The 72,089-nt window shown below is 36.2% G+C and overlaps 3 protein-coding genes and 1 long non-coding RNA gene across 8 annotated transcripts; 3 read left to right on the top strand and 1 right to left on the bottom strand.

Annotated features, from left to right (window-relative positions):
* Nucleotides 1-31,694: 31,694 nt before the first annotated feature.
* LOC113346326 lies at nucleotides 31,695-33,160 on the bottom strand. The gene is made up of 2 exons (XR_003358484.1): nucleotides 32,946-33,160; nucleotides 31,695-32,695 (listed from the first exon to the last, which is right to left on the bottom strand). It is a non-coding gene; the product is annotated as an uncharacterized LOC113346326 (long non-coding RNA).
* A 1,292-nt stretch (nucleotides 33,161-34,452) lies between these two features.
* LOC113346325 (beta-galactosidase 6-like) lies at nucleotides 34,453-41,815 on the top strand. 2 transcript variants are annotated; one of them, XM_026589867.1, is made up of 19 exons: nucleotides 34,453-34,965; nucleotides 36,715-36,810; nucleotides 36,922-37,034; nucleotides 37,280-37,346; nucleotides 37,577-37,669; nucleotides 38,124-38,267; nucleotides 38,437-38,531; nucleotides 38,622-38,727; nucleotides 38,862-38,946; nucleotides 39,023-39,144; nucleotides 39,264-39,428; nucleotides 39,524-39,705; nucleotides 39,810-39,901; nucleotides 40,133-40,248; nucleotides 40,353-40,460; nucleotides 40,587-40,694; nucleotides 40,799-40,947; nucleotides 41,070-41,415; nucleotides 41,510-41,815. In XM_026589867.1, exons 1-19 carry the CDS (start codon nucleotides 34,810-34,812, stop codon nucleotides 41,618-41,620), a joined length of 2,454 nt encoding a protein of 817 aa, XP_026445652.1. In that variant the 5' UTR covers nucleotides 34,453-34,809; the 3' UTR covers nucleotides 41,621-41,815. The 2 variants fall into 2 exon arrangements, with proteins under 2 accessions (XP_026445652.1, XP_026445653.1); XM_026589868.1 differs by lacking the exons at nucleotides 34,453-34,965; nucleotides 36,715-36,810 and adding an exon at nucleotides 37,924-38,026 and having other exon boundaries at nucleotides 37,021-37,034.
* A 1,403-nt stretch (nucleotides 41,816-43,218) lies between these two features.
* LOC113346324 (beta-galactosidase 10-like) lies at nucleotides 43,219-51,012 on the top strand. The gene is made up of 19 exons (XM_026589866.1): nucleotides 43,219-43,723; nucleotides 43,819-43,914; nucleotides 44,039-44,151; nucleotides 44,247-44,313; nucleotides 44,408-44,500; nucleotides 44,816-44,959; nucleotides 45,084-45,172; nucleotides 45,519-45,624; nucleotides 45,778-45,865; nucleotides 45,989-46,107; nucleotides 46,311-46,475; nucleotides 47,004-47,203; nucleotides 47,816-47,925; nucleotides 48,505-48,614; nucleotides 48,773-48,880; nucleotides 49,205-49,315; nucleotides 49,463-49,674; nucleotides 49,874-50,210; nucleotides 50,576-51,012. The coding sequence occupies exons 1-19, from the start codon at nucleotides 43,553-43,555 to the stop codon at nucleotides 50,693-50,695; spliced, it is 2,559 nt and encodes an 852-aa protein (XP_026445651.1). The 5' UTR covers nucleotides 43,219-43,552; the 3' UTR covers nucleotides 50,696-51,012.
* Nucleotides 51,013-51,130: 118 nt separating this feature from the next.
* LOC113346320 (beta-galactosidase 10-like) lies at nucleotides 51,131-59,687 on the top strand. 4 transcript variants are annotated; one of them, XM_026589865.1, is made up of 20 exons: nucleotides 51,131-51,310; nucleotides 51,766-51,814; nucleotides 51,900-51,995; nucleotides 52,075-52,187; nucleotides 52,279-52,345; nucleotides 52,494-52,586; nucleotides 52,937-53,083; nucleotides 53,443-53,531; nucleotides 53,770-53,875; nucleotides 54,009-54,096; nucleotides 54,247-54,365; nucleotides 54,557-54,721; nucleotides 55,025-55,206; nucleotides 55,821-55,966; nucleotides 56,272-56,381; nucleotides 57,221-57,328; nucleotides 57,700-57,810; nucleotides 57,945-58,156; nucleotides 58,754-59,090; nucleotides 59,271-59,672. In XM_026589865.1, exons 3-20 carry the CDS (start codon nucleotides 51,900-51,902, stop codon nucleotides 59,388-59,390), a joined length of 2,409 nt encoding a protein of 802 aa, XP_026445650.1. In that variant the 5' UTR covers nucleotides 51,131-51,310; nucleotides 51,766-51,814; the 3' UTR covers nucleotides 59,391-59,672. The 4 variants fall into 4 exon arrangements, with proteins under 4 accessions (XP_026445650.1, XP_026445649.1, XP_026445648.1 ...); XM_026589864.1 differs by lacking the exon at nucleotides 51,131-51,310 and having other exon boundaries at nucleotides 51,444-51,814; nucleotides 56,296-56,381; nucleotides 59,271-59,687; XM_026589863.1 differs by lacking the exon at nucleotides 51,131-51,310 and having other exon boundaries at nucleotides 51,444-51,814; nucleotides 56,287-56,381; nucleotides 59,271-59,687.
* The last annotated feature ends 12,402 nt before the right edge of the window (nucleotides 59,688-72,089 follow it).

Genomic DNA, 72,089 nt, shown 5'->3' with positions numbered 1-72,089 from the left:
TGGAATTGAATCATCCTAAACATAGGTCTCTTGTTGAACCTGATGATGGGTTTAGAGCCTCTCAAGTGTCTAATTGTGGAGTAGAACCCAATAACTCGTTTAGGGAAGGTCAGGTTAGTGAAGATCAAGCCCATGCTATCTATAACAATGCTAGGTTTGAGAACCGTCATAAGTTTGACCCATACTCAGAGACTTACAACCCTGGTTGGAGAAACCATCCTAATTTTTCTTGGTCTAAGGGGAAGAATCAAGGACAGTATAGTAATTCTCAGCCTCCCCCATGTTTTGGTTATGCTAAGAACTCTTCAGGTCAACCCCAGTTTCAGAATGAGAAAAAGATCTCCACCTTAGAAGAAACCCTTACTATGTTATCAAAGAACCATGAGTTGTTATCAAAGAACCACTGTGGTTTTCAAGAAGAAACCAGGCATAATTTTAAGAATAATTCCCAGTCTCTTGCTAACTTAGAACTTCAAGTCGGCCAAATAGCTAAGTTTCTTAGTGAAAGAGAAGATGGAAGATTCCCTAGTCAAACTGATCCTAACCCTAAAGGAGAGAAATCATACAATCATGTGAATTCTATAACAATCCTTAGGAATGGAAAGAAAGTTGACAATAAGGTTGCAATGCCTGATAGTGAACATGTTGTAGGTCACCTTTTTGAGCCAGAAAATGAGGAGACTGATAGAGTCTCCAAAGAAACCAATGAGGGTCCTGCTGAGCCGGGCTTTGTTCCCAGAGCCCCGTTCCCCCAGCTGCTAGTTCCAACCAAGAGGGAGTCCAACTTTAATGATACATTGGAGGTTTTTAAGCAGGTTACTATCAACCTCCCATTGTTAGATGCGATTAAGCAGATTCCCGCTTATGCCAAGTTTCTTAAGGATATGTGTACGCGAAAGCGAAAACTTAGTGTCCAGAAGAAAGCCTTCCTAGCTAGTCATGTGAGTTCTATTATTCAGAATACCACTACTCCTAAGTATAAAGACCCAGGGTCCCCTACTATTTCTTGCACAATAGGTAAATACCGTGTCGAGAAATCTTTGCTTGACTTAGGAGCCAGTGTGAACTTACTACCATACTATGTGTACCTTAAGATATGACTTGGTGAGATGAAACCTACCCAGATGACACTTCAGTTAGATGATAGGTCCGTTAAAATTCCTCGTGGTGTGATCGAGGACGTTCTTATTGAGGTCGACAAGTTTATTTATCCAGTGTATTTTGTTATCCTAGATACCCAACCTGTCCCTGACCCAGTGAACCAAATACTAGTGATTTTAGGTCACTCGTTTTTAGCTACATCCAATGCGATCATTAATTGTCGAAATGGTATTATGAATTTGTCTTTTGGTAATATGACTATTGAGCTGAACATTTTTAATATCAGTAAGCTACCCTCTGAACTAGATGACTCGAACATAGAAGAGGTGAACATGATAGGAACATTAGCCGAGGAGTCATTACCAAACACTTTGTTAGAAGATCCATTAGAAAAATGCCTAGCCTACTTTTGGATTGATTTTGATGATGACGATGTGATTAATGAGGTGAATTCTTTGTTAGATTCAACCCCTTTGATAGACACTAGTAATGGCTGGAAACCTAAGTTCGAACCTCTACCCGTTTCTGAGTCTACCCTAGTTCCTTCGTTAGAAAATACTCCTAAGTTGGACCTTAAACCATTACCAGATTCCCTAAAGTATGTGTTTTTAGGCCCATCTGAAACTTTACCTGCGATTATAGCATCCGACTTGGATAGTGATCAGGAAAGTAGGCTAGTGACTGTTCTTCAGAATGACAAGGAAGCTTTAGGGTGGACCATAGCATACATTAAGGGTATAAGTCCTACTGATTGTATGCATCATATCTATTTAGAGAGTGACACCAAACCTTCTCGGGAGATGCAACGTCGACTGAACCTTAATATGAAAGAAGTAGTTCGAACTGAGGTTCTTAAGCTGTTAGATGCAAGCATTATCTACCCCATTTCAGACAGTAAGTGGGTCAGCCCCGTTCAGGTTGTTTCCAAGAAATATGGTATTACTGTAGTCCAGAATGAGAATAATGAGTTAATCCTAACCCTGGTGACCATGGGTTGGCGTGTCTGTATTGACTATAGGTAATTGAACAAGGTCACTATGAAGGACCACTTTCCCCTTCCCTTCATCGACCAAATGCTAAAGAGATTAGCTGGACTTAGCCATTATTGCTTTTTAGATGGATACTGCGTTTAAAATCAGATTGTCATAGCCTCAGAAGACCAAGAGAAAACCACTTTTACCTGTCCCTTTGGTACCTTTGCGTATAGACGCATGCCTTTCAGGCTATGTAATGCCCCTGCGACCTTTCAGCGTTGTATGTTGAGCATATTTTATGACATGGTAGAACGGTTCTTAGAGGTCTTTATGGATGATTTTTCAGTGTTTGGTTCGTCTTTCGATGAGTGCTTGCATCATTTGTCATTAGTTTTGACTAGGTGTAAGTTAAAGAATTTAGTGCTTAATTGGGAGAAATGTCACTTCATGGTTAGTTCAGGAATTTTTCTAGGGCATATCGTATCTTCGAAGGGTATAGAGGTAGATAGAGCCAAAGTTGACCTCATTAAAACTTTACAGGTGCCAAAAACCGTAAGAGATATTAAATCATTCTTAGGGCATGCAGGTTTTTATCGTCGATTCATTAAGAATTTTAGCTTAATTTCTAGACCTCTTTGCAATTTTCTTGCAAAAGACGTTAAGTTTGTCTTTGATGATGCTTGTTTAGAGGATTTTGAGAAGATTAGGAATTTACTCACTACCGCACCCATAGTCCAGGCACCCAACTGGAACCTACCCTTTGAGATCATGTGTGATGCTTCAGATTATGCTATTGGTGTTGTGCTAGGTCAGCGAGAAACTAAGTTACTTCATGTGATTTACTATGCTAGCAAAACTCTGAATGATGCCCAGTTGAACTATACCACTACGGAGAAGGAACTATTAGCTATTGTGTTTGCCTTAGGCAAGTTTAGATCCTACCTCTTAGGTTCTAAGGTCATAATCTTTACTGATCATGCTGCTTTGAAGTATCTTCTTTCCAAGAAAGATACTAAACCTAGATTGATTAGATGGATCCTATTGTTGCAGGAATTTTCCTTAAAAATTAGAGATAAAAAAATGTGCAGAAAATATAGTAGCAGACCACTTGTCTAGGCTTGTTGTGGATACCCTTAATGATTCTCCTCCTGTTAGGGATAGTTTTCCTGATGAACAACTGTTCTTTGTTACCCAATCACCTTGGTATGCGAATATAGTGAATTATCTTGTTACTGGTCGAATGCCCCAACATTGGGGTAAACAAGATCGTTCTAGGTTTTTAGCCGAGGTGAAGCACTTCTTTTGGGATGATCCTTATTTGTTTAAGTATTGTCCAGACCAGATTATTAGGAGATGTATACCTGAGAGTGACCAGTCCAGTATTATTTCCTTTTGTCATGATCATGCTTGTAGGGGTCACTTTAATACTAAGAAGACTGCTGCTAAGATATTGCAGTGTGGATTCTATTGGCCTTCGTTGTTTAAAGACTCCCATAGTCACTGTGTTACTTGTGAGCTTTTCCAGAAATTAGGAAGCATTTCCGATAGGAACATGATGCCCTTGAACCCTATTTTAGTTGTTGAGGTCTTTGATGTGTGGGGTATTGACTTTATGGGTCCGTTTCCTAATTCTTTTGGTAACTTATACATCCTTGTCACTGTAGACTATGTCTCTAAGTGGATTGAGGCGATTGCGTGTAAGACTAATGACCATAGGGTTGTGATTGAGTTCTTGAAAAATAATATACTTACACGTTTTGGTACACCGCGAGCTATAATTAGTGATGGAGGGTCGCACTTTTGTAATGGACCTTTTAGGCTTTTGATGAAGAAATATGGTATTACACATAAGATAGCTACCCCATATCATCCACAGACTAGTGGTCAGGTAGAGGTTTCCAATAGGGAGATAAAGCGTATATTAGAGAAAACAGTTAATCCTAATCGGAAAGACTGGTCGTCTAGGCTTACTGATGCCTTATGGGCTTACCGTACTGCGTTTAAGACCCCCATCGGAATGTCGCCTTATCGGCTTGTGTATCACTACACCAAATTTTGGGATTAGAAACAGAACCAAACCGTTACGAATCGGAGTTGTAACGGCCCTCGCCTGTTTCAAAAGAGCGTATTACAATTTTTTCGCAACGGCAATGGGGTCGTTACGAATTTTGTGTCGCGACGACGTTCGTTACAGATCTGAGCCGTTACGAAATGCCACGTGGTAATATCTGAGAGCAGTTACGACTTTTTTGTAACAACCCAGTCGTAACATGTATGAGCCGTTACTACGTGGCAGTTTAGTAACAGACCAGAACCATTACAACTCAGAAAGTTGAAACAGATTTTAGCCGTTACGAAATTTTTTGTAACATCAAAAAATTACTGCTAGGCAACATTGACCTGGTCAAAACTGGTCAATATTGACCAATTTTGACCTGGTCAAGGCTAACTGGCAGTTCATTTTCCGCCGAAAATAAGCCGGAATTCTAAATGCAATACCCTGCATACACCTTTCAATACATTCATCATCCACACTCAACAATCTATTCATATCACATTCATATAAAAAAATAATTGAAATTTTTGTAAGTACCAAATTTTACTGAAATTTCTCTAAGTACCAATTTTTTTTTTTGTGTTAAGTATCAGATTTCTAAGGGAATACATGGAAGGTTCCAAATTTCTAATGGAAAACAGAAACTTACTAACAGCCTACAAAACTTGAATAACTGCAACTTACAAATCTTGAAGCTGCTTTGTTCTCCACCCTTTCTGATCAAATAGAGCATCATTCCACAACTAAGCTATATATCCTTTGCAGGCTTGGTTTGTTGAAAGCTTGGGCATCAAAAAACTCGATGTAGGCAGTAGGCAATCCTGCATAATACAACAGGTTGCATTATTATGACAAGTAAACTGGAAGAAATAATGTTCAAAATACGCAACAAGTAAATGCAAACAAGCATAGGTGTAACAACAGATAGAAAATTTACTAACCACTGGAAAAGGTTGGAAACAAGATTCTCATTCTAGCCCGTCCACTTTGAGACTAGATACTAGAAGCTTCTCATAAAAATTATCGTCAGCTGAGCCAGGCAACTCGCAAAGTCTGCAATTACAAAGTCAATTACAAATAAAATGCAGACAATGAGTGCTAAAACTACAGGACAATGAGTCAATAACATAAATATAATAAATAATTGCACAGGACAATGAGTTTCCAAATCAGTGATACAAAAGTCAATAGATATAAAACTTAGAGAAATAAGTTATAGTTCAATTTATACTTACTCCATCTGATGCCAACCCAACTGCAGTTCACTTCCTACCAGCGCAATACCTCGCAAGTATAAACTAAGTGTCAAATCCACAAATTTAAACCTAATACTACAAAATTTAACCAAGTGAAGTACTTACCAGGGATTGATATTTCCCCGGATGGCTACTATTGCTTCAACTGACCTTGTGTGAAGTCCCTGTGCATTCACATATAACATAACACAAACCACCTACAAATATATACAAAAAAATGATGAACTGACTGAAAATATCCGTTCATAAGCCGTTTTGTGTTCACATATATAGAAAAAAGTTACATTGGACCAAAAAAAGTTGCTTCAGGTAAAGCTCTTCTTATGCACAGCTGCATAAGAGTATGCGCATCAGTCAGCATACTTACAAAAGTGTGAACTACCAAAAAAATAAAGATCCTTCTTATGCACAGCTGCATAAGAGTATGCGCATCAGTCAGCATACGTACAAAAGTGTGAACTACCAAAAAAATCTAAAAAAGATCATTTATATGCACAACTGCATAAGAGTATGCGTATCAGTCAGCATACGTAAAAAAGTTTGAACTGCACAAGTATAACAAAAATATCCATTTAAGTAGAGGCAGATATTACGCGATGCTCAAAAAGGCTGAGATCTATTAGCTCGGAAAGAAACAGATGGGGTGTCTTTGTTCGAGAGGCACATCTTTGGATGAAGCACATATCCTCCAATTCCAACATCTCTGAAGGTCGCTGCATACTTGTTAGCTCTCACAGTGTTTGCATCTGGCTTAAGAATATCATCGATACATACATTGGCAAGATGTATAGGTATAGGATCTCCATGAAACTGGTTAGATAAAGAACCAGTACATATCTCACCAGTTGCAACTACTTCACCCTCGTAGTCCAGTAACGAACAAAGCGGAAAACCACGTACTCTTGATGAAGCTGGTGATTGAGTATTCCCAACAGGTGAACTTGTCACAGCTGGTGATACAGTATTCCCTGCAGGTGAACTTGTCGCAACATGTGAACCTATTTGAGGTGAAGCAGAAACACCTCATGGAGTATGCGAGGCTACATCTATTGAGGTGTTGGGCACGTTCGAGCCAACTGATACTGAAATTGCAGATTTAATTTCATCCACTACGCGGCACAATTTCACAAAGCCATCAATCAAACACCCACCTTGCCACCTATTTCTTCCACCATCTCACCAAGAAAACCCTCCTTCTTTTCAGTTCATTAACCTTATGACGCGCTGGAGCAGAAAGATTGATTTGCGTACGAGATATAGGACCAACAGCACCAACCCGTCCTCTAGAATCCGCCCCAAAATCCTTGGTCATTGCACAAGGTTGTTCTACTGGAAGACCTGCATCCAATTTTTCTTTGATCTCATCTTGCGCATTTTTGAGCTTCTCCTGTAGTGTTGAGCATAACAACCGATTAAATTTCAATATCTTAATTACCTAGTACATAGTTTTAAAAGAGTTGAAATAGTTGTAAAGTAAACTGACTCACAACGAATGGCACAACGCTAGGTAAAATAGAACCACCTTCTTGTGTATGAGCTTTAATCCACACATCCTCAGGAGTGATCACTGCACCAGGATTTGCGGCCTCCTAAGTTTACAAATACAATGTGAATCATATACTTGTTCATAAGAGGTTGAGGTAAGTTGTCGATATAATCGAGTTTCAGGTAAGTTGTGAATATAACAAAGTTTGAGGTAAGTTGCAAATATACGTACCAGTTCAGCTCTCACCATAGCATGAGTTTTGCGACCAGTACAATGTGTGTAGCCATATTGTTCTCTTTTCCTCTTATGGTCAATTCTACTTTGCGCTGCCTTTTCTTCTCTTTCATTTTCGCAAAATTTTATCCAATCCTCTGATTTGACGCTTGGTGGAACATTTAGAATCCTTTCTTCATGAGTAGGGAGCAAATCGTAGTAGGCAGAGCGCAACTCAGACTTGAATCTCCTCCATGGACCAGCAGCTGTCTTCAAAACATTTTCCTTTGATGTCTCCGGTACACCAAATTCAGCCTGGAAAGACATAACAAATTAATGCCTTACTGATATGCAACAATCATAAAAGAAGCTAAGCATTGTACCTTAAGGGTTTTCCAAATATCCTCCTTATACTTTTGAGGCACAACATTCCAGCTTTTGTATGAAATAGGCACATGTGTACGAGCCAAGGCGCCTTTCCGGTGACCTAATGCTGTTGCGTTCTGGAAACTGGTTGTCCATATTCATTGACCTCTACTTATGCCATACCTTGTGTAATTCAAACATCAAAATAGGGAAGACCAAACAAAGCTAAAAGAGAGCATCCACGTACACCAAAGATAGCTAGATAAAACCTCAAAAATAATTGATCAGACAAATAAAACCAAATAATTCATGAAAAGAGAGCATTCATGGTATATATTATTGGGTAAGGTAAAACACATCGCGACTGTTTCAGTTCAAAATATAGAATCAGTAATGAGCAGCTTTCTCAAATTCTCATTGTCAGTCAGAACTGACTGAAAAGATATAGGAACTTCAAATTTATCTACTGCAGACGTTAATCGCTGTCGTGAGTGCAACACCATGGACCATCCCTCTTCAGTAAGATCCTTCGAGTAGAACCTTGAGTAGCTTCAGATGCAAGGATAAACGGCACATCCACCACTGTATTTATGCTTCTCATTTTCGACAAGTTGACCTTTACAACCTTGGAAACTGCATCAACTTTGCAAGAATTCTTATCTCCAACACTAACCCAATCACAATAAAAAAATAGTTTCTTCAAAGTCAATATAGTTCAAGTTGATGATCTCTTTAATTACGCCATAATAAGTTATTTCTGCTTCTTCGGTCGACTTCGCATGAAGCCTTGTAACAGCTTTCATTGACACACTGCTGTTCTGTGATACATTCTTCACCCCAGAACTTAGTTTGCTAAAAGTAAACCCATTGACTTGGTACTTCTTATATGATTGTGCCTTGAAGAGTGGTCCTTGCAGGAGTCTCCGAAGTGTTGAATCAGTTTCTTTGTCCTTTGACAACTATAATAAAGCATGGCAGGGTCAGTATCATAACCAAAACCATAAAAAGTTGTACTCAAACCACTAGTGAAAACTTTACAGTAACATATTACCTCGTTGCGCAACCATAGATGAAAACTGTTTGAGCTCTGACCATTAGACTTGTCACCGTTAACATAAACATCATACTTCCTACAGCCAAATACCAATTCAAAGACTATCAAAGTTAAGTTTCTCATAACTAATTACAAAGATGACATCATGGCATCACTTCATCGATACGCAATTCAGTTTAACGCCATTAAGTTAAGTTATGGGTATTTTCATTTATGCTAAAATGAACTAAAATGCACTAAGTCAGAACTGTGCTACTAGAATTGAAATGCACTAAGTCATTTATGCTGAGGAGGACTAAAAAAATTCAGAATTGAATGAGGCATAAGTAAAATTTACCTTTTCCAGTCATCTATTCCAACATACTTGGATAGGATCCAGTTACAGCATTGTTCAAATTGTGCTTGAGTTAGAGTAATCGGGGTTGCAGTACTTAGAGGCATCTCATCGGCATCATCACAGTCATCATCCAAAAAAGCCTGTCGAGTATGTTTATGAGTACCATCACCATCATTAGATATGTCCTCCATAAGGTATGAGCTAGCTTCTCGCAACGCATACCCTCATGCAATGCACCCCTCAATGTACCTTTTATTGCGCACCAATCCTTTAAATCCTTTCATTAACCTACACAGAAAAATTAAAAGATCAGAAAAGTTCAAAGATCAGGAAAGTTAAAAGATCATTAACCTACAAAATCTCAAATTAAAAATTAAACAAGAACATTAGGGGCTGTATTTACCTCTCAAAGGGGTACATCCACCTAAATCTTACCGGCCCACAGATTAAAGCTTCATCGTCCAGATGAATCATCAGGTGGATACTTATAACAAAAAAAGATGGTGGAAAATATTTTTCCATAACACACATTGCTTCCACCAGACTAGCTTTTGCTTGTACAAGTTCGTCTCTGTTGATAACCTTTGCGCATAAAATTTTGAAAAATATATTAATACGGAGAAGAGAAACTCGCAGATCTTTAGGAAATGAAGTCGCAGTATGAACTAACAATGGAAAGAGAGATTGCATTATCATATGGTAGTCGTGAGACTTGAAATTCTTCAACTCTGGTGGACTAATGCTCGCACGGTTGCGAAGATTGGAACAGAAGCTAGAAGGAACCCTTATATTCTTCAGCACTATACAAAAAGATACCTTTTCCTCTTTTGTTAAGGCAAAAGATCCATCCTCCATTGTTGTCTTACCAGTTGCACTATCCTCTTTCAACCATAACCGCTTCTTAATACCCATAGCTTCCATATCTTTCCATGCATTTACACTATCTTTTGACTTACTGTTACCCATGAGAGTGTTAATGATATGCTCAGTTATATTCTTCTCTGTATGCATAACATATGTACAATGACGGACTGTGTTTGATCCCCAATTCGGCAAATCATGAAGAATAGACCTTCGAGAAAAGAGTGAGTGGTCAGAAACATCTTCATCGTCTCCCTGTTGCAAACTATCAACTTCTGCGCCTCTTTTACGTTTATTTGCTGGTGGTTTACCCTTACCCTGTTTGCTTCTCATATCCTTCACCATTTCTTGAATTTTCAATCCTGTTAGTGGCCATGGAGCTTTACCATGTTCTACCCCTCCACTGAAGTTTGTCTTGTCATCCCTGTACTTGTGTTTGGATGGCAGCCATCTTCGATGTCCCATATAACATATTTTCTTACTATACGGTAGACACTCAGAAACTGTTTCTTCACCACAGGTAGGACACGCATAATATTCATGAGTCACACATCCGAACAGAGTCCCTAATGCCGGAAAATCATGAATGACCCATAACAACCTTGCCTTCAACAGAAATTCAGACTTTGTGAAGCTGTCGAATGTCATAACACCATCATTACATAACTCTTTCAACTCCTCTATCAATGGTTGTAAGTACACATCAATGTCTTTACCTGGTGCTCTTGGGCCTAATATCAACAAACATAACATGGAGAATTCGCGCTTCATACACATTGAAGGTGGAAGGTTGTACGGACACAGTATCACCGGCCAACAGCTGTAATTGAGACCAAAACATCCATTTTGGTTGAAGCCATCAGTTGCTATCCCAAGAGTAACATTCCATGCTTCCTTAGCAAATTCAGGACAAAAGTTATCCGCACACCTCCAAGCTGTAGAATCAACAGGATGGAGCATTATATTGACATATTTCTGTGCTCTAGAATGCCAAAGCATCGCCTCTGCTATCCATGATATACTGTAAAGTCTTTTCAGCCTTGCAATTATTGAAAAATTCCTTAAAGTCTTCAGCGCAACTTGTGTAAGTTTTCTCTCATCATTAAAAACTCTTACATACCGAGGTTCTTGACATATCGGACATTTCACCAATGAACTATTATCCTTCCAATAAAGTACACAGTCATTTATACAAGCATCATAAGTGACATAGTCCATCCCCGGCTCTTTAATAATCTTCTTGATATCTGGAAACTTGGATGGAAGGGTGTTACCTTCGGGAAGCAACTCTTTCATCAACTCTAACATTGTTGTAACACCGTTGTCTGAAATTCCAAACTGAGTCTTTATGTTGTTCACCATAATCGCAGCGTACATTGTTGACTTTCCTTTAGGACATGAAGGATATAATGGTTCTCTTGCCTGCTCAGCCGCTGACTTCTTTTACTGGTAACACCTGCTGGTTCCAACATTCACATCAACACCTGCATCTGCATTCTCATCAACACTTGCTTCTCCATTCTCATCCATCCCTGCCCTAACATTTTCATCCACATCTGCTGTAATACTCTCATTCAAAACTGCTGTGACATCATTATCGGCTACATATTCAGTTGTAGTGTTACGTGCTGCTTCTAAACTTTCCCCATGAAAGCGCCATGTTGTGTACTGTTGTAGTAATAATTTTAATGCGGTAAATAAGAGTTCGTTGATCGGACTTGTAAAGATTTAAAAATTGAGATATATACAGAATATATGTCACAAGATCAAGAGGAACCAGGACTCAGGATTCCAATGTGTTTCATATTCAAGTGGCTCAGAAAATAATCCTAGGCGATTATAGCTCAAAATAAATCAAGTATTAACTCTATCTTTGCCAAATTAGATTCCATAAAATATTACTTGTATATGATAAGCATGGCACATCAAGAATCCCTAGGACTAAGCATGTTCCATCAAACAAAATCACAAGTAATTAATTGAAATCATAAATCAATTAAAATCGGTGCAAAAAGTGAATTAAGAATTATTTAAATAACCACATGGCTGAAAAACAGCTTCCTCCATCATCCCAGTATTGGGGTTTAGCTACTCATAATAATCATGTTCTCAAAATACATACTTGATGCTCAAAATATGATTAAAAGAGTGAAAAATATAATACAGTGAAACTACGACCCACTTTAAGCGTCCAGAGAAGAACGATAAAATACCACTGCTGTAAATAACGATACCTCACTGCTGCTGTTGACGCTGTTGTTTTAAGACCCTCGGATGCTAGTCGTTGTCACTGTTGATAAACGACTGTTTTTGCAGGTGTGTTCTTCGTGTTCTTCGAGCTTTGTTAATGGCAGCAGCAGCAGCAGGTACAATTCCTGCAACTCCTCCTGCGCCTCTCTGCTGGCCTCCCAATCGACCCCTAACTCTTGATAATCTTCTCTCACCTCTCTCCACCTCTTATATACTTCACAGCTCAAAGAAATCCCGATAGAATCTCTATTTTTTCTTTCTTCCAAAGTCTCGGAAAAATACTGCTCAAAGCTATTCGTACGCGTTTGTTAGCTATAAACTTTCCACCAAACTCTTATCAAGACTTGAACAGGACCTAGTACGTAACTATCCAGCGTAAAACTCTCACAAAATCTTTCATACAAATCCTTGAAACTGGACAGAACAATACGTATCCTGTTTGGACTTTGATCGCTTCTCCCAGCCATTCCAGCCCAAGTTGATCGATAAAATCACTTGCATACGGTCTGTTTAGTCTTAACAGGCCTAGCCCAATTGATTTCAGGGATTTAATCTCCCTCAAAACTGCCCAGAAATCCAACAGCAAGTTATCAGACGTGAACTTCAGCTTTCCCGCCAAATTCCATTATTTGAACTTTGAATGTGGTGTCCCCTTAACCAGACTGGGAGTCCCTTTAGCATGTGCCTTGAAATGGGGTTCCCCTTAGTAATTAGGTTACCCCTTATCCAAAATCAAGGGTCCGTATAGCAAGTGTCCTCTGGGGCATTTTCCGCACTTTTTTCGGGGTTCCTCCGGAGTATTTCTGGGGTACTTCCGGTACACTTCTGGGGCGCTTCCGACACTCTATCAACGGAGGTCCAAACGCCGCATTTTCAACCAATTTCGCCGCAAATCCTTATTCTTCTAAAAACACCTACAAATAAATAAAATAACCAAATAAGTATAGAATCGAGCACTAACACTATATATAATAGAGATATATTAGACACATAAATGCGTCTATCAAATACCCCCAAACTTATTATTTGCTAGTCCTCGAGCAAATCAAAACTACAAAATAAAATCTTAACTCACTGTCGCAGGCATCGTCGATTGCATTTAGCGTATGCAATAAGCCTTTAAACCCCTAGGTGGCCCTAGTGGCCGAGTTATAGTCTCGAGAGGGCTTACTAGAGATATACCCACAAAACTTTTATACTCCAGACCCTAGCTATCTACAACGAATCTTGGAAGGCACTAAAGAATCTCCTTGGTTGGCATACTTATTGACTACAGGAAGAAGTACCCTGATGCGAAATTCCAATTGTTGTACACGAGTTTGCACTCAAGCATACTAAAATTCATATAAAGTGACAGAGCTCTACTCAGATAGTTGCACTATGGACATCATATTCGGAGTCAAACTAATCACATGGAAAGATTAAGAGATGGATATAGAAAAACATAGATGGTTTTGATGTTTACTAAGTGAACGGCGTTTCCCATATCTGTCTGAAGGCCTCCGCCAAAATGAACCTATCATAATGGATTGAGATACTAGTCTGACTAATATCAACACACTGGCATATACAAGGGTACCAGTGGTCGACTTTATTGAATTTATTCCTTTTGGTCAAATGGTCTGGTCTCAATTTCTTTCTTCTTTCATTTATTTTTTTTTATTTTTTTTATTTTTATTTACTTTTTTACTTTTTGGTAACTACCATTTTTTTTATCTCTTTTTTTTCATCTCTTTTTCTTTTTCAACTTTTTTTTTTCATGGTATCTCAATCACTCTAATTCACCCTAGAATTGGTAACAACTTGAATCGTGGGCTCCACCTATCACTTAGAGAACATAGTTTAAAAACAAAATAAAATAAAAATAGAAGTGAAAAGGACTCAACGAGATATGGTGAAACTATCATGTTATTTCTAACACCTGAGCTTTGTGCTTTTATGAATAGACTCTTTAGATGTTTCCATCTAATCAGATTGGTTCCTCAAACTCCTACAATCAAAATGCTTCCATCCACTTAGATTGGTTAGTGCCATCCTAAATAAGCATAAATTTCTAGGCTCTGGAGTTTATTTATTCATACTGCAACTAAAAAGTTTCTCCCATACCCCCAAACTTAAACCTAACATTGTCCTCAATGTTCTAAAGATGAAATTAAAAGCATGAACAAGGAGAAACTGTTACCATTTGAAGTGAAAGAGTTACGGAAGGATATTACCTGGTTGCATGAGATTGGGTTACCTCCCAAGAAGTGCTAAGTTTAAAGTCTTCAGCCAGACTAAGAAAAGGATTAGTCAACTCGAACCGTATAACAATAGCCGGAATAACTGTGGGTCTTTAACACCAAAAAGAGCTGACAAAAGGAAACTGCAGTGAACCAAGAAAATGTACAAGACTAGCATGCCCTTACCTAGTTTCCTGATTAAGATATCTATATCTAATTGTGGTTCAGGTTCAGGTTCTATAAAAGGGTCTAAATATATTTCTTTAGGCTGCAACTCCTCAAAATTGAGATCCGAATTATTAGGTCCTAGAGTCTGTAAATACTTAAATAAGAACTTAGAAGAACAAAATAATAACCTAAATAATTGAGGATCCTCTAAGTCAATCAGGTTTGACTTACATAATTGACCACAGTGAGAGTAGCGGCCATTCTTAAGAAAATGTGTCGATTCTAATATCCTAAAATAATTAGGTTTAGTCTCAGAACTTAATAATTGACACATTTGAAATTTATACGTTCCCACAATTGTTTGAAAAATATTTGGTGGGAAAACAAAGTCGATCTTAGTATCATAGCCTGGTCTAACCTCATCAACCAGAGGATGTATTTCTAACAACTGAACTTCCTTATGGACATCACTAGGTTCAGGAAAACGAGTATGAAAGTAATCTTGTAAAATGGTTGAGTCATTGATGTCAAGTCCTAAGTGTGGGGACTTTCTGAGAGTTAAAGGTAAGGCACTAGGGAAGTGATAATCACCCCCAAACTTAGAGTTTTCAGTTTCTCTAGATAGACCTCTAATTATTTCTTGAATTTCCGTATCTTCAGAGTCCTTAAAATATTCAAGAGATTCTTCTAAGTTATTATCAGGTAGTGCATCTTTACTCATCTCTACGGTTCTATCTTCTTCTTCCAAGACTATTGTTTCTAAGTCGCTAGACTCTAAAACAGTATTTTCGAAATGAACCCGTTCCTCTAAACCACTATCGGCTTCGTAATCAAAAGGAAAAACTACATCGTCTAAAACGGTGGTATCCCTAATCAAATCCTCGTCCTTTTGAATAGGTGAATAATCATAAAAATTATTTGGATTTGAAGTAGATTAAATATAATCACTATAAAGCTCAATTGGATTACTATATTCCTGATTACTATGCCTACATATTTCAGATTCTTCATCACTACTATCCTCATCATCATAATAGTACGAAGATGATTAAACCTTATCTAAATAAGTAGTGTTACCAATTATAACCTCATTATCTTGATTATGTGAAAAAGTATCTTCATTCTCAAGGGTATTATTGGATACACTATATTGGCAATTCAAGTTATTTCGAGCAATACTTTCGTTCGTCTCTAACTCAAGTCTACGTGTCGACTCAGCTATCCTCTTAAGGGTCTCTTCCAAAGAAAGTTCCCTTATTGTAGGATCTAAGTTTTGAGTTAATCTATTGAGGATATCTTCTACAGATTCAGTTGTTGTTGCAGTTCTTTCGTCCATAACTACATTATTCACCTCATCTAATTTATACGTCGATTCAGCTAACTGACGTGATGACTCAGCTAAATTCCTGAGAGTCTCTTCTAGAGAAGGAATAGGAACTGAAGGATCATAATAAGGACTACTTTTCAAAAATTTGATTGTATCCTCTAAAGACGAAGAACTAGTATTATAATCTTCTTGCTCGTATGACTGATGCGCGTGCGGATAGTAATTGGACTCACCATGGTATGAACCATAACCTTGAAAAGGTTGGCGTCCCCAGTCACTATTCTCACTATGGTCACAATACTGATGATGTCCATATTCAAATTCAGGTCGATATTCATTGTATTGGCTTCTATCGTACCAGTTCGACATTCTTAATTGCAGGGGAATTCTACTCAATCACAAACAAGTCCGACTCGACCAAATCAAACCTATAGAATCTAGCAAACAAAAAGCATGATGGCTCCACTTAGATTGTTTTCTAGACCAGCTTCTATTCCTTCGAAAAGGAATTCGTTACAATTTGAGCACACCCCTCTGGAACCAATCCGAGCTAATGTAAGTTGAATCGAGGCGAGTGAAGCTCAGTGGAGCTTTGATACCCAAGGCCTCACCGCTATCACAAGGCGGCGCAGTCACGCATTCAACTCACAGAAACCATTATGAACTTTGAAATGTGCTTAAAGAGCAACCAATATTTTTCGAACGAGTTTCCTATTAAGCTCGTTACCCTATTGGTCTCGTTCTATTCAAAATTTTAGGCTTAGGTTCGCGTTTGGTTTCGTTTTCCTAAGGCGGGCAAGAAGGGAGCGGTGATGAAATCCGAACCCTTATCTTGTTTAAGCCAGGTCTTGCCCTTTACTAGGAAAATAAAGACAGTCCAGTTCGTCCTCAAACAATTAGCACCTTAAGGAGTACAGTAACTCGCTTGCAGGGGATTCACGAGTGTTTCGATTGGACTTACCTCCCGTACCAGACGGGCGAAGAACCGCTGTAGTCGACTCGGGCCACGACTCCTATGCCGTGTGCGAACCCGAGGGGCCGAGACGATATTGTAATCGTCGTCCTTCCCTGCAAACAGTTTATATTTAAGGGTACCCTTCCGTAGGGTTTAAAAATAAAAATGTCCCACAATTAATGTCCAAAGTCCATAAAAAAATACAAAAGAAAAGAAAGTCTAAAAAAAATAAAATTACAAAAATAAAAATGTCTCTTTTTTTTTTCTCTCTTTTACAAAATAAAGAAAATCTTCTTCTTTCGCTCCTTTAGCTTTGCTTTTCGCTCCCAAACTTTAAGTAAATCACCACAAGCTTTGGAAAAATTGTCTTTCGCTCCAATCTTCAAAAATCTGCAAGGAAACAAAAAAAACCCAAAAAACGTAAAGAAGAACAAAAATAATAAAAATAAAAAAAAAAATCTAAAAAAAATGCTAACTAAACACAGGTCCGCGTCGGCGGCGCCAAAAATTGTAGTAATAATTTTAATGCGGTAAATAAGAGTTCGTTGCTCGGACTTGTAAAGATTTAAAAATTAAGATATATACAGAATATATGTCACAAGATCAAGAGGAACCAGGACTCAGGATTCCAATGTGTTTCATATTCAAGTGGCTCAAAAAATAATCCTAGGCGATTATAGCTCAAAATAAAACAAGTATTAACTCTATCTTTGCCAAATTAGATTCCATAAAATATTACTTGTATATGATAAGCATGGCACATCAAGAATCCCTAGGACTAAGCATGTTCCATCAAACAAAATCACAAGTAATTAATTGAAATCATAAATCAATTAAAATCGGTGCAAAAAGTGAATTAAGAATTATTTAAATAACCACATGGCTGAAAAACAGCTTCCTCCATCATCCCAGTATTGGGGTTTAGCTACTCATAATAATCATGTTCTCAAAATACATACTTGATGCTCAAAATATGATTAAAAGAGTGAAAAATATAATACAGTGAAACTACGACCCACATTAAGCGTCCAGAGAAGAACGATAAAATACCACTGCTGTAAATAACGATACCTCACTGCTGCTGTTGACGCTGTTGTTTTAAGACCCTCAGATGCTAGTCGTTGTCACTGTTGATAAACGACTGTTTTTGCAGGTGTGTTCTTCGTGTTCTTTGAGCTTTGTTAATGGCAGCAGCAGCAGCAGCAGGTACAGTTCCTGCAACTCCTCCTGCGCCTCTCTGCTGGCCTCCCAATCGACCCCTAACTCTTGATAATCTTCTCTCACCTCTCTCCACCTCTTATATACTTCACAGCTCAAAGAAATCCCGATAGAATCTCTATTTTTTCTTTCTTCCAAAGTCTCGGAAAAATACTGCTCAAAGCTATTCGTACGCGTCTGTTAGCTATAAACTTTCCACCAAACTCTTATCAAGACTTGAACAGGACCTAGTACGTAACTATCCAGCGTAAAACTCTCACAAAATCTTTCATACAAATCCTTGAAACTGGACAGAACAATACGTATCCTGTTTGGACTTTGATCGCTTCTCCCAGCCATTCCAGCCCAAGTTGATCGATAAAATCACTTGCATACGGTCTGTTTAGTCTTAACAGGCCTATCCCAATTGATTTCAGGGATTTAATCTCCCTCAAAACTGCCCAGAAATCCAACAGCAAGTTATCAGACGTGAACTTCAGCTTTCCCGCCAAATTCCATTATTTGAACTTTGAATGTGGTGTCCCCTTAACCAGACTGGGAGTCCCTTTAGCATGTGCCTTGAAATGGGGTGCCCCTTAGTAATTAGGTTACCCCTTATCCAAAATCAAGGGTCCGTATAGCAAGTGTCCTCTGGGGCATTTTCCGCACTTTTTTCGGGGTTCCTCCGGAGTATTTCTGGGGTACTTCCGGTACACTTCTGGGGCGCTTCCGGCACTCTATCAACGGAGGTCCAAACGCCGCATTTTCAGCCAATTTCGCCGCAAATCCTTATTCTTCTAATAACACCTACAAATAAATAAAATAACCAAATAAGTATAGAATCGAGCACTAACACTATATACAATAGAGATATATTAGACACATAAATGCGTCTATCATGTACATCTCTTGCATACCATATTTCAGCAAATGAAATGATATCTCACTCAGGGTAACTAAACCTTTAACATTCATACAACGACGACAAGGGCATGAAAACAAAATACACCCACCACCATTAATCCTGGCAAACTCTATGAATGACTTCACACCTTGTCTGTAATTTATCGACTTACGGGGACACTTCATCCATTTCTTATCCACATCATTTGACATATTACCCTTCAAACATCAAACAAAATCACTTAGTCCTAGTGGTACAGGGTTGCCGAAGCTCTGCAAGTTAGCGACAAAAACATCCCCTCAAAGAAGTGAGAATGAGCTACAAGTAGCTTTTGCGAATATCCACTAGGACTGTTATCATATTGCACACTGAGAATCACTCAATATCAAAACAAAACTTCCTAACTATAGTTCATTTAAACTTAAAAAACTACGTTAACATGAAACTAAAGTTCAAATCATGGTGCACATATTTATGGAACAACTAGCTGGCTATGTTCTCAGTTCAAAACTTCCTAACTTTAGTTCATTTAAGCTTAAAAACTACCTTAACATAAAAACTAAAGTTCAAATCATGATGAGCATATTTATGGAACAACTAAACATGGTAGTTCATAAAAACACATACCCCAGCTATGTTCTCAGTTTCAACTTGGACAAAAGTTCTTCAAAGTTCAATAGTTGATGAGCAGCAACAAACCCTAAAGTCATAAAAGAAACACCCATGTTAGAAAAATAAACCTAAAATCAGTTCATACTTTCATTTGACTTCCATTTACTAAAAGCCATCAATGGACACATTAAATCAAAATCACCACCTCTACATTGTACAACTATTTAACTTGAATTGACTGTTGTTATCAATAGCATAAAAGAATCACAAATTATCCTAATTCACAAGCCATATTACCTACCAGAAACTAGCCGTTCATTTAATGAGTTTATACTTTAACTTTGTCAAATCAATAAGTTATTGCAGTTTATAAAAGATTTAGTACAGCCAAATAGAAAGGAATTAAGTAACCAGTAACCAAAATCACAAATCACTGCAACAATATTAACTATTAAGTGTATAATCATTGATCAAAAACTGTCAGTGACATATAGTATGTAACTAATTTCAAGTGAACCTAATGATGCCAATCAGCACCCATAGCTTATAAACTAGAAATAGAAATTTTCGAAACTAACATAAAACCCCAAAATCAGTTCAATTTTTCGAATCTTATACCTTCTAAATCTTCAAAATTCTTCAATCTTCAAGTTTTCAAACCCTAACAGGAAATTAGAAAAAAAAATCGAATTAGATTTATATGAAGAAGATTAACAAAACATAACTCATATGAAACAAATCTTTTTAGATTCACGGATTAAAAAATGGAAAAAATAAAAATAAAAATGAAATAAAGCCCTAAATAATAGATCAATTAAAAAAAAAGATGAAACCCTAAAAATTGAAAAACTTATAACGATTAACACTTACACAGATCGATGATTGAAAGGTATTGAAAAGATTAAAGAGATTTCTGTGATGTTTCTCGGCTAATACGATCTCTGTGATGAAACTAGGGTTTCATCGCCTGAGAGGAGAGAAAAAGCAGAAGCAGAAGCAGAAGAGAGGAGAGAAAAAAGAATAAGGATAATAAATCTCGATCTGTTATACTACTGCTATCATGTGAATGGCACACTCGTGGGAGGAAATATCTTCTCGTATAACTAATCGTGGGTGGAAATATATTGCTAGGCGTGTGAGTCGCAGGCGCACATACTCAAGGTGTGACGACCCAAGTGTGATCAAGCGTGTGAGTGGCACGCCTACAAAAAATTTCGTAACGGCTTAGACCTGTTACTAATTTTTTAAAATTTAGTAACGGCTGCAGCCTGTTACGAAATTTTTGTAACGACCATTCGTAACAAGAAATTTGTAACGGCCCATAAGCCGTTACGAATTCCTGTTACTATTCCAGGAATTTGGTGTAGTGTATGGCAAGGCAAGGCATGTCATTTACCTGTTGAGTTAGAACATAGATCTTATTGGGCTGTTAAGCAGCTAAATTTTTCACTTGACAAGGCAGGAGCCCATAGGAAACTCCATCTCAATGAGTTGGAAGAGATTCGTATAGATGCTTACGATAATGCGAGGGAGTATAAGAACAAAATGAAACTTGTGCATGATAAGAATATTTTAAGAAAGTCATTTTCTCCAGGTCAAAAATTTCTTCTGTATGATACCCGCTTGCATATTATCCCTGGGAAGTTACGTTCTCGGTGGACGGGTCCTTTTATTGTTCGCACTAGTCTTTCCTCATGGAGCTGTTGAGATCGAGACACCAGATGGTAGTAGTTCTTCGAAGGTTAACGGTCAGAGATTGAAATCCTTTTTAGAGCCCTTTCCTACAGGTGATGTTGAGGAGGTCCCTCTGGAGGACCCTGTTTACCCTTGATTGACCATCGAGGCGATTGTATGTTGTATATTAGTTTTTGATTTCTCTCTTCACCCATGTACTATCTTTCCGACTTCTCTCTTTACTGATTCCTCATGTTACTTTGCTTTTTGGTATTGCTCTTTCATTAGAAACATTGAGGACAATGTTAGATTTAAGTTTGGGGGTGGGGAAGAAACTTTTTGTTAGCTTTTAGTTGCAATAAATAAACTCCAGAGCCTAGAAATTTATGCTTATTAAGGTTGGCACTAACCAATCTAAGTGGATGGGAACATCTTGGTCGTAGGAGTTGAGGAACCAATCTGATTAGATGGAAACATTTAAAGAGTCTATTCATAAAAGCACAGAGCTCAGATGTTAGAATTAAAAAAAAAAAATGGTAGTTTCGCCATAACTCGTTGAATCCTAATCTCTTCTGTTTTTATTTCTTAAGTGATTTGGTGGGGCACACGACTCAAGTTTTTACCATTGCTAGGTGAAATAGGGTGATTAAGATACCAAAAAAAAAAAGTTTGAGACTAGACCATCAGACCAACCGGAATAAATTCAATAAAGTAGACCACTGGTGCCCTTGTATATGCCAGTTGTGTTGACCTAGAGTTAGGTTTATCGACCACTGGTCCCCTTGTATATGCCAGTTGTGTTGATATTAGTCATACCGGTATCTCAGTCCATTAGGATAGGTTCATCTTGGCAGAGGCCTTCAGACAGATATCGGAAACACCGTTCACTTTTACCATCTATTTTCTCTTTATCCATCTTCTTAATCTTTCCATGTGATTGGTTGACTCCGGTTATGATGTATAGAAACTATTTGAGTAGAACTCTGTCACTTATATGAGAATTTTAGTATGTTGAGTGCAAACTCGTGTACAACAATTGGAATTTCGCATCAGGGTACTTCCTCCTATAGTCAATGATTGTATGCCAACCAAGGAGATTCTTTAGTGCCTTCCAAGGTTAAGCGTAGATAGCTAGGGTCTGGAGTAAAGGTTTTGTGGGTACACCTCTGGTAAACCCTTCGGAGACAACACTCCGCCGCTAGGGCCACCTAGAGGTTTAACGGCTTGCTGCACGTGCTAAGTGTAGACATTTTATATTAGATTTGCTCGAGGACTAGCAAATAATAAGTTTGGGGGTATTTGATAGACACATTTTTGTGTCTGAATTGTCCTCAGTGTCTCTATTGCTAGTGCTTGATTTTGTACTTGTTATGGTGTTTTTATGTTTGTGTAGGTGATTTTGGAGAAATACACTTGTGTGGAAAAAGTTGCTCAAAAAGTGCTATTTGGACCCCCGGAGGACACATGTTATTCGGACTCTCAGTTTTGGACAAGGGACACCCCAAGGAACCAACTGCTAATCGCATCCCATTACTGGTTAAGGGGCTCCATCTTCTTCCTTGATTTGAAAACAAAAAATTGGCGGGAAAGTTGGTTTCAACGGTAAAGGATTTATTATCTTTAAGATAAGAATATCTTCTTGCCTTACAAACATGAAGTTTTGAAGAAAAAGGAAATTATCTTGTATTAAACAAGAAAGATATCCTTAGAAGATTTTATCTTGGATTTTATTCTGCGAATTAAAGAAGATATGGGTTTAGTAAAGAAATTTATAGAATAAAGAGAAGGAAAAATTCTGAAGATATTTTTAATTAAAAAGAAGAAGATTTTGGAGTTATGAAAGAATATATTTGAGTGATGTGTATTTGTGTATATAAATAGAGAGCTAGAGAGCACATTTGGGGAGAGTTTTTGGGAGAGAAAAGAAAATCACTATTTTATCATTGTTTCTCCCATTTCATCTTTGTAAACACCCTTTGAGCAATAAAAATGAATTTTGAGCGTGTTTCCATGATGATGAGCTAATTCTCGCGTAACCAAGTTAATGGATGAAGCTATCTATGCATGAATGATTGGTAACAATTTTATTTTCTCTAATTTAAAATTTATAATTTATAATTCATTCAATCACCGCTTTTGCGAAGTTCTAAATGTTCACATAATTTTTTTAATTACTTGTGATTCAATTTGATAGATTATACTTTGATTAATTGATTGATAGTCTATTCTTAGGGAATACAATTAATATTTGGGAATATGTTTGATTATGTGTGAATTAAGAAATAAAGGACTTAAAGGATAGTTAGAGTTTTGAAACATATTTGGTATCGTTCATTCATGTGTAATAGTGGAATCTAGTGTCTTGGTTACTTTTAATATCTTGAAATCAATTTTGCAATAATTTTTCTATTTTTAAGTTTTACAAGTCTAAAATCTTTTGCTTTCACAAGTCTCAACGAACTTATTACTACAACTCAATTTGAAATCACATCACCTATACCTCTTGTGTGATACTAGTTGTATAATCTAGAGTTGATTCTCCTTTAACCTTAGGTTTTTCACGGAACCATGTAGGTTAACGACTTGAAGACTTCATTGGAATTGTGAAGCCAGACCCAACTATTTTATTTGTAGTTGCGTGATCTAATCTTGCTGTTTATAATCGTGATTGAGTGCAATCGTAAGATTGGCTTCAGATTAATTTCTCTGATAGGCAAGATATAAAAGTAGTCACAAACACCTTCGTCTCATCGTTTGTGATTCCACAATATCTTGTTTTGTTAATCGATTAAGATTATTGTTGGGTGATTGATAATACTAGGTTGTTCTTCGGGAATATAAGTCCGCGTTATCAATTGGTTCCCGTTCACCTTGATTTATCAAAAGACGGAACAAAAACTTGTAGATATTTCTGTTGGAAACATATTTATCTATTCAATAGACTTTTCTGTGTGAGACTGATTTGTTCATCAAGTCTTCGACTTTGGGTCGTAGAAACTCTTAGTTGTGGGTGAGATCAGTTAAGGGAATCAAGTGCGTAGTATCCTGCTGAGATCAGAGACGTAAGGAACGCGACTGTACCTTGAATCAATGTGATATTGATTAGGGTGCAACTACATTCCAGATCGAAGTTAGCTTTGTAGTAGGCCAGTGTCTGTAGCGGCTTAATACAGTGTGGTGTTCAAATATGGACTGGGTCCCGGGGTTTTTCTGCATTTGGGGTTTTCTCGTTAACAAAACTTCCACTACAAGAAACTTAATATATTGCAGCACCATATGGTTATGGAATAAACCCATATTAGTGTCGCGATAACTTATGTAGCAAGAAGTCTATTACTGCACCCAATCTTTATTGCTGCGGCAAGAGATTATACTTATTTGCCACACTTTTTTCATATTATTGCTACAGTTGTGTGGCAAAAGTTTCATTTTGCAGTAGTAAATTATATCTTTTAGCTACAACTGAAAAGTATTGTGACTAGAAATTTGCTTTTGCAACACCTATATTGAAGGTGTGGCAATATATGGTGTAGCTAGCTAGATTTTCTTGTAGTGTTCTGGTGTCTGTGTTATTTATTTTTCGCATTATATTTTGTTATATAATTGAAATATCACAGGTTGTGTGTTGAATCGATCAATTGGTAAATCCAACCTTTAGTTGTTTATTGCAATTGATTAATCCTTGAACATTGGTCTTTGGTACCGTTCATTCTCTTATATTCAATCAGGCTCGCAAATTGTATTTGTTTGATTTCGGATTGAATTAAGAGATTGACATATAACTCTTTGATATACTTTTTATTAAGATTGAGTCTGACTGTTTAGTTGATTCTCTTGAAAGTGTATTGGAGTTAGTCCATACAGATTTCTAAGAGAAATATTGGGTGAGGTTGTTAGACCTCCGCTTTTTCAAACATGACACCTGAGCTATCCTTAAGTTAATCATAATACATTAAGTTAACTCTAATATGTTCTTAATCTGGAATATAATTAATCCATCTTAGATTAGAATTAAACTCAGATTAACTTACATTAAGCCTGATTTGTCGCTAAACCAACATAAAGTACAACATCTCCCACTTTGGTTACCAACAAATCTATTACCGAAAAATGCAAACCCAAGATAATAGTACGTTGTAGTTCGACTATAAATACCTATACACCATTTAAAAGATGCATATTTTAATATCTATAACTAGAAAAGTAGACATACAACAATCTTAAATTTAACTTTATGTATTCGCCTGATCTTTACAACAAAGATCTTAACACCTCAAAACTGAGATTCTGAATGATCTCCGAAGAGATTGTTTATCTCTGTTCAGGGACTTCTTACATTTCTTATTTTAGAAATCCCCATGTCTTATTCAATAGACTTCTTTATAATCTCAACTGAGATTGTATTTCACTCTAGAGACATTGTTATGTCTCCTTTAAAAAAATTTCATTAGTCTCACTTTATATCTCTATCAAGAGATTTCTATATGATCTCAAAAGGATCTAATAACGTCTCAATTAAGAGACTTATGTAAATAGAAATTCTTTATAACTTCGAAAGAGATTGGTTTTGATACGACATATCTCTTTTTGATCTCAAAAGAGATTTACTTATGTCTCAATTAAGAAACTACAATGAACTCTTTGTAATTTCACTTTAGATGTGTTAATTTCTAACTTAAGAGACTATAATGAAATTCTTTATGTTCTCAAGTGAGATATGCTAATGTATCTTTCAAGAGACCAGAATAATATCAAATTCCTTATGAGATATATGTCTCTGAAGAGACTTTCTTTACTCTATATGAGCTGTCTCCGCAAAGATTTTCTATGCTCAGTATGAGCTACGTCGACTTCTTGTACTCAATATCAATTATGTCGACTTTTTGTACTCTATACGAGATTTCTTTCTACCCTCCAAAGAGATTTTATTTGCTCAACATGAGCTATCTATTTATTATGTTGTCATTATGACATACATCTCAGAAAAGACTTTTCTGCATTCATTTAATGGCTATCTTCAGAGAGATTTATGATGTGCTCGTTATGAGTTATTCTTCGTGTCTCCGAAGAGACCTTTTGTGGAAAAAATATAAACATCAAGAACAAGTGTAAATTATAAGAAAAAAAAGTTATCATACTCCCATAGTTCTTTAGAATTATGTCACTGTTTATACTTCATCATTTTATTTTATGTTCAAATAGTATGAATTGCTTACAAAAACATCAACTATCTCTATTCAGATGGCATGAAATACGTTGTTAAAGTAGCAATCATCTCTTCTGAAGATAACATAACCCACATTCAGAATATAAAATCTACAAATTCAATTCCATCACAAGTTCACCTTTGGGTAAACCCATGATACAAGAATCTTAAAATGCCAAATAAAATTTATAACAAATAAGAATGTACGAATCACCATCTAACCATAATATACAAGCTTATTATCACTTAAACAACTATACATACAAATTATAGATAACATGTTCATAAAAAATATAAACATCTTAAACTCAACATACGACTCCATATCATCGCAAATTTATCTTTGGGAAGAACTCTGGCATACATGAATCATAACAAGTTCAAGATTAACATCTTATACCAAGTAAATAATAACACTATTAAACCTTTGGGTCTAATAGAAAAATTATTCACCATATGAGATGATTCACATCAGATTTTATAAGTACGTATCACCTTTCGGTTAATACATACTCAAAAACTCCAAATGAATCACAAAGCAAACCACAACAATTATAGGCTTATTCTCATTTAAATTCTTTCATCACTCTCAAAGCATCACTTTGGCAACGCTTAGTCGAGTAATGAAAAGGTACAAATTATCTACAGTTATAATTTTCAAAAACTGAAAATTAAACGACATGGCAGTATACTATGAAGTTTAAATCTGCACCGCAAAAGGAAAACATATCTTGAACGGGACTGAAGTTGAAATACCTAACATCAAAGTAGAGGAATTCGCATGGATAAAAAAACCTTCAATAACCAGACACAGATGCCACACAACAACAAGCCACGATTGAGCGATTTCCATTGTACGTAGTACAACTCAAGGAGTTAACTAGTATTGTCTCTGACATCTCAGTGACTTTCCTTGCCTGATTGGGAAGTACTATATATTTGTATTCAATAGATGGTAATGTCCAAGCATGTCTAGAACAACTCTAAATGTCTAACTTGATTGAACTTGGGAACTAACCATCCATCAAATCCATTACTCGCAAAACTGATCACAACACTTTTGCACAATAGTGTCTGCATCCACAGCAAAAGGTAATACTATAAATGTTAGTTCACATGCAGTTTGAACATAGTGCATCACAACCACCGATGCACTTAGGGCCCCTTTCTCTTAAGAATAACACAAAATAGTCCCCAAAAGTTTGGACTAACCACAAGCTCCAAAATCTACTGTTAGATCTACCCTGAAACTAGTATACCCATAAGACAAGGCCAATATTCAAGAACAACATTGCAATCTTTGACCCTTTTAGAGGTTATATATTGTGCCTCCTCATTACAAATCTGCGAGCTGCTCCAATCAACAAAAATAATCCAACCACATCTATTTGTATTCCACAAACCAGAGTGACAGTTTCACCAATATCAGCACGAAGAGAATGATATTCCAGCGAGATGAAGAGCCACAATTGGATCTGAGACTCATGTGATCCCAATCTGCTAAGTTCTATAATCCAAACAGCTCCAAACCTTTTGATTCAATAAATATTATTCTTGGCAAAATACAACCTGACATTTTCGTCGACTTTATGGAGAAAATTATGACATAAAAAATATCCATGAAAAATAGGCAATGCTACAACATCAGAAAGTTATGTCCGTTGCAGAATCCGTGAAATCATTTGAAGTAAGTGATGCTCTTGCATTTCACTATATCTGTAAATGTAATTGTAAGTTCAGCACTAGTAACAACCATTTTGACGGATATCCCCTGCTCAAAAATAGCCACCTAGTTGTACAGATCAAACATGCCACTAGCTTTTGAATAACCATAATACAGCCTCTCAACTTTTGGTTGTATATTCACTCCGGCCGACTGAGAGACTGAGAGATCCATTCTTTAACAACCCCATGAGATTCAGGAAGTTTAAAACTCTACGAGGGAAATAAGAAAATGGGGCATTAGGTCTGGACCTGACTTGCTAAACCTTCATGTGCCAATAGGCTTTCAAACTAAACTAGTAGCGCCATTGGATGAAGAATGTTTGCCATCATCACCTATTGCATCTCAATCAAAAAATACAGTAAATAGGTTTGAACTCAAGTTGTACAGTGATTCTCTTTAACTGCTCTTGTGTCCATGAATATAGATTTGTCGAGCCAGCAAAACTTAAACTTTAACATATACCCTAGTTGAAGAACATGAAATACTAGCGGAAATAAAAGGAGAATGTTGGAATTTCATCTTCATGATATTCATCATCATTTAGTTAGCTTAAATACGATTATATAATTGCGTACCCATATGCTGAAATTAAATAAACCCCAGTATTACCAATTTGATTTGGGTATAAGAACATCATGTAACAGCTGCATAATACAATTGATTCTCTCAGTATTAGCTAAATAGAATCACTGAAAACAATTGAAAAGAATGATAACTGAATGATAGCATGATGCAAAACATTAATACACAAGTTTACGAGAAAAACACAGAAATGTCATGAATAATCAGATTGGTTTCATGACTTAGCTTCCACTTTTATTTTCTCTTGCTTGATTACTAGCATAATACAAATTCTGGAATATATAATCAAGAGGCTAGAAGAGGGCTCAATCATCACTTAATAGCCATGTGTCGCACAACTTGTCCATCATTAGTTGGATGACACTTCACTAGGTGAGTCATGCTTAGTCAACATGACACCAGAGCTATTCTTAAGTTAATATTAATACCTTGATTTAACTCGAATATGTTATTAATATGGCACATAATTAATCCATGTTAGATTAGAATTAAATTGATATTACCTTAAACTAAGACTGATTTGTTGCTAAACCAACATAATGTCTAGCAGAATTCACATGAATCTTTCTCAAAATATCTAATCCTTATCTTGTTCCACTTTTTTAGAGTTAGTGATTATGCAAGGAAAAGGCAAAGGAGGAAAATAAGTAGAAACATGAGGCGTGGAGTTTTCCTTAGGTACATACCTGATAAGTTTGGGAAGAATCAATAATTTCTTTCTCCAAAACCGTCCCCTTAGGGTCTTCATTCTTCTCATCATCTCCTGGTTGCAAGATTGGTGTATTACTTCTCAATGTCACAATGTTGACATTATCTCTTTGATTAGGAGGTTGAAAAGGGACTTTCCTATTATTCTATGTCTCTAGATGATCCAGTCTATCTGTCGTTGTGCTCATTTGTATCTGCAACTCTTTAACTGCACTATCAGTTGGTAAATGATTTTTCTGCATCAGTGATGTCATATTATTCATCATGGAAAGCATCTCTGATAATTTTAATTTTTGAGATGGTTGTGGTTGTTGTCTTTGTTGTTGGAAACCACTAGTACGATTAAAACCGACCCTGGAAATACAACCTGCTTATTTGCATAACTAAAGTTGGGGTGATCTCTCCATCCTGGATTCTAAGTGTTCGATTAAGGATCATACCATTGTCTGTGCTAATTTGAAAAATAGCATTGGACTGAACATTGCATTCTCCATATCCTTGGGAAGATGATAGCACCACCACGGCTACAATTTGCTGCATCATAGATGGCCTATCATGTTACCTATTTGCTGACGAACTTCATAAACTTTGCTTACTTTATTAACTTTCTGGATTTGTGGTTTTGACACACGACTTAAGAATTATTGAGAATGGGCTGCCATGTTCTCAAAAAACTGTCTAGACTGTCTTGTTCACTAATGCACCACCATATGCAGCGTCGAGAAGATTCTCGTAATGGAATTATCAATAAATTACTGAATTGATGATGTGGGAAGCTAGCCACCAATCTCTTGTAACTTTCCCACCACTGATACGAAGATTCCCCTTCCATCTGCTTAGTTCCACAAATCTCCTTCCACATTTGAGTTTCCTACGATGCAGTAAAATATGTCTCTAAGAAGAGTTTGTTAAAACCGTTCCAGGTTGTGACACTGCCAGAAGGGAGATAGTATAACCATTCCTTAGAAGTATATACCTAGGAGAATGGAAAATCCCTTAGCACGGCTCCATATACATTATTTTCCGCCGATAGCATGAGCGTGGCTATTCTAAAAATCAATTAGTTGTTTATTTGGATCCTCATTATGCATTTCAGGAAACTTTTGTAGCTCTTGGATCAACCGTGGCTTGATCTCGAACGTAGATGGCGTTTGGATACATCATTGTTGCATAAGCTAGCTTGTGAGAAGCTAAGTCCTTGAATGTAAGATTTTCATCACCCATTACTTCCTCTTATCTTGGAGTTTCTTCTTAAACTTAAGGATTTTGTTTTTCTTCTAGTATATCTTGTAGCACTATAAGTAGTATTCTCACACTGTTGATAACCAACAAGTTTTGCTTTACGCGCCATGAGATAAGTACCTGAAACAAGATTCTCTAAACTAAATTAAAAACTAAAAATCAAAAATCAAAAACAAAACAAATAATAATCCGCTATGCCACTCCGGCAACGATGCAAAAATTTGGTCGGTTGTTAGCCGCGCAAGATTGTTTTAAGTTCTTTGACTTCACAATTATAAGTAAGAGTATATTAATAACAACATATTCGATCATATGGAGATATGGGTTGTTATTCTTATTTGAAAATTTACAACCACTTTTAACTGATAACTCGAGCTGTCACTTGATCAGTAGCGACACCAGTTGGAATTTTTCTTTCTAAGACTATTAAAAGAAAAAGAAATTGAAAACGTGGTTGTTGGACTTAATTCTAGTTATCAATTATGACATAGGTTGTCATCAAAGAGAGTGGCAAGTTCGAAGTAAAGGTTTTTCAGTTCTAGATTGTTACAAGTTTAGCTTTTGGTGTTTCCGCATCATCGTGTATGGAATCAAAAAATCCCTCGAAAGGTTATCTACCTTGTTTGGTCTATTTGCTACAATGCGATTCCTACTATGGACTCTTACAGAAATATTGTTACGGTGAGTGGATGCTTACACTGCAAGAAAGTTACATAAACAAATCAACATAACCTTTTACATTGTGAAACACCAGGTCAATATGGCATTCGGTTCTGACTTCATATAATTTGCAATGGGTATTTCATGAGTGTGTATGAAGTAATATATGGTGATGGAGAAAGAAAAGTGTCTCTAGTAGGAAAAGAATTTAACATATCATTCCATTTGTTATTTGGTGGCCCGTTTGGATTAAGAGAAATGCAAGGTTGTTTGACATATTATTCCATTTAGGGCTTTTTAAAAATTTAGGCCTGTTTTTTTTATGGTTTACAAAACTAAGCCTCTTTTTTTATTTCTTACAAAACTAGGCCTTATTTGACGAAAATCGATGGATGGAAAGTTAGCACCGTTAAGTGGAAGTAAAAAGACTACTTAGTCTTTTGAATCGGCACATGTGGACTCAGATATGCCCTGTGAACTGCTTAAGCGGGAATCAAATGGGAATCATGCCATGGGAAAATTTTGTGCATGTCACCATTCACAGTTTTATAACCATAGCAGCTAATCTTATTATTCCACCATTAAATCACAGTTTCTTACAATCCCATTTCATCACCAAATGATGAAGAAAATGCAGTATGATGATGCAATTATGGTGGTGGCATATAGACAACATTAGTACAGTGATCAAAAGTACCGGAGGCTATATATGCAGGCCACAAAACAGGGACGTTTTATTATTGTGCATCTCCTCCGAGAGCTTCAAAAGCATTTTCACCTGGAAACTGACCATTTCCTTTAGCAGCAACCAAATCCATCTCCTGAACTTTCACCATCTCAGCTCAATTACTGTCTGCAATCAAAACAAATCCACGGTCATACTGACCCATCCTATTATCCTACTTCCCTGAATTCATCTAACATTCATCTATTTCCGCATCCAAATCAGTTCATGTACCACCATTGAAGCACCATTACATTCCTTCTCTGTATTGCTTCATTGTCTCAAGTCAACATCATCACCAGCCTCAATCCAACACCAGATTTCTCTATAATTAACAACAATTACTCAACTTTCTTCTCTACATTCTCAGCAGTGCACCCGCATCCTCACCAGAACCAGTTACACAACTACAATCTTAACCATAAATTGGTAGCATAATCTAAGACCCACTTGCATATCAACTCATTTAATCTTCTCTATTGTTCCTAATCACTACCAATGACAACAAAACACAATGGCATCCATCTGGAAAAGTACTATCTCCAAATCAATCTCCATCTCGTCACCAATGACAACAAGACACCAGTTAAACCATTACCAAGTTTGACGAACACTTCAGATCCGTTAAACCAGTCAGCGCAGCAGTCCATCTTGTGATTGTATATGGATCCATTAAACACCTTCAGATCCGTTAATCAATCTGTCAAAAATTGATCCCTCGGGCATTTCCACAAACACCTTCTGTACGTCATGCTGTTGATACAGACTCGAGCTTCCCATTGTTTCCTAAGCCGCATTTCCACAAACACTTTATGTACGTCCTGCTGCTGATTTCTGGCAGCAAACACAATTTTAAAACTTGCTTTATTTCCCTGATTTCTCATCTTGGAACTCCATCAATTCAAAACACATCTATCATAGACTCAATCTCCCTCATTCATTTCCATAAAACCAACAGCAACAAACAATGTCCCTCACCGTTTTCTCGGCATTAACACTATCCGAAAACTACAGCACCTATAATCTATAATAAGCAAAGAGAATCACACAAACGATGAAAAACATAAGTGGGTTTGTCACTAACCTTGATTTTCTTTTTCGTTTTGATTTCGCCATCCTTACTACAATAAAATCTCAATCAAACAACTTAATTTTGTGCTAAAAAATTAATCCAAAATACGATTATCCTTGATTTCAGATGAACCCCAAAGTTTTCTATCAATTTTGAAGAAGAAGAATAGTTTGATTGGAAAACCGGGAGAAAAAAAGAAGAAAGGAAATAAGATGATTGTTAATGAGGGGAATTCAGATTATCATGGTTATTGATGATAATCTTAACCATCGAATCTTATAGAGATATCCAAATATTATATTAGATAATTGATGCATAAAGAGACACGTGTCGATGTTGATTATTTTAACCGCCGCTTCTGTAGACCGTTGATTTTTTTTCTGGCTATGTAAATAATTAGATCAGTTATAATTCACCTTAAACTTGTCATTATCTCCACACACGTACAGAAGGGCATTTTAGTAATCTTTGCACATTCATGAGATTTTGGCGATATATTGACCAATCAACATGAGATATTGACTGACATAACGGATTTGGATGGAATCCTTTCAACTGACCTGGCTTTGTAAGAAATTAAAAAAGAGGCTTAGCTTTGAAGACACCTACCAAAACAGACCTATTTCTATATATTCCTTCCATTTATAAGTGGTGTGTTGGAATTAATATCTTTTATGGTTTTCATTTAAATACAATTCTTGATAACTAGGATGATATCATAAGATAGTTTGAGATTTTCATTAATATCTTTTATCTTTTTCTTTAAAGCCTTTTTTTTTCCTTTATGAGATTTTCTCCTCACTTTGCTCAACTCTACTTGGGGGAGTTATTTTTACAAATGAATTCGCCTTTTTTGAGTAATTCTTTTTTTTTTTAACTTTCCTAAACTTGAATAGCATATACATTTTGTTAAGAAATCCAATATTTGACGCACAGAGTATTAAACATGGCGCGATGTTTTAAACAAAATTATTTTGATTTACAAAAGATTAATTTTTTTTTTGCTTCTAAAAGCCGTTTTAAAATTCTATATCCAAACTGATTTCTTACTTTTTGACGTCTAATAGAAGTAACTTCTGTGTGTGCATCGAAACACATATCCTTGGCAAAGTTTAAAACACCTCCTATCTGGCTATCTCTCTGGGTATGTGTGTTCACGTCCATATCCTTATGAATCGGGATATAATATGCTTTCCCCTTTTATGTTCAGGATTCTTGACTTTGTGTGTTGAGTTTATTACTTCAATTGAATAGTGTGGACGTGTCTTTAATTCTGTTTACAAGTGATATCATCCCATTACCCATACTTACAAGTCACTTTTGTGTAAATTGTACGTAGTAGCAGTGGCTTAGAATGGAGGATTTGAACAAAGATTTCCATTACCAAACAAAACACACGCAACTAGCAAGATAGTCAAAAAGGTATATGTAATACATATCCCTCTTCGCCAAAATAACAACATTCTGTTTGTAAGTTTGTTCTAGAGTTTTTCTCTATTTAATCGATTTGTTTCCACAGACAAAAGTTGACTTTTGCATCTCTAGTAATGAGCACCACAGTTGCCTTATACAGATCAAGGAAAGTTTTTTCGGAAACTAATACCCGTCTTTGTTAAATTTCCATTTATAAAAAAATATGCATGTAAGCCAGTAATTACTATTGATTACTTAGGAAACAGAAAAGGAATTTAAAGGTTTGATTTTACAGTTGAACTATTTTCGCTAAGTTTGCATAAGAAGTACAGTACATAGTGATTCACATTTTAGAGGTGATTTAAGATCATGTGTATATATAAGTTATATGCGTAAAGGTTGGTCATGCACTGTGGTTGTTGAGAGAGAGGTAGTTGAATTTGAAAACTAGCTAGAGAAGAACATGTTGTGGTTTTGGTGTTGTTGTTTGGTGGTGATTTCAGGGTTCATAGGAGGGTATAGTAGTGATGTTACGTACGATGGAAGATCACTGATTATCGATGGACAACCGAAGATCCTCTTCTCCGGTTCCATTCATTATCCACGAAGTACTCCTCAGGTACTGCACCACTCTCACTCTCTCTCTCCCTGAAAGTATATATTTAGCTTTGTGATGAAAAAATATGTATCCATTAAACGACATATTTCATTATATTCCCCACGACCACAACACGGGTTGCATAGTAACAGTTGTTCATCAAACAACACAATTACTTGAAAGACCAGCTTATACTCTGATGGTGAGTCTGATCATTGTATGCGTTAATGTTCGATAGATGATGAAAGAGTTGAAATTTATAGGTAATTCTCTAAACTTGTTGCAGTTGGTTTCGCATCTTCTCCATGCTTTTGCAAGAAAAAGTTATACATATGATTCAATATCTGTAAGAAAATTTTGTTGTGTAATTTACGCCAATTTTTTTTTTCCCTGAGGTGAATAATCAAATTAAAGACAGAAAAGAAAGTATAATTCATCAAAATCTCAAACTTCAACAAATGTAAAAAAAAAAGAAAAAAAATAGTCTGTCGATTTCGGCATGACCTTCTAGGTGATCAAGAAATCTTAGACTAGTTCAGTTTTTGATGAAAATGCATCATATGCAATGGTTAATCAATTATTTAGCAGAAAGATTTCACGGAAGAAATTTGGTTGGACATCTTTTCTCCAAATACTAACATTAGCTGTCCCCTAAATATATGCCTAGAATATTGGTGAGGGGAAAGAAATTTCGTGACCATAATGAGAAACTCTATTTAATTACATGCTTAAATACTGCATGAAACTTGTTTTCTCTTATGGAAAGTACAGCATGCGTGATGCATGGGACGATGTGCTCGTGAATGTTACTAGCAGAGGGGAACTTACATAAGAAGTAGAAACAGTAATATTATTTACCACCATTTACTTTGGTTCGTATAGCCATCATGGTAGGATTTCTTGATCGGCAAATCAATGAGATCATTGTTTCTCTAAAAAAGTTACTTACAAGAAAGTAAACAACAACTGATGGCTCATAACAAACTAAATCCAATTTCAATGGGCATAGTTTCCTTTGGCGCAATAAATGCACACTGTTTTGGCAATCCATGCATATCAACAAACTTGTACAAAAGTTCCAAAAAAAAAACAATAAAAGATAAGAACCCTCCTTCACCATTTATCATTAGATGGCAACTTTAAAATTAAAGCCCATCCTATATTTAAAATTAGGCTACTTTAAATATACTAGACTAAAGCCCATCATATCAACAACTTTAAAATTAGGCTACTTTAAAATTAAAGCCCATCCTATATATGTTAGTTTATACTTTTGTGCTTATTTAGTTGTAAACGCATGCACATGGCTTGTGTGTTCTTCAATATTTTTTTTTTTTTTTTTACGGAGGAAGAAAAAAGAGAGATACTAGACTAATAGCGCGTAGTATAACTAATAACAGAAAATCTTCACGAACCACGCTAAAAATAACAAAAGAAAAAAAAAAGCCGTAAAGACACAATACATGTGCCCCTGATAAGCTTTCGAGGGACGGACCTATAAACACAGATGTGGCCGTAAGGAGCGGTTTTTTGGGCAGTTCGTCTAGAATCACCGAACTAATAAAATCAAAACTAATGCCAGTGTCAACGAAATGAACCAGCCTACCAAACTAAAAATAATAATATAGACCATCTCTTACTTTTGCGCGCATATTCGAGATAAATTTTGTTTATGGAGTCTGGTGGCATTAAGTCATTAACTCATAATAATCTATCTCAATTAAGAAAACAGTGCTAGATAATTAACAACATTTAGCAATATAAACACAGATGTGGCCGTCTTTGATATCTAAAGCTAAAGAAGGTGGACTTGATGTGATACAAACATATGTTTTCTGGAATCTACATGAGCCCCAACCTGGGAAGGTTTGTACATCCGTCTCTTGGGCATTTTTTATACATAAAATTCTTCTTTTAATTCTGTTTCGGTAGAAATTAATATATGGTGTACCTCTTTCACGTGTGTTACATGTTCAGTATGATTTCCAAGGAAGGAATGATTTGGTGAGATTTATTAAAGAAATTCAAGCACAAGGCTTATATGTATGCCTTAGGATTGGACCCTTCATTGAAGCCGAATGGACATACGGGTACGTCTGGGAGTATTTATTTATTTAATTTTATATGAAAGTGAGAATTTAATTAATAAATAAAACTGTTTGCAGTAACATCCAAAACAGAAAAATTACAAGCAAAATATCACTTTGAATTGAAAGTATAAGGTACCCAAGAGAAAGCCCAAAAGAATGTAAAATAAATGGGAGATGAAAATTGTTATGGCCCTACATATTTTTGTTGGTTAACAAATCCTAACTAGGCCCTGCTTTGGATGCAGGGGACTTCCTTTTTGGTTGCATGATGTCCCAGGCATTGTTTATCGATCTGATAATGAACCTTTTAAGGTATGATCTCAAATCCATATTTTCGACCTTGTTTTCTTAGATACCTGTAAATGCTGATTACACTGCTAGTTTTCACAGATTTTTTTTTTTTTTTTTTTTTTTTTTTTTTTTGTTCCTAGTCCGTCAGGCATTCTTATTAATTTGTTGCACATTTTAGCTTCCGCATTTCATCTCCCTAACATTTATACTGGTTTCTTCACATGTATGCAACTTGGATATGAATAATCAAGAATTATATGCAAAATTTTACAACGAAGATAGTAAATTTGATGAAAGCAGAAGGATTGTATGCTTCACAAGGAGGGCCTATCATTTTGTCACAGGTAGTTACTTACATTTATCAATATTAAAACAATCAGTAACTCCGTACATACATAAACATATCACATTTGTGGAAGATATTAGCCATGCCATCGAATGGACTCATGATCATATCAGTGGTCTGGGGCACATTTATTGAGCTCCGCCTTCAATGCATTCGTGAGCTCAGTTTGCATCCGGAGTTATATGGTTTTAAATTTACTCGCTGCAAGCTATTGTCTATGTTGTGTTGGTCCTGAGAATTGAATCAATGCAGATTGAGAATGAGTACAAAAATGTGGAACCAGCATTTCATGAGAAAGGACCACCTTATCAGTGGTCTGGGGGCACATTTATTGAGCTCCGCCTTCAATGCATTCGTGAGCTCAGTTTGCATCCGGAGTTATATGGTTTTAAATTTACTCGCTGCAAGCTATTGTCTATGTTGTGTTGGTCCTGAGAATTGAATCAATGCAGATTGAGAATGAGTACAAAAATGTGGAACCAGCATTTCATGAGAAAGGACCACCTTATGTTATTTGGGCTGCAAAAATGGCTGTGGATCTTCAAACTGGTTCTCCATGGGTCATGTGCAAGCAAGATGATGCTCCTGACCCCGTGGTATGTGCATGTATTTTAGCTTATATTTTCGCTTACAGTGATCTCTAGTACTAGAAATTGCAAATATGCAATTCCGCCAAGTAGCTATTCGATGAAATGCACACACCAAATTCTATCAATAGACTTCATAATATACATATTTTTGTTTGAATTGTCTATATATGTGCAGATTAATGCATGCAACGGAAGGAATTGTGGGGAAACATTTGCTGGACCAAACTCACCTAATAAGCCGGGAATATGGACAGAGAATTGGACTTCCTTGTGAGTTAATCAGTTAACTTCATCTTCTTATGTTTAGCATATTCGTCAAATAATAGATATATGCGTTGACCTTGCTCTTTGTTCCTGTAGTTTTCAAGTATTTGGGGGAAAAGCAAACATAAGATCTGCCCAAGATATCGCCTTTGCAGTCGCCCTTTTTCTTGCAAAAAGTGGGAGTTACATAAACTATTACATGGTATATATACACAGCACTCATCTTGGTTTTACACACTAGACTAGTAAGTCGGCGTGCACTGAAGAGTATGGTTTCTCTAACAAATCAGTTAATGTACACATATATCCGTTTCTCATTTTTGTATTTCAATATAGTATCATGGGGGAACAAATTTTGGAAGGACAGGTGCGGCGTACGTGACTACAAGTTACTATGATCAAGCTCCTCTTGATGAATATGGTGAGTTGTGTTTCACAATGTAGAGTTTTTAATATTTAGCTCGGTATGATATTCAGTAATTGATGTAACTACGCAGGTCTTATAAGGCAACCTAAATGGGGGCATTTGAAGGAGCTCCATTCTGTAATAAAGCAAATATCTGAAACACTACTCTCAGGAACCAGGACTAATTTCTCATTAGGCAGCGATTTACAAGATGTAGGATTCTGAGCCTAGTTTTTCTCGATTGTCAATATCACGGAGCACGCAGGTTTCTTTAGTGTTTTCTGGTTTTACGACTATGACATCATCTCAAACGCCCATTTTTCATTTCTTAGGCATATGTTTTCAAAAAGAATTCGGGAGAATGTGTTGCATTTCTATCAAACCGTGACCCGAAAAATCATGTCAAAGTTCAGTATCAAGATTCTTTATATGACTTGCCTCCAAGAACAATTGTTATATTACAAGATTGCAGAAATGTAATCTTCAACACTTCCAAGGTATGTTATGTTTTATGATTAAAAAGTTTTCACTTGCGGAGGTGCAAGTCAAGTAAGTATAATATGGATCCTTACCATAGTCCTGTATCTTATAGGTTAGCGCTCAAGGCCTTGTGAGGTCGATAGGATCAAGCCAAAAGTTTAATTCAGCAGAGAGATGGCAGCAATACCAAGATGTAGTACCTAACTATGAAGATACGTCAATCAGAGCAAATATGTTGTTAGAACACATGAATGCAACTAAAGATGTATCTGATTATCTTTGGTATACTTTCAGGTAACATTCCTTATGAACTAAACTTTTCCTATATATATATTATTAAGTAAGGGCCATTTTCCTTATAAATGTCTGAAGTTAAAAATTCGTATGTGGAACTGCAGTTTTGAAAATAAAAAAAGTGGTGGCGAACCTGTTCTTCATGTTTACTCACTTGGGCATGTAGTCCATGCTTTTGTCAACAACAAATATATTGGTATGTTATTACCCAACATAGTGCATACATTCATCAGTACTTAAGGAAATCATCTCTTAAGCATTCAAGGCTCACAAAAGTATGTGAAAGACAAACGCAATATTTGCATTTCTAAATGGCCGCAATTTGCAAACATTCTTCATTGTATTAGAGACAGACTTGCATAGACTTCTGCAAAACTATTAACAAAGTGCATATGACAATTTTTCTTGGAACATCTTGTTTGATTAGGAGTTGTACATGGGAGTCATGACAATCGGCAAGGTTGTGCTCTTGAGTACCCTATCCCACTAAATGATGGGCAGATGAACAACGTCTCAATACTGAGTGCTATGGTTGGACTACCGGTACTGGCTATTCATTATATCTTCATCTTTTTCTTAATTTCTATCACCTTTTCAGTTGTGTAGATTAGCAAACAAATATTCTTAACTGGACAATAAAAATGTAGGATTCTGGGGCATATCTTGAGAAACGGGTTGCTGGTTTACGTGATGTGTATATTCAATACAACGACAAAACTCTTACAAGATTCAAAAGACATGCTTGGGGTTATCAGGTGAATTACTTATTCCTCCAGATTGCTGAATATGGTTATCAAGTTCTATTCTCAGTTGTTATATTGTATCATTGACACATATTATTCAGGGAATTTGATTCAAAATATATGTATGTACTGCTGTAGGTTGGCTTACTTGGGGAGAAATCACTGATATACAAAGATGATGGATCTGGTAAAGTCCAATGGAGCAGTTTTACAAGTTCTACTAATCAACCTCTCACATGGTATAAGGTAAAATTGTCTGACTATTCTGTGTAATATGCTTACTTTTTGTCATTGCTGCTATACTTTCTCATTAAATGGTATCTGAAACCTCTAAGAATGTTTCACCACAGACAACATTTGACGCGCCCACTCAAGATGATGACCCGGTTGTATTAAACCTTCATTCGATGGGAAAAGGAGAAGCATGGATAAATGGCGAATGCATTGGTCGTTATTGGGTGTCATTTAATAACTCTGATGGAGTTCCGTCCCAAATTCTGTATGTGACTGTTCTAAGTTCACTTATAACATCCTTCGATTCTACTTTCATCAATATTGTTACCCTATGGTGCCGTTCTAACACGTTTATTCTTCCAACAAAAATATTGGTTTCAACAACAGGTATCACATCCCTAGATCATTCCTCAAACCTTCAGGAAATCAGCTGGTTCTATTGGAAGAAATGCATGGGGACCCTCTACAAATTTCTCTGGATACAATCACATTATCTCAGCCAAAATGTAGGGTATGCGGGAAGGTCTCGCACCTCCATAGTTCCCCGATAAATTTATCTGGACAAACTTCCAGGATGCTCTTTGGTAGGAGGCCTAAGGTTCAAATTAAATGCCCTTCAAGAAAAACAATCTCAAAGATTGTATTTGCGAGTTTCGGGACACCTACGGGTCACTGCAAGAAATATGCGGTCGGAAGGTGTCACTCATCCAACTCGAAAACAGTTGTCGAGAAGGTAAGTTCAATCTCTCCCACTTCCCTCATATTTTTTGCTTCACCTTTTATTTCCATTTTCTTACTAGAGAATAATAGTTTGTTTGTTCTGATAGGCTTGTCTAGGGAAGAGCCGCTGCACCATCACGGAATGGACCAATTATTTTGGCAAAGATCCATGTCCAGGAATTTTCAAAAGACTACGGGTTGTAGCAGAATGCCGATGAAAGGCTCTCCATTGAGCAGTTCATTCTACATTTCCCACCATCCTTGATAGCAAAAAAAGAAGAAAAGAATCAATATTGTTATAAGGCTACCAAATAAAAGTAGTTGAAGCTTTGTATATACAAAATCATACAGAGTGATATGTTGTTATACACATGTTGATAAAGAAAACAAAGCAAAGGTATGTGCAAGTGAAACTGGCTCCCAATTCATTATTTACGGTGACTTTTCTGCCGAAAAATGGGTAAATCAAATGGTATGGGTAGTTATTTTTTTCTATGGAGAAGCAAACAAACAAATGTTGTAGTTAGGATGATGTCGGAAAACTTAGACTTAACCTAAAATGCACCCACCATAAGTCATGGGAGGTATCATGTGACTAGCAGAAGATCCATGAGTATTTAGAAAATTAACCAGTGACAAAGGCACATGCAGATATTATTAGAACAGGAAGTATGGCCCCGGCCCCCTATCCTATTAATTGCTAATGCGCCCTTGACATATGAAGCCACATGCCTAATCAGGTACCCCGTTGGTGAGATGTCCCTTGTACAGAACATTTTGTACCACAAATGTTAATTTTTTTTCACGTTTAGCTGCCGGAATTTTCACTCCCTCAGTTCAAAACTGCAATACGTATCAATGAACCTGAGTTTCCATGTCAATGAAATCATAAATATCCTACAGCACCAAGCGATTATCATGATTTATAAGGGAATATCAGTTCTACTAAATGCTGATACCGTTTCATATAGTACAAAAAAATATCACTGATTTTAACCGTTGGATCGATGAAATGGTATCAACACTTAGTAGAACTGATATCCCACTATAAACAGTGGATTTCAGCCCATCATCTTAAAGTAATTTCAATAAAGGGCAGGACAGGTCCCAAACACACAAAAAGTAGAAAAGGAAAAAGAAATCGGTGCTCAAAAAGGCATAGGGGTAGATCTTCTTAAAGCAAGTGAGGGTGGGCTCCTCTTGTCATATCTGATCAATCAATTTTAAATTATTTCTGATAACAAATCGTGTGGTTTTGGTTAATCAACTTCGGTTAATCAATCCTCACCGTACAAGAAACCCTTTATAAAAAATTTATGCAGAAAATCACCTTTACTTACACGACTTTCGACTTTGTTTTTCCTTTTAGTGACACGTCCATTTGCTTTTCCATTTCTACCCCTAATAAATCGGAAATGCTAGTTAGCTCCCTATTTTCCACCACCTTAATCACCTCCCTACAATTTAAGCCCACATCTATATTGCATTCAGGTTCAGATTAAGGTGGGGTTCATCATTTCTTTAACGTGGGATTTAGATTGTAGGAAGGAGAATAGTTCCCTTAACGTGGGGTTTAGATTGTAGGAAGGAGAATAATTCTTTTAACATGAGGTTTAGATTGTAGGAAGGAGAATAGAAACGTGGAGATTAGGGAGCAAAATAGCATTGCCGCCCGTAAAGACAAAGAAAAATAAACTAAAGAATCGTAGTCGTAGAAAAAGTAATGGTCCAATCAATCCTGGATACTAGATATATCAAAATTATGTCATCTCTTTCTCTCTCTCACTCTTACCATCACGAGAATTTGGGTAGTCATCATCAATCTGTTAGTCCATTCTGCAAAACCCCTTAAAATCTGCAGGTTATCAATGTGTATCAACGCAGTTGTATTGGATTGGATATAACTCACTATCTTCTCCTGTCCTAAAATTTAACTGTCCAATGTCTTCTTCAAAACTCACATTAACGCGTCTATACTTACTTTCCACTTTATAACCAGCTAACCACATTATTACTACTACAGTCCTACTTCTCTTCTTCAGTCTCATTTAATGCAAATCTCCATATCCATTTTTTCTCTACTTCAATTTTGGTGCTATATAAATTAGAACCTGAAGAAAGCTTGAACTTGTTATACTGAGTGATCCAATATGTCTAAAACTAGTAATTCTTCTCTGTTATTATGCTTCATTTTCTTCTTCGCGTTTTCTTCGTTTTCGTTAGCGTCTAATGTTACTTATGATAGTCGCTCTTTGATTATTGATGGACAAAGAAAACTCTTCCTCTCTGCATCTATACATTATCCTCGTAGTGTACCTGGTGTAAGTATTGTATTTCCTCTCTTTGTTTTTTTCATAAATTCCTTCATTTTGGTGCTTCTTTTTCTTAAGTTTATCAGTGATGATTTTTTGTGTAGATGTGGCCAGGACTGGTTAAGACAGCCAAACAAGGTGGGATTAATGTCATTGAAACTTATGTCTTTTGGAATGGACATGAACTTTCTCCTGGGAAGGTGAGTGTTTTCTCAAAATAAAGTTCAATATTTTTTTCCTTATGAAGTATTTTTGTTTCGTAATTTGATAGATTTTGAGGAGGGGTGAGTTTGGATTTTGATTATGTTGATTTTAAATTTTTAGTATTATTTCGATAAACGATGGGATTTGGTCAAGTTCGCGAAAATTGTTCAACAAGAAGGGATGTATTTGATTCTAAGGATTGGTCCATTTGTTGCTGCTGAATGGAATTTTGGGTAATCTCTTGTTAGGAATTTTTGAGTTTTTCATACTTCAATTTTTGATTTCTTGTTTGAGTTAGAAATCATATTGTGTATACTTTTGATGACAGTGGGATACCTGTTTGGCTGCATTATGTGCCAGGAACCGTCTTTAGAACTGATAACGAGCACTTTAAGGTAATGCAATATAATTTGATAATTTCATTTGGTTATTTTGTGAATTTAAGTTTCCTAATTGTTGGGTTTTTCATCTTCTCTTTTGCGGTTCCAGTTTTATATGCAAAATTTTACGACATATATAGTGAACCTGATGAAGAAAGAGAAGCTTTTTGCATCACAGGGAGGCCCTATCATCTTGTCCCAGGTAAACTTTTTCAAATTGCTAAATGGAGTAAAAAAGGATCATCTATTATTCTCCACCGGATTCTGGATTTTTGCCTAACATGTGTACAATGTATGGGAATTGTGCCATAGATTTCAAATTCAAATTGTTAGTGTCTTGGCACATACCTGCATTTTTCCAATTCGAGTCAATAGGCATTGGTAGAACATTGTGTTTGGTACTTCATTATTTTAGATCTTGGCTTACTTCTCTTTTCACATTTTTTTCAGTTTTTCCTGCCTTATTTTTAACAAATCCAAAGTTTTTGAGGTTTCAGTATGATATTTTATATTGCAGATAGAGAATGAGTATGGAGATATTGAAAGAGTGTATGGAGAAGGGGGCAAGCCATATGCAATGTGGGCTGCAAAGATGGCTGTTGCTCAAAATATAGGTGTACCTTGGATAATGTGTCAGCAGTATGATGCACCAGATCCTGTGGTAAGCATAATGTCGGTTTAACAGAACAATTCTTTGATGGAAACCATTGACTAATCTTAATGTTGGACATATCGCATGTCTTATTATAACTTAAGGCATGATTTTTACCTTAATATGCATGCAGATCAATACCTGCAATTCTTTTTACTGTGATCAATTCAAGCCCAACTCCGATAACAAGCCAAAAATTTGGACTGAGAACTGGCCTGGATGGTAATGTTTCACATTTGTGCTTCCAGTTTTAGCTGAAATGTTCTGTCGTCTTTCCTATTCAGAATTAGCTTCCTGTTCTCTTGAAGGATCACTTCAGTATAAAATGTAACTTCCTTTGGTTGTTAGTTCTGATTCAAGAGATGGCATGGTACCATATTTCATGCACTTAAGCTACCTTGAGTCTTACATCACATAATACAGATGTGTAGGCAACTTTCCAATATTCTCTGGTGGTTAAAAAGTATGATCTCCTTAGTGAAACATGTTATTTTGACACTATAGTGATTTTATTCCACACAAACAGTTCTTATTTTCTGCTTATTTCTTTATTCTGTACTTCCTTCAGGTTCAAGACATTTGGGTCCAGGGATCCTCATAGGCCAGTTGAAGATGTTGCTTTTGCCGTTGCTCGGTTTTTTCAGAAAGGCGGTAGTGTACATAACTACTACATGGTAATCTGACTACAAAGGAAGATACTTAACTTCTTTCTTCTTTTGTCTTGGTATAATATGCTCCACTTCCTAACTACTTGTAGCATCTAACTTCATAATGACATTACTGTTTGAAATCGGAATTCCACACTTCATTTATTTTTTTCTTTTCAGTATCATGGTGGGACAAATTTTGGTCGCACTTCAGGAGGGCCGTTCATTACTACAAGCTACGACTATGATGCACCAATTGATGAATATGGTTAGCTTTTTTTTTTGATACTAATATGGTTAGCTATTCCTGATTCCTGACATTCTAAAAGCTTTCTCAGTAGAGTACTAGCGCATATGAATTCAATAAAAACAATATCCTAATGGGTTACAGGAATTGCTCGGCTTCCAAAATGGGGACACCTCAAGCAACTTCATGAAGCTATAATGTTATGTGAGCATGCACTGCTACATGGTGTACAAACTCTGGTGTCTCTTGGTCCTTCTCAAGAGGTGACTTTCTTTCTTTTGGACTACTGAGTATCTACTTTGATGGAAATAGGGACCTATCAAGGAACTTTCTACACTATCATGTGAAGCTTAGGGCTATCAATAATTTTTAATGATAGCTTTTCAAAAGAGAATGTGCGTAGCCTGCAACCATCTCAACCAATATAGTTCCTGCAAATATTCATGAACTTTTCATCTCTATGTAGGCTGATGTTTACTCTGAAGCTTCGGGAGGCTGTGCTGCTTTCCTTTCTAACGCCGATGAAGAAAATGATAAGACAGTCACCTTTAAGAATGTAACATATCATCTTCCAGCCTGGTCAGTCAGTATCTTACCAGACTGCAAGAAGGTGGCGTTTAACACGGCAAAGGTCAGACACCTGTCATACGACAATTTTTCAAATTCTTATAGGAGTATTAAATTTGTTAATGCTCAATAGTTAAAGAGACATTATAAATGTAAACTTGCATACAGAAATTAGATTTCTCTCTAGATGAGGCAAAATGTAAGCCTACTGCGCGCTGCATACTAGAGAGGCATTGTCATTATTCATACATTTAGTTATGAGGTTTCACCTTGTCAATATTCAATATTCATTAACCTTGTCTATCTATAGTGCATCCAATTCTTTACTGAGCTGGTGTACGAAGCTATTTTACCGCGTGAGTAAATGTCATCACTTACTGTAACTTTTCTGCTTTCGAACCAAATACTTCAGGACATAAAATAGAATATAAACTGCATTATCAACAATGCAAGTTACATGCTATCTCCCCTATCAATACCTGCTTGGTATCATAATCCTGATAATTATAGACTACGTAGTTGGGATTCCTCTGATCTTGTAATTCCAGGATGATTAGTACTTTTAACCATACCTCACAATAACTTTCAACAGGTGGGATTTCAAAGCTCCATACTGGAAATGGCACCAGAAAATCTTCAGGTGTCTTCAGATAAAAAATCCGGCAGTCTGCAGTGGGATATATTTACAGAAAAGGCAGGGGTCTGGGGAGCAGCTGATTTTACTAAAAATGGTTTGGTAGATCACATAAATACAACAAAAGATACTACTGACTACCTTTGGTACACAACAAGGTAGGATTTGTTCTCTCGTATAAAATTTTATGGCATTGGTTTTACAACCTGGTTCAAAGTAGACTCTCAGAGGGTAATTATGTTAAGCAGTACTGATCATAGTAAACCGAGCAGTATGTAGAACTGAAGACCATGCTATTATTACCTTCACAGATTCTGTTGATAGAAACTGCACTAGTGTTGTCTATGTTCACAACTAGAATGTGTTCAAGTACAACAACGTAAATCTTAAAAACCCATTTTTGATGAGAAGCAGTTTATTAACCAACCAATAGTTCTCTTTCAGACACCATTCTAAAACAGAGACTTTCGTTCAGCTCCCTGCAATAACCTGATATTGCAATCTATGAAGAAAGATAAAGCATTATTGTTAGCAAACTAGGTGTTGGTGAGATACATAAAAGTTACCTTTTCGCTATACACATGCCTCTTTATCGAACATTAGACAAATTACAGGTCTACTAGATATGTGTACAGTTAATGGCTGCCTCTTTTTCAAGCATCTCGTAGTTTTTGCATCGCTTTATCTATTTAGCCCAATGGCACTAAAGTGCAAGCGTTCAGTAAATTGCATTCTGTGATGCTAATGTTCAAATGACCTTGGACTGGCAGTGTGTATGTTAATGAAAATGAGAGCTTTTTGAGTAACGGAAGCCGTCCAAAGCTTGTCATCTCATCGAATGGTCATGCTCTGCTTGCTTTTATCAATCAGAAGCTTGAAGGTAATTCTTTCTTTATCCTGCAAAAATTTCTACCTGAACAATCACTTTCTTGACCTGTCTTTTCTTCCATTTTCTTCATCTGGTTGTGGAATTTATATAACATATTGCTCAATTACTCATTCAAAGCCACACCTTCAAGTCTGCTGTTAACCATGTCACATGACATAGTCATGGGACTCATAAATTAAAAACCATGCTTCAGTCTTTTTACCAGGGATCGTGTTCCCCTGCTCCACTTCACCTCAAGTGCCTCCAGAATCAATTTCACTCCTACCTTTCATTTAGTACCAATTTGACGGGCTAGACCATGCAATTCACAAATATCATGGATTTAACAAAACTAGGAATCGAAGGAAACGTACACTCTAGTTATGGATTTAAAAAAACACATAAACCCACATTGTAACTGGAGGATTCAAATTATCAATCTGTCCGTACTAGAATTAATATGGTATCTCACATGCAAAAGCAGTAAAACACATACACCAATTTCCTTATTATCATGATCTCGGTTAGATACATATCAGTGAGTTCCATGACTTATATCTTACAGCTACATTCATCTCTGTACATCTATAGCTAGCGCAGCTGGAAACGGTGGTGGCTCGGCTTTCAAATTTGACAGTCCCATTAATTTGAAGGCTGGGAAGAATGACATTGATCTTCTTGGCATGACAGTGGGTTTATCAGTGAGTACTTGATTCTCTTTAATAATTAGTTTTTTTCCAGCGGAGTAACACCAAACTATTGTAATAATTCCCACAATTACATCATTATAAAAGTACGTTCCAACTTCCTTTCGAGCTCATAACATAATGATCACCAACTTCTGTTTTGTTCATTTCAGAATGCAGGACCATTTTATGATTTTGTACCAGCAGGGATAACCAGTGTGAAGTTAGAGGGGTTTAATAATGGAACCATTGACTTGTCATCAAATACCTGGATCTATAAGGTGATCCCAGTATTCACATCCTTTATTTTGAGTATCGTTTCTGACTCGATATTCTTGAAGTATTTTCTTCTGTAGCAGTTACAATATCCTTTTCATGTATCACTTTCTGTGCTAGTGTATTGTGCAACTAGGGATATAGAGATATTACTGAGCCAACCATCTGATCCAAATGAGTAGCAGTGGACGTTACTACTAACTATTTAATAACGCAAGTAATAAATGTTGCACAACAGCAACATGCTTAAGCTGTTGAGCGACAATGGTTCACTTTCTACATAGCTTTTCGCAAGTGTCCTCGTTTTTACGTATTTTTCTCTGCTCCAGATTGGGCTAGAAGGTGAACACCTTAAGATATACCAGCCAAGTGGTACAAACAGTGTGAAGTGGCAGTCAACTTCAGAGCCACCAAAAAATCAACCTCTCACATGGTACAAGGTAAGTGCCCCCAGTTCGATTGATAAGGTTAATCTTTCAAGATGTTTACAAATGTGATATTCCAGAGGGATAGTAACTGGAGAAATATCACTTGGTTATGTGCCAACTCCTATGGCTGTTTCTTACAGCAGGCTCTACATTTTGCAGGCTGTAGTGGATGCTCCAAATGGAGATGAACCAATTGGTTTAGATATGGTAGACATGGGCAAAGGCCTTGCTTGGCTGAATGGAGAAGAAATTGGAAGATACTGGCCAAGGCCAAGCTCTATATATGAGACCTGTACTGCTGATTGCAATTACAGAGGCAAATTCAACCCAAACAAATGCAGCACTGGTTGTGGTGAACCAACTCAAAGATGGTAAGGCCAGGTTTTTTTAATCATAATAAAGAGTATTACACAACTATCTAAATCATAACAAAGACTGATAAAATCAATTCTAAAACTTGTGTCCGTACCACTGTAAATTCTGAAGTCAAACTTGTGGCATTTGTCTGGGCACACACTCTGAAGTTGTTTTATAATTATTGAACGACAAACTAATACATCTTTGAATCAGGTACCATGTTCCAAGGTCTTGGTTCAAGCCATCTGGAAATATTCTTGTGATTTTTGAAGAGAAAGGGGGAGATCCAGGTAGAATTAAATTCTCAAGACGAAAAGTTACAGGTGTATGTGCTCTTATTTCAGAGGATTATCCCTCTCTAGAGTATGAATCTTGGAATGAGGACATGACAGTGAAAAAAGAGATCAGACCAACTCTCCATCTGAATTGCCCCAAAGGCACACTGATATCTGCAATAAAATTTGCAAGCTTTGGAACCCCAACTGGAAAATGCGGTTCTTACAGCAAGGGTGACTGTCACGATCCTACTTCTCTTTCGAAAGTTGAAAAGGTAAATGTCGTTTTGTTCTGTCATATTCATTTCGCTAGCAATATACTGACATGGCCAATGTTACACGGCAATACCTGATTTGATTTGTGCATTTAAAATGACGAAACAGTTCTACTTTGGGAACTCTCCCCAACCTTCATAAACAAGTGATAGCGCTTTAGTTTACCCCATAAAAATCATGGCTGTCTTGTCTCAATGAACTATGTTTACTATGTCGAATGGCATTTTTGCCAGTTGAGCAGTGATGTTGAACCTGCCTGCCTTGAGTATACGCTGTACACTAAGTTTACTTGAATTGAGACTTCAACATTGTTTGCTATGTTTTAATTTGCTTGTTAAATGACTGTGTCCAATTGCATTCACAGGTCTGCTTGAACAAGCAAGAGTGTGCTTTATCACTGTCAAAGAGGAACTTCAATATGACCTTATGCCATAGCTCAACGAAGAAGCTAGCTGTTGAAGCTGAATGCAGCTTATATATTTGAGTTACAATAGCAGCAGCAACCAAGTCAGCTTACATCTACACGTACAGCCCTGATGCTCCATTTTTGTCAGTCATACGGGTTCCAGCCAGATTCTTAGCCTATAGAAGCAATATATAAACGATAGAAGTCGAATGTTTTCCCTCAAGAGTGAAATAAAGAGTTTCCTTTTTCTTTTCATTACTTTTTTGCTTGGGCTATCGAGTGTTGCTGCAATTTGGCTAAAATTGGTGTTACTTGACTATCAAAGACCACCATTGACCAAACATTCTTATGATTTCCTGTAACAATTTATTTATGTATTTATTTATTTAGTTTCATTTCTGCTGCCATCAAACCCTAGACCCAAACTCTTGATAAATGGCATTACCAAGAGCTAATCCTTTTCTGGAATGTAATTCAGTTCATCAATTCCTTCAAAGAGTGCTGAAATTTCATTTACTTCCTGAACTAGAAGTTGCAGAAAAGGAAATTGGATGGAGAACCCTAGTAATTATGATTTGGTGGTTTTTGGCCAACAAAGTCAAGAGAATTTGGCAGAGCGGTTTGCACAACAATTAATGCATTTTCCTATCTAACAATCGTGACAAACTGAAATGGCAAAAGTTGTTGAATCAGGTACTCTCAAATTAAACTTTGATTTCATCAGATTTGGACAATTTTTGTGTGTGTATTTGTCTTTTCCGAAAGAATCATAAATGAACCTCAATGAATCATGTATATAAAATTCCCCAACACAGATATTGGGTGTCACTATCGTCTTAAACGCAACTATCTTAAAGTTGATATTGACGTCCACTTACATTATATGCTAGCCACATTATTACTGCTTCTCTTCTACCTCATTTGATGCGCATCTTGTACTAGTACTTTCATTTTGCTATTATAAATAAGCTTCTGGTTTTTACAATTGAACCCGGAGAAACATTGAACTTGTTATTGTTGTACTCCATTATGTCTAGTGCTAGTGAGATTAGGCTGTTATGTTTGGTTTTCTTCTTAGTATTTTCATCATTTTCGTTAGCTTCTAATGTTACTTATGATCATCGCTCTTTGATTATCGATGGACAAAGAAAATTGTTCCTCTCTGCATCTATACATTACCCTCGCAGTGTACCAGCTGTAAGTATTCTACTTTCTTGATGAAGTTACTCATTTTCTGTTATCATTTTGGTGGTTTGTTTCTGAGTTCTTGTTTGTTATGCAGATGTGGCCAGGACTAATTAAGACGGCCAAAGAAGGAGGGATTAATGTGATCGACACGTATGTGTTTTGGAATGGGCATGAACTTTCTCCTGGAAATGTGAGTGTTTCTTCAGTTGTTAATTGATTTTGAAGAGGATTGAGTTTGGAAATTGAGTATGTTAAATTTGAATTTGTAGTATTATTTCGATAAGCGATATGATCTGGTGAAGTTTGCAAAGATTGTGCAACAAGAAGGAATGTATTTGATTCTGAGGATTGGTCCATTTGTTGCTGCTGAATGGAATTTTGGGTAATGTTTGTTTAGGAACTTTTTTGTCTATTTCATTTCAATTTAATACTTCTTGTTGAGTGAAAATTCCTAACTGTAAATTCGGTAACAGGGGTATACCTGTTTGGCTCCATTATGTGCCTGGAACTGTCTTTAGAACTGATAACGAACCCTTTAAGGTAATGCAGTCTAATTGATCATAATTTTTGGTAGACTGGTTGTCCTTGAAGAATAACATTTTCGTTATAATGATGAGCTTGTTCCTTTTTGAATTTCGAATACTCCTCTAACTATCATTTTTTTTTTCCTTCTTTGTTGCACTTCAAGTATTATATGCAAAACTTTACTACATATATAGTGAACATGATGAAGAAAGAGAAACTTTTTGCATCACAGGGAGGCCCTATCATCTTGGCCCAGGTAACATTTTCAAACTGGTATGTGAAAAAGGAAAATTTACTGTAATTTGATCATTGGGACTAGAATGTCGGCTTAACATTTATCGATATGTATGGAAATTGTGATGTAGCTTTTCATTTTAGAAGGTTAATTTTTTGGTGCATAGCTGCATTTTTTTAATACAGATTAATAGGAATATATAGAAACTCTATAATCCGTTGTTGTACAGTTGTCTTTTGTACCACATTCTTTAGATTTGGCTGGTTAGAGTTTCTTTTTGCATCTTTTCAGTTAATCTTGCTGTTTAGATATCCTGTTTTATTCACATACAAATGTTTTTAGTTTTCAGTCTGATATGTTATTTCCCGCAGGTGGAAAATGAATATGGAGGAGATCTTGAGAGAGTCTATGGAATCGGTGGCAAGTCATATGTAATGTGGGCAGCAGAAATGGCTGTTTCTCAAAATATAGGTGTGCCTTGGATAATGTGCTGGCAGTATGATGCACCTGATCCAGTGGTAAGCATGTGATCGATGTATCGTGTTCTTAAGTTGTAATAAGGGATCTAACCACTTTTAAACCATACACCAGAGTCTAATCATTATGCTTCGTAGTAAGTAGGTACCCTTCTCCGGGAAGAGTAAGTAGATATACATTATAATGGTTGGCATTCCACCAACAAGGTTTTAGTAGTCGATCATGACACTTATGAATGTATCTGGTTGAGCCTATAAGCAGTCGAATCAACAATAGTAATATTTGCTTCTTGCAAGTAAAGTGTAGTAATATTTTTGAATTGTGTTTGATGCTCTCTGTTTAGGTCTTAAAAATGCATAATAATTTGGTTAAAATATTCTGCATTTGCCTGCATGTGCAGATCGATACCTGCAATTCATTTTACTGTGATCAATTCAAGCCCAATTCTGACAGCAAGCCAAAAATTTGGACTGAGAACTGGCCTGGATGGTAATGCTCTCCCTTGGTGCTTTCAATCTTAGTTAAAATGGTCTGTCACGAATACCTGCAGTTTTGATGGATCACTTTGGTGAGAACATGTAGTTTTCTCTGGTTTTTAGTATCTCAGATAATTTGTGCGGAATCATACGCTACCATTAAAGAAGGTAACAGAGGAGGACCCCTTAGTTAAATGTCCCTCTAAGTCATTATCTGATTTCATTTTTTCCTCTCTTCTTAAATCACCCAGGTTTAAGAAATTTGGGGAAAGGGATCCTCACAGGCCAGTTGAAGATGTTGCTTTTTCCGTTGCCCGTTTTTTTCAAAAAGGTGGTAGTGTACATAATTACTACATGGTAATCTGACTATAAACAGAAAGATACTGCGTCTATCTTCTTCGTATTCATACTCAGTTCACCTTATTACCTACATGTTGCATAGAACTTCATTATGAATTATTGACTTAAACCTTTGACTTTGTGGATTCAGTATCATGGTGGAACAAATTTTGGTCGGACTTCAGGAGGACCTTTTGTTACTACTAGCTATGATTATGATGCACCAATTGATGAATATGGTTAGCCATCCGCTGACCTTTAAAATATGATTCTCTATCACATTTCTAAAAAGAATAGCTAGTTTCAAATGTTCTGTACTGTGGAGGACTAGAAAAACACATGTTTTGATTATTTTGAAAACAGTATCCTTATGGCCTAATTGATTACAGGAATTGTGAGGCTTCCAAAATGGGGACACCTTAAGCAACTCCATGAAGCTATAATGTCATGTGAGCATGCACTGCTTCATGGTGAACAAACCCTTTTGTCGCTTGGTCCTTCTCAAGAGGTGACGGTTCCTTTTAAATTCCAATATCTAGTTAGATGGAAATGCAAACTCCTATTCAGTGAATTTTGAGTTCTTACACTGACAATCATGTGGAAATTATGGTTGTCAAGGATACTGCAATAGCTTCTCCAGTTAATCGATAACCAGGATGGTTCATGCAAATATTCATCGAATCTTTTATCTTTATGCAGGCTGATGTATTTTCTGAAGCTTCAGGAGCATGTGCTGCCTTCCTATCTAACACCGACGACAAAAATGATAAAACAGTGACCTTTCAGAATGTATCATATCACCTTCCAGCTTGGTCAGTCAGCATCTTACCCGACTGCAAGAATGTCGCATTTAACACGGCAAAGGTCTCTTCTAAATATACCTCTCATGGGACTGTGTGCTTAATGCTATTAGTTCTCAGTTAGTTAATTGCATTATAAATGTTCTGAAACTTCCATAGCAAAATTGAAGCCTTCTGCACATGTCGCTCACAAAGCTATTTTACTTAATGCCTTACTTCATTACTAAATTTCATTAACCATCAGATACAATTAATTTTCTTCGCTGGAATTGAGACTTAAGGATGTAATACACTGCTTGCTATCATATTTCTGAATGTGACTTGCCATTTCTTAATTTTATCTCACTATATAGAACATGTTCAACAGGTTGGATCCCAAAGCTCCTCAATGGAAATGGTACCAGAAAATTTGCAGGCCTCACCAATGCAGTGGAATATATTTATGGAAAAAGCGGGGGTCTGGGGAGAAGCTGATTTTAGTAAACATAGTTTGGTAGATCACATAAATACCACTAAAGATACTACCGACTATCTTTGGTATACAACAAGGTAGATATTTTATTTTCTCATACAAAAGCCACAGGAACAAGTTATCTTTTGAAAACCTAGTTCAAAGAAAACTCTCGGGGGATATCGCAAAAAATTTGTTAATCCGTACTGATCGTAGTGTTCCATACCGTGTTATGTTTTTGATGTGGGTAGTAGGAAAAATAGAAAACCTTAGATCTGGAAAACCGTGTTATGTACAAATTTTGTTAATCCGTTATTGTGTTTGTTCACCACTGGGGTGTGGAAGCCAACAAACTTAGATCTGGAAAACCTTTATTTTTTATGAGAAGCAGTTTATTAAACCTCTGTATACTGTTTGAATAAAATGCTCAAGGAAAACCAAGAGGTGACAGGAAACCAGATCTTGGTGAGGTACATAACAGTTACCTTTAAGCTTTTCCTTCAACCTCTTATAAGAATACATGCCTCTTTTTCAAATAGAAAGCGAATTAGAGGTCTAGTGGAAGTGTGTATCTGATTCTTTATAGAAAATCTCTCATTCTCTATATCGCTATGTTTCATCCATGTCTCTCAAAGACTACGCCTTGTTGCTTGTGTGAAATACCTGGCATTTTAGGACGCTAATTTGTTTCCGAATGATGTTGTACTGGCAGTGTGTACGTTTATGAAAATGAGAGCTTCTTGAGTAATGGAACCCGTCCGAAGCTTGTAATTTCATCGAACGGTCATGCTCTATATGCTTTTATCAATCAGAAGCTGGAAGGAGATTCTTTATTTAGTGAAGTTTCCAATATGAGAAGTAAGTTTCATGTGCATGTTTTATCTTCAAATTTTTCTTCTGGATGTAGACTGGATTGCTTCTAAGTGACTCCCATCCTTTATGTGGTCCCAACATACGTGCTAAACCATGCAACTGATTATCAGTGTCATGATCTAAAAATACTAGATAAGGAAGGGAATGATGATTTAAATGCAAAACCAGTTGAGCACCATCATGACAATTGCCCAAACCAATATATACATCACTCTCCTTGATATCAGCATGTTTTATTAATTGGCTCCACGACTAATCTTACTAGTACACTTATCTGTATATGTTTATAGCTAGCGCTTCTGAAGATAGTGCAGGTTTAGATTCTAAATTTGAAAGTCTCGTTAATTTAAAGGCTGGGAAGAATGACATTGCGATTCTTGGCATGACAGTGGGATTACAAGTAAGTAATTTATTTTCTTCAGTAATCTAGGTTTCCCGTGCTTCTTTAGGGCCCTTGTTCCACTTAAGTTTCTTGAAATTGGAAACTTACAACTCGAAACCTAATAATGCCAGAAAATTACACGATCATTTAATAGAGTTTGTATTCTCCAATGTATCTCCTTTTGGCTTCACTAAAGTATCATGAACACATCATCGAGCTAGAACTGCTCCAATCTGACCAAATAATCAAAGTCTGGCCTATAAGCATTTGATGCCGTGTGGATATTAAAAAAGCATCACATTCATCGAGTGTATATCTAGTTCTCCTATCATCGTTTGAAATTGAGCACAAAGTAGGTACACTGTCTTTCAATAGTAATAGGGTTAGAGTACACCGTACTTGAGTTCTAGGGAACCATAAAGCATCGCACCCATAACCATTTTAGTCCTACTATGAATAGGGGGAAAAACTTAACAGACCATGCAGAACACATATCCTGACCAGGCCCAAAATATGACAAACAGAGACGCGAGGAATGAGATAGGGAGACCCGCCAGAGTATAATAGTTGTATAAACATACATTATTTCTGTAGATATCCTACAGGTAATAATTTCACCCACTTCCCTTTATATGTTTTCCAATGTGGTGGTCCTGTTAAATATGTTCTAACATCTGCTCAAAACATGTGTATTTGTGTATGTCAATCCTTTCAAAAGTTTAAATTTTGGATTTTGGACTGTCCTGACCCCTTTCCATCCTTAATATACTCTACAGTGTTATCCATCAAAGAAACAACAACTGTTATTCGTGCTTATAATTTAATGATCAACAGATTCTATTTTATTTTTATATCAGCATGCAGGGCCATTTTATGATTCAATACCGGCAGGGCTAACAAGTGTCAAGTTGGAGGGGTTCAATAATGGAACCATTGACTTGTCATCAAATGCTTGGATCTATAAGGTGATTCCTTGATTAGCATTCTTTGCTTCTATAGCTTCTAGTAGCATTTCTTACTTAATAAATGTGAAGGCTTTCTCCCGTAGGAGTTGCAATTTTTTTTCATGAATCACTGTGTACATGTGTATGTGTACAACAAACTATTCAATCTTAGTTGTAATCGAAGTTAGTACTTGTTGCTTTAAGCAGTCAATGTTAAGAGTTACATATTTGGATGATAAAAAATGAAAAAGCCATCAATATATACTTGATCATAAATTTCCATACAGCTTCACATATTAATCTTTTGCAAGTACAAATTACACATTTATGGGGTTTTGTAACTTTCCTCTATTTTACTTGTTTCTTTCCTCTCTATTTTCTATTCTTTCCAGATTGGTTTAGAAGGAGAGCACTTAAAGATATACCTTCCGAGTGGTTTGAACAGTGTGAAGTGGCAGCCAACCTCAGAGCCACCAAAAAATCAGCCTCTCACGTGGTACATGGTAAGTTCCCCCAGTTTGGTTGATTAGGTTATAGATCTTTGAAGAGCTGATGTTCATTATAGTTTTAGAATTTCACTTGTCATCTGCCGACTTTTATTGGTACTATAAATTGAATCATGCTCCACACTTTGCAGACCGTAGTGGATCCTCCACTTGGAGATGACCCGGTTGGTCTGGACATGATAGATATGGGGAAAGGCCTTGCTTGGCTGAATGGAGAAGAAATTGGAAGATACTGGTCAAGGCGATCCTCTATATATGATAATTGCACCACCAGCTGCGATTACAGAGGCATATACAATCAGGACAAATGTCGCACTGGTTGTGGTGAACCAACTCAAAGATGGTATGGCCAAAAACACAAGACCATTTTTTGTCTTACACGGAAATTTTATAAAGACATTTCTCGAGCAACTAACCTACATATGATATAGTACAACCGTCTAAAAAATAACAAAATCAGACTAGGTGTATAAGATCAGCACAGATGAAAATCCAGCCTAGCATTCTGAGCCTCTAACCTGGAGTCTCACCCTTTTGAGCGTGATTAGCTAATACATTTCTTTAGTAGCTTGGAGTTAGTCCTGGAATGAGCTAGGCTCTTGATAGATCAAGTTAGAGGGAAGTCCAACTATTCTCATCTAAGCTTGGAGTTTGATATCTAAGAAATTTAGTTCCACTGGTTGAAATTCTGTATGACTCAAAATTAGGCAAAAGTTGGAAAAGAAAACTGACATCATCAGTTCTCAAACTGGTGACCCGACTAATGTGATTCCTGAAGTCAAGCTTCTGGTGTTTATCTGGGTGGACTTATATAATTTTTCATTGACATGTCAATACATCATTCTATTGAAAGTAAATAATTAAGCCGGCATGTGTTTATTTGCACAGCTAGACATGGAGGCATTGCATCCCTTTAACGTGCTCAACATCTTTGAAACAGGTACCATGTTCCAAGGTCTTGGTTTAAGCCATCTGGAAATATTCTTGTGATTTTTGAAGAGAAAGGGGGAGATCCAAGTAAAATTAAATTCTCAAGACGAAAAGTAACTGGTGTATGTGCTCTAATATCGGAGGATTATCCCTCTTTAGAATACGAATCATGGAATGAGGACATGACAGTGAAAAATGAAAGCAACCCAACTGTCCATCTGAGTTGTCCCAAGGGCACAATAATATCTGCAATAAAATTTGCAAGCTTTGGGACCCCTACTGGAGAATGCGGATCTTACAGCGTGGGAGACTGTCATGATTCTACTTCACTTTTAAAGGTTGAAAAGGTAAATATCTTTTTGTTGATGCAGTTTTTCCGTTTGATTCTTGTGAACAGTGACATGACAAAAATGTTACACGACAGTTCCTGATTTGATTTGTACACCAATTTTACTTGGTTTTCGGACTACAACATTTGTTTGCTATGTTCTAATATTGTTAAGTGCTTGTGTTCAATTCATTTGCAGGTCTGCTTAAACAAGCAAGAGTGTGCTTTAGCGTTGTCAAACAGGAACTTCAATATGACTTTATGCCATGGCTCGACAAAGAAGCTTGCCGTTGAAGCTGAATGTAGTGGCAGCAGCTGATATTTAAGCTATACCAGTGAGCACAAAATTTGGTGGTTTACACTCCATAGACCACCTCAATAAGAAAATTGTTAGGGGGATGAATGACCCACTACTACTAGAGCGAAACCCGACTTTACTCTTATCTTTTTGCTCAGTCCTAACTTGAAAAAAATGTAATTCGTTGTATGTTATTTTGAAAGCAGTTTCTGTTAAACTATCAACTGAAATTGAATGTCTTAACATCGCTAAAGATGTTTCTCAGGTATAGATACTTGCAATGTGTCAGGTTGTGTTTCTTCATTCCTTGAGTTGGAACTTTTTGTCCATAACGTTGTTCTTCCTTCTTTTTCAGTTTATACGATTGATTTGGGTTTTCAGTCTAAGCTTGTGGGTGGAGTTATACTTAATGTGACAAATAAACAGTACTCGGTTTCTGGAAAATAGATAATATCACTATTTTAGAAACAGAGGTAATAGTGCAATAAGTTCAATTAAAACACCTTCCGTCTAGAACAAGGGCTATGGGTAGTATGATTCTACTTCAAAATGTAGTGTATAAGAAAAACCAATATTGTTCCTCCGAAATAGTGTCTGAATATAATCTTCACTGAAACAAGTCTTTTACAAAAAATATCCTCCCTCCTTACTACTAAAGGTGCTTTTCATTTTAAAATTTTGTCCTTTTTTGTCCTTTGAAAGTTTATCCTTATTATTAAACTAGTCCGTATCTTCTATCTTACGAAAACAAATGGTTTTTCAACCATCTGACGGTTATAAATGTACATTTTTGAGCCATCAACAGCTCCTAATCTGCTCAGAATGGAAAAGATAAATCGCGGGTAAGAATGAAGCCGCCTTTTAAGCCCTAATCCGACCGTTGAGATCACTTCTTTCACTTATTCCACTCTTCGGTTACCAAATCTACTTAACGTCAATCTCATTAAAATTCGATTAATCCCTAAATCAGAGATTTTCTTCCACCAATTCTCTCCCATTGTTCGCCGGTTACACAAGCCATTATCAAAACCATTAATTCAATCCCTTCAATTCATACTAATCAATTTCTTCCGTTACAGGAACCTTTGAAATGCTCGACTACATAAATCTTCCCATGTTTTTCCGTTTCTTTCTAACTATCATCTTAGTCTGGATTCTTGCATTCGAACTTCCAAAAATCAATGTCAGATGTTCCAAATAATTTTGGCAGACACCTTGATTTATATATTTTGTTTGAGCCTCTTTTTATATTGGTTGGGTTCGAATGTTACAGTCCCAGATAAAAGCCATGTCTGGTCCTATTCCAGCTCATGTAGGGAAGCTTCATAAGCTCCAAATATTGGATCTCCCTCGAACAACAAGTTCAGCGGTGGAAGTACCAAGTTCGGCGGGAGGCCTTAAGAACCAGAATAAGGGAAAATTAGGCTAAGGCCCAACCCATGGATAACCCATAGTATGAGGCCCCTAGTTAAAAGAAGTTTAAATCTAGGCCCGAGTTATTAAAAGACATCCATACCCTTTTTTATATTTCCAAACCCCAAATTAAATAAAATTTAAATTTAAGCTCAAAATATTAAAATATACTAAACATGATGTCACAACCATCTTTAACGACCGCCACCACCACCAACCACCACCTCCGACGACCGCCGCCACCAACCACCACCTCCGACGACCGCCACCACCAACCACCACCACCAACAACCACCTCCGCCGGCGACCACCAGCGCCTCCGACCACCACCACCGAAACCACCACCAACCACCACCTCCGTCGTCGGCGGCCACCACCGCTGACCACTCCCACCAATAACATATGGATGTGTAATCTGAAGTTACACATGCAACGAGCATGTGTATCCAGAAGTTACACATGGGTATGGCATGAAAGGGTTACACATGTGTACGACATGTGTAAGCAGAAGTTACACATGCATATAACATGTGTATCCAACGGTTACACATCCATATGGCATGTGTAATGAGAAGTTACACATAAAAAAATAGACATAAAAAAGTAAACACAAAAAAAATACATGTATTACACTTTAAGATTTATTTACAATAATTTCTTAGCATTAGTTACACACGTATCTGTCTAGTGTAATTGGGAGTTACCTATGCATCTATCTAGTGTAATTGAAATTTACACAACACTATGCACACTTTCAACAACATTTATCCTACAGCTACCACCATGACTCATTTCATCATTCTTTACCAGCATCAATTCCTGACAAATCCACTGCAATAGCAACATACATTGGAAACTCTGCACCTGTTTATCCTAACATGCATCTAGCATGCAATATTGAGTTCTCAGACTCAGGCCATAACTTACCACATATCAATTCCATCGGAACCCATGTCCTGCAACTGCAACCAACACCAACTGAGTACAAATCTCAGCACCAGCCAGCTTCATTTCCTCTATTCCATACCACTGTCTTAACTGTAGTTGCACCAGTACATGTAATGTTAACTCCTAACATAAATCTACCTGAGCATCATTAACTCAAACCATTCTGATTCTTCAACCAGTGCATACCTGAGCTATATGATAGCAATAACAGTACTCGTTCATTACAAACCAATGCCAAATCTGCATCTGTACAACTTGCACACTCCTACAACTCTCTATGAACTTTCATACTCTGAAATCAACACATCCATAACCTGTTCAGTACCATTTCATTACAAAAGATCAGCATACCTTCCACTACAAATTTCATCAAATCATAGCATATGTATAATCAGCTAACTAAACACTCATAAACAAGCATGTATAATCATCTAGTACACATAAAATGCATGTGTACTTTGGAGTTACACATGCATATAAAATGTGTAATTTGGAGTTACACATGCATATGAAATGTGTAATCAACAGTTACACATGTCATATAAGGTGTGGTGGCTCTGGTAGTCACTCCAGCAGCTGCAACCATTCTTCAGTATAGCACCAGCCATCACTCTGTAAGCACCATCACCTGCACTTCCTACCACAACCACCACACTTGTATATTTGACAACTGAATATAGCAAAATCATGAGCATCTTCCTAGATGCTCATATACAAATCACCTCCAATACATGAATACTAGATACTTCAGTTGTAGAAGGCCAAGGAAGTACCTATTCAAATATAAACGAAGACTCACAAACATCAAATAAAACATACAACTACAGGCCAGGAGCAAACATCTAAAAAAGGATTGGTTTCACATGAACATCATTCTTGGTTCAGTTTAAATATGTCAATATATGTGATGATATCAAGTGCCAAATCTAGTCTATCAGTCAAGTCCAGTGAATTACTTGTAAAAGTTTCAGACAAATAACAAAAGGTATTGGCATTTAAAAATCGAAACACAAACCTTCATCCTTGCACTTCTGATACAATTAAGCAAGCCCTATGTAGTTTAACGTAGTCAATCCACTACAAAAGAAAAATTCAGGAACAAATAAAATAATCAAAATTATTGCCAGCACCATTCAATATTTTCTAAGAACTGTATATGCATATCTCATCAAATTAGCATGTGTAACTTATAGTTACACATCTAATTAACATGTGTAACTAGTAGATACACATCCATTTAGCTTGTGTACCTATAAGTTACACATTTAATTAGCATGTGTAACTACTAGTTACACATCCATAGTCTACCAATGCTAGTTAAACACGCAGACTGTCACGTAGAGTACACATAGCTGCAAACTGATAAACAAGGATATGGTTATAGAAATCACATGATATCCTTCTCAGAGTCGATAAAAGATGAGATTATAGATGGCTAACATATTTAAAACATGATGTGCATACAAATATATTTCATACCAAAACACCACCACTAAGACAAACAGAATGTAAAGTAGATCCAACTTACAGTGTCTAACACAGCTCCAACATCCATACCAAACCTCTAAGCTTCATACCAAAACACCACCACTAACTCCAAATACAAATTATCCATACTAAACCTCTTAGCTTCATACCAAAACACCACTACTAACTAGCAATTACACGAAGATAAGACCTTGGGTGTTTTGGAAGTAATGTCTCAACAATGGGGGGAGGAAAGTGCCTGCAATTGCTTTTGTCTCAACAATTGGGTGCTTTTGTTTGCTTAGCATGTGTAATTAGGAGTTATACATGCACCTGACTAGTGTAACTGAGAATTACACATCCATATATGACATGTGTATCCAGCAGTTCAATGAAAACACATATGTAACTACTACACATTCAATTAGCATGTGTAACTCCTAATTACACATGTGTATACGCAAATTATACATGTGTATACGCAAGTTACACATGAAATTTGGATGTGTAAACGCAAGTTACACATGTTGCATCAGAATTCTAAGACTCATACACTTGCACAGTAATTTCTAAGTATCAAACTATCCATACACATTAATGAAACAACACAGAACATGTCGTATTGCTATAAATTTGTACACAGAATACAAAATTAATGAAAAACACAAAACATGTCATATTGCTATAAATTTGTACACAAAATACATCTATTCATAAAAAATGTTGAAAATAAAGCAAGTTATGTCAAATAAGAAAGAAAGAATCAGCTTACTTACCACTGACTTCAGATCCTCCTCCAAAACTTCTCCAATACCACCAACTCAACCACTACAACCTCCTCATCTTCCACCAGAACCTGCATATCCACCACCAACACTGCCACAGATTCATCAATCAAACGATGTGTAGGCGAGATAAGCAAAATAAAAACAAAAACAAGTCAACAACAACAACAAAAACAACAGAAACAACAATATCCTAAACGCATACCTAGATTTAAAACTTGTTGATTCAATTAAAAACGAGAGAAATCTTATTGATTTTTAGATATTTTCTCGTACGACGAATTCATTTCTGCTGCTCTTGAAGATCTTCTTAGTTCCATTGTTGAATCTGCATAAAAAGTAAGTAATTAGGGTTAAAACTACATTAAAGATCTTCGATTGATTCAAAAAAAATCAGGTTCTTCTTCTTCTTCTCATATATGAACAGAATCAATCAAAATAAAAATCAAAAACCTAATCGAATTAATCGAACTAAGAAAAGTAAGAATGATGAACCTAATCGGAAATGATTTCTGCTGCTTCGAATCGACTGAAACTTAGATTTGATTCAAAATCTTCAAAAAAAACAGTCGATCCAACGAAAACCTAACCTGATGCAGCTTAAAAACCAACTAAAACCTAGATTCAAATGAAATCGATTGAATGATTGATTCATATTTGAAGATTAACTGATGATCAGCTGCAAAAACTACTGGATCGATTCGTCTTCTTCTTCTTCACAGATCTGAAACGCTGGAGCCGAGAGAGAAAGAGATGGAGAAGAAAGAGAAAGAGAAAGAGAATGAAGAAATGAAATATCTTCTGATATATTCCTCTTGTATATATACTAAATGGTAGTGTTGCCATTATTAAAATTCATAATAATTAATTATGGGCCAGATCTGAAGAAAATTTGATGTTTTGGGCCTAGTAATATCATTTTCTGAAAGTATGGAGTTGACAATATATGATCCATTTAGTGGGGCTTCTATATATTGAACCCATATAGTAGGGGGTTCTAGTATTTTTCACATGCAGATATCCCATCCTCTCAAAGAATACTTATCTGTGTGATTTTTTATTGTGTGACTTTCGCTTTCACTGATTCATGTTGGTACGTGATTCATATGCAGATATCAATTCAAACTGGGTATCCTCTTGATTTTCTTGGAGAAGTCATATGGTATGTAACCAACTACGGACTCCATCTCTTAATTTTCTCTTATTGATTTGTATGATATGTTTTCCCTAATAATGTTTTTGGTTCTCTTAAAGTTGTCGTATGGTGTAGTACTGGATAAGATTATTCACCAACTTTTTATACTGATGTTTAGTAGAAAATTACGATAGAGCTAGGGAAAATAGAGAATTAGGAAAGTGTTGCTTGAAATCAGTTTACGACCATATTTCTGCGACATCTTTGACGTTATTTATGTGTTTCAGTGCCTGTAAACTTGCAAGGTCTTCCGTGGGAAAGTAGTTGGCAAGGAAGGTGACCAATGATTCAAGAGATGCGAAGCTCAAGTTCCTGGCGCCATACCGAGGTGACATCTTATCTCTATTACAAGAAGGGTTTTTCAATATTCATAGGCGTATGTATACATTGGCTTGTATGTACGGCAGTTCAATTACTTACTCCCACTGCACTTACAGACTCAAACTATTTTACCTAACGTTAAATATCTGTGTTACATACTTTATTCTTATTTTACCCTACCAGATCAACTATTTTTATTTCCTTCGGAATGATTGTTCTCGACCTAGCAATGTACATTTGTGGATGCCATAGATGCACTACAAAATTCCCAGCAGCTCCTGTGCGTATTGATGTTTATTCTTTTGGCCATCATTAACCTCTAGGGGAATTTGAGACTCAACTAAAAATGTGTCTGTGTTTTCGTCGTAATCCATATAACAGTTCTTTGATTTTTGATGGCCTTATTAGTGTGACCTGGCGCCAGCATGGGCTATAAAAGGTTAGATCCTTTATTCTTTAACAGGTAATTTTCTCTTTGTTTTGGTGTTTTTCAATTTTACTTTTTGTGCCCGTTTCTTCATATGATTAGAGGCTCGAGCCTTCCACGACTCCGCTGATTTAGTTGCTCTAAAAATGAAGCATATAAATGAAATCAGCACCTAGCAAACAAGGTGGAGAAATATGTTACCGAAGGGGTTATATATGGCTGATAAAATTTCATAAATATGTTTACAATAAGGTTAATCTAAACTAAATTGATTCCAGGACAATAATCATTTTTTGGTCACTTATAGTATAAAAATAAAAATGATACTTAGAGTTTGGATATTTTTTTAGCCTGCATGTGGTGTACTTGACATTTGATGTATCTATTCTTCACAATGGATTATACTGTGTAAAAGGTTTCCGATATGTTTTGATTATACTTAGGTTTTGTTATTGGTCTTTAGAGAACATGTGAAGTTCAAGGTGATATCTGATGCAATTTTAGTGGTTTAGGCTCATCAAATTCAATGGTTTTAGTTAGCAAAGTTGGCACTTATTTCAGTCATTGGCTATGTTTGCATTTTTTATGTTTTGGAAAGCTATAAAGCTATATATTTGTTGAATGGGTCAAAAAAACAACACATTGGTAATTTGCTTTTGTAATCACTCTATCTATTTTTTTAATCGGGTTGTACAAGGTGTTCCTGTTGCAGTATGGTGGTGAGTTCTGGCGTGTTGATCCACTAGTTAAAGAGTATGGATTTTTATGTCGATGTCAGACCAAGCACACAAAGATTCACTTATTTATCAGATATGTTGTTTGCATGTATAAATGGAACATGGAACATGGTGTACCGGTACCAGGCAGGTGTGAGGTGATTGATGAAAAACGGGTATTTGGAGTAATTGAAGACTATGATATACACCTAATGCCTTATCACTCCTCATTTGCACTAAACTCTTTGGCTTTGACTTGCTCTACAGAATCCGAATTCCTTAAATATCAATTACATTTTACGGAATATTTATAGTTTTGATATGCACTGGTACCATATCTTTTTCTATATCTGAATTTCCTAAAAAAATTCATATGCTGCCCCGTTAATTAGTATAGTTAGTTATTATGTGTATTGTTATTCTTAGTCAGCAACTCCTTTTGTTTTCCTTTATTGTATTATATGTTGTGGCACTTCATAGCATTGCTAATTTGAGTAGTTAATTATTTCCAATATACTACATAGGTGATTCGTATTATCCCTAACGAATCCCTACTTAAAATAATATGAATCCCTTGCGAGAAAGACCTACAAATACAGACAAGTAAATTTTCTGCATTAGAAAATTAAAATGTCAAGCACAATGCAGTAACGGGGAAGGACATGATGGTGATGAAAAGCATATACATGTTATAAAGTATGCGAACTTTCTACTTAGTATCAACTTCAAGACGGGAGTTTTTGTTTCCAAATCATGATTGCATCGGGATTTTTTGTTTTATATTTGATGGTAATGATTCTACCATGCAGTACTACTTTCTTGCCCTATTATGCTTGCTGGCAAGGAAGTTGAAATTTTCCGTGAAGTGGACGAAATCCAGGTTAGTCAGATTGCAAGTTTGAGAATGCGGTGACTACTCTATTTTGTGTGCATAAAATTGTAGCTTGGACTATCACCCTTTTAAATGGATAGGCCGTGCAGTAGTCTTACTATAAAGGCATGGAGCAACTGCCTTGGCCGTTGTGTCACCAAAGGACCATGCACGTTGTAAGTGGCCCAGTACTCTATGTTAGCACTGAAATTTTTTAGGTTCTTTTTTTTGTGGCTTGATGATTTCCTAGGCACCATATATTTGGAAGTATGTTTTGTCTCTTCATCAGTGATATTACAGTCTGTAATTTTCAGGTAGAAGTTAAACTTTCAGATGGAATAGATCGGTTTCCATAAACCATCATATCAAATGCATTGTCAACCCTTAAAGCACCGTTATGGTAATTAAAGCAGACATGTTGTCCCCAGACAAAGATTGCCTACATTTCGTTCTTGAGGTAATACGACATCTATAAAAGAGACTCGCTGGAAGTCTATCGAAAACCTATAACACTGTCACAAGATTTCTCCTCAAAGGCAAGTGATTTGAGTTGTTTTTTTTTCTTGGGATAAATGAAGTTTTTCGGGCGAAGTGACTGTAGTTGGTGTTAAAGAGTTGAAGATTTTAGACCTATATGTGTCACAAAGTTTGAACATTAATTGTCTCGCTCTTCAAAGGTTTGGCATGAGTAGTCGCCGGATTTAACAAATTGTCAAGAATTGAACTCCCGTCATTGTAGGAAAGGGTATTATTAATTGTAATTTTGTTATTAATTAATACATATATTTGTGTCGGTAAATTTTGTTAATCCAAAATTTTGAATGTAGGTGTTTGCATGAGTACAATACCGTTGTACCAGAGTCGAATGAACTTAGAATAGGTTAGATATCTTGAATCAGTCTAACCAACCAAGAAAACTTTGAACGGTCGCCAAAATATGAAGTAATAATAACTTCCAAAGCCCGGGCCGTTACGGCACGGGTCATACACTAGTTTCTAGAATAAAAAATGATAGATTGACGGAAGAATTCACTTACGAAAATCCGGAAGCACTATTAGGAACGGGCTTGTGCTAATTTCCTGAGGGGGGACCCACCCTCAATTAGTGCTTCGGGATTTTCCGAAGTGAATTATTCGGTTAGTCCAGACCTGCTCTTCTAGAGTTGTCTTTTAGTTGATTATTTGTTATTAAATCTTAGTGTAAGAAATATATATTTTGATAGTGTTGTTTACATCCATTACGTAGGTGTTTTAAAATGAATTTTAACGGTATAAAATTTACATATAGCCGCGACATCGCTTGAGAGATATGTCTTTCTCAAATTTAACTATTTGGTATCAATAAGGATATAATTGTAAAAAAAACACCTGAACCTATCTATCTCCATATTGTTTTAAAAATTGTGCAAATCTGAAACAGGACAACTTTAGTGGGATGGAGAGAGAATACTGTATATATATTCTAAAATATGCCCATTTAACAGTAGTTCGAGAAAAACGTAAGTCGGCTATAACAAGTTTTTTCTGTTATAAATATTTATGCTATATTTTAATATATTGGGCCTATTAATAGTACACGTTTTTTATTCTTTTAATTTTTTGAAACACTTTCTTTTTGAATTCTGTTTTGAGGCATACCCAAATGTTTAGAGGTAAACAAAATGCTTACCCAAATTAGTATGGGTTGATAAGGGGTGTTTAAAGCTAGTTAAATTATTTAGATAATCTTGATTAATTTCTTTATTTACTTTTTTTTTACTTTTTTTTTTAATTTCATTTTCTTAATTATTTTTATTCTCTTCTCTCCTTTATTCCAACCACGCCAACCCGTTTATAATTTTCATTGTCTTCGATTAGATGTAGAGGTTCTAATCGTTTTTCAAATATGCAAATTAGTGAAAAATAAGAAGAAGAAGTTAAAGTAGAAATCGAATTGAATTGAATGAAGTTGGGGAGCAAGAACCATATCCTCACTGCAAGGAAATGTACAATATAAAGTACCTACAAACCGATATCTTATTTTCTTGTGTTTGATAGATATAGATTAGGTTTAAATCGAAAAAACTAGGGTAAAATGTAGTTGCACAGTGAAGTTCGGGTTACAATTGAAAGGAATTATCATCCAAACTAGTCATTATTCTTATTTTGTAAGTGCTGATGAACAGTTTGGCTGATAATTAAACACGGAAATGTTAGTCGAACTTCATTTTATGAAAAACCATGCTAAGTTCGGTTATCTTATTTTTTGCTCGGGTCAGCCGAACTTAGGTTCGTCAGTTAAAGAGCGAAGTTCGTTTTTTAAGTAGTGAAGTTTTTCTGATGGTACGTTTTAAAAAAGAAAAAACATGGGCACTTGACAGCCGAACCTAAGTCTAGGTTATAAATTCAAAAAAAAAAAAAAAATCCAGAAACTAAAAAAAAAAAATTAAAGAAAAAATAAAAAAATAACTTTTTAGAAAAAATGATAGGGGCATCAATATCATTATTAAATATTAAATAGGGTGGATAAGGGTTTTTTTCCTATTTAGTGACTCTATTTTGTCCTTATTGGATATGCCTCAAAACTCGGATTCTTCTTTTTAATTAACCTTGCTAGTTTGAGGCCTACTCCACTAAAGGATAAAATCAGATCGTTCTGAAGTAACTCAAAAACCTGTTAGCCAACTGCTTTTTTAATGGTTAATTACCCATGATTAATTAGTATTAATTTGGTCAATTAATAAATGTTTAATTTTGTTAACCGAGAAATCAACTAATGTTAATTGATCATTAAATTATGGAAAAAAAGTGATTTTTTTGTAAAATCATCGAACAAAAATTGGTGGATGTTCATGTCCTCATAGGCCGGTTCTGGGTAGATGTTTTTCATTCATGAAAAATTACTTATTAATAGATCGTTTATCAGATTCGGTGGATGTACATGTAGACTGAGTGTTTTATACTTACATAAAGGAAGAATTCATCGAAAGTTTTTAAGAAATTAGCACATCACATAGTTTAGAAAATTAGCGCATTACGTGGGATAATTTAGTATTTGTATTCTTGAGTACCGCATATTAATACATAGTCAGTGAACCTACGAGCATGTTTATACAACACCCATATTCCTTCGCGTGCATAAACATTCTTTCCCCATTTCGTATATGACATAGGCTATTGAATCATTCGAGTTAAAATTAAATGAATTGCACGTTGGATGTTGATATAGTATAAACATGTCAAATTACTCAATTTTTCATTAAGAGTAGCTTGTGGAAGACTGCAGTTCACTATTTTTTCTTCCGGACGTTTGCGGAAGACGGGAATAAACGATTTTACAAGTTGTATACCTTCTTTCGGTCCCATGCTATTTTCTGAGATCTATTTGAGAAATGGATCAAGTAGGAGTGGCTAAAAGTTGCAACTTTAGGAGAAAATATGCTTGGAAATGAGGTTGTCATTATATAGTTGAAGATTCAACGGCCAGTTACTTTAAAATAAATTCCAACAATCGGCTTATAACAGTGTCCATATTGAGCAATTTTAGCCTTGCAAATTCATAAACACAGGCTAGCTAGAATTGGTCGTTAGGAATGTCCACTTAGACCGATTCTAGTATAAAGAACATCAAGAAAAAAAATTCTACCTACTAGAATTGTTCGGTATGGATGTCCACATCGTTCAATTGTGAGTTAAATCACAACTATAGGTAAGTTATAATCGGTCGTTAAGGATGTCTGTATATATGATTCTAGCCTATAAAAAATCAATAAAAAAAATGAAACTTTTACTTATAAAAAGTCCGATATGATTTCCCACACGGGCCAATTTTTTTAGCTTGTCAAATTTTGGGGAAAAATCCTAAAATCGGTCGATACATATGTGTATATCAGCCGCTTCCGTAAGCCTAACAATTGTGGAATAAAATATCAAGAATCACTATATAAGTATGAATATATAGACCGATTAAACTTGTTATTATGGTGAAAAGCTACGATCGATCTTTATGAAAATACTCATCGACCGATTTTAGCTTTAAAAACCACCAGAATTCTTGCATTTTTAGCACAAATTTTGGTTTTTTTGTAGTGTCTTAAAAAACACAACAATTCTAAAACCAACCAAAATTATTCATCCACGGAACTAAAAAAACATAACATGTTTTCATTCGACCAACAAACATAAGTTAAAGACATAAGCTTTGACTATGTACTTATCCACAATTAATTATGGTAATCACGAATCCATCCAACCATATTCACCACCATTAATATCACAACCACCATGACCACCTTGGCCTCGTTTAGTTGGTCGTTCTTCGCCGGTATCATTATCACCACTATTATGTTGGTTGGTGCTAACATCACCTCGTGTGCTCTTTCTCACGCTAGTTATCAGTTTGGCCTCGTCTCCACCTCTTCCCCAAAAGATGCACTAGCATTTTCATCTTCCATACTGTTCAATTATTCTATTCTCTTTTTATTCTCCTCAACATTTTCTCCTTTCACTATGTATGTTTTTGCACTGTTTATCCAAAGCGCAATTCTCCTTCTTTGTTTTCATTTAGAAAAAAATCATTTAAAAAATCATGTCAAAAC

This window comes from Papaver somniferum, unplaced genomic scaffold (genome assembly GCF_003573695.1).
Source record: "Papaver somniferum cultivar HN1 unplaced genomic scaffold, ASM357369v1 unplaced-scaffold_99, whole genome shotgun sequence".
In the NCBI taxonomy this organism is placed as follows: Eukaryota; Viridiplantae; Streptophyta; class Magnoliopsida; order Ranunculales; family Papaveraceae; genus Papaver; species Papaver somniferum.
Note: the sequence above shows the minus strand (reverse complement) of the source record. Positions and strands in the feature narration are given on the sequence as shown.

What these genes read in the sequence shown, in the direction of transcription:
- LOC113346325 (XM_026589867.1), top strand. Translation starts at nt 34,810, where the DNA reads ATGTTGTGGTTTTGGTGTTGTTGTTTGGTGGTGATTTCAGGGTTCATA. An exon ending in AGCTCCTCTTGATGAATATG is followed by an intron (nt 38,947 to 39,022) that starts GTGAGTTGTGTT and finishes GTAACTACGCAG; the next exon opens with GTCTTATAAGGCAACCTAAA. An exon ending in GTGCTATGGTTGGACTACCG is followed by an intron (nt 40,249 to 40,352) that starts GTACTGGCTATT and finishes ATAAAAATGTAG; the next exon opens with GATTCTGGGGCATATCTTGA.
- LOC113346324 (XM_026589866.1), top strand. Translation starts at nt 43,553, where the DNA reads ATGTCTAAAACTAGTAATTCTTCTCTGTTATTATGCTTCATTTTCTTC. An exon ending in CTGATAACGAGCACTTTAAG is followed by an intron (nt 44,314 to 44,407) that starts GTAATGCAATAT and finishes TTGCGGTTCCAG; the next exon opens with TTTTATATGCAAAATTTTAC. An exon ending in GCATGACAGTGGGTTTATCA is followed by an intron (nt 48,615 to 48,772) that starts GTGAGTACTTGA and finishes TGTTCATTTCAG; the next exon opens with AATGCAGGACCATTTTATGA.
- LOC113346320 (XM_026589862.1), top strand. Translation starts at nt 51,647, where the DNA reads ATGTCTAGTGCTAGTGAGATTAGGCTGTTATGTTTGGTTTTCTTCTTA. An exon ending in ATGAACTTTCTCCTGGAAAT is followed by an intron (nt 51,996 to 52,074) that starts GTGAGTGTTTCT and finishes TTGAATTTGTAG; the next exon opens with TATTATTTCGATAAGCGATA. An exon ending in TGAAGTTTCCAATATGAGAA is followed by an intron (nt 55,967 to 56,271) that starts GTAAGTTTCATG and finishes ATATGTTTATAG; the next exon opens with CTAGCGCTTCTGAAGATAGT.